The 63,905-nt window shown below is 42.6% G+C and overlaps 5 protein-coding genes across 5 annotated transcripts; all 5 read left to right on the top strand.

The window, feature by feature from the left end:
• Positions 1–5,475: 5,475 nt before the first annotated feature.
• On the top strand, positions 5,476–6,464 carry LOC112867506 (olfactory receptor 8S1-like). The gene has a single exon (XM_025930499.2). The coding sequence runs from the start codon at positions 5,517–5,519 to the stop codon at positions 6,462–6,464; it is 948 nt and encodes a 315-aa protein (XP_025786284.1). The 5' UTR covers positions 5,476–5,516.
• Positions 6,465–17,427: 10,963 nt separating this feature from the next.
• LOC112867385 (olfactory receptor 8S1-like) lies at positions 17,428–18,397 on the top strand. Its single transcript, XM_025930393.2, has one exon. It carries the CDS (start codon positions 17,428–17,430, stop codon positions 18,379–18,381), a length of 954 nt encoding a protein of 317 aa, XP_025786178.1. The 3' UTR covers positions 18,382–18,397.
• Positions 18,398–25,488: 7,091 nt separating this feature from the next.
• On the top strand, positions 25,489–26,412 carry LOC112867383 (olfactory receptor 8S1-like). The gene has a single exon (XM_025930391.2). It carries the CDS (start codon positions 25,489–25,491, stop codon positions 26,410–26,412), a length of 924 nt encoding a protein of 307 aa, XP_025786176.2.
• A 15,040-nt stretch (positions 26,413–41,452) lies between these two features.
• On the top strand, positions 41,453–42,684 carry LOC147579192 (olfactory receptor 8S1-like). The gene has a single exon (XM_086711834.1). The coding sequence runs from the start codon at positions 41,466–41,468 to the stop codon at positions 42,387–42,389; it is 924 nt and encodes a 307-aa protein (XP_086567960.1). The 5' UTR covers positions 41,453–41,465; the 3' UTR covers positions 42,390–42,684.
• Positions 42,685–57,726: 15,042 nt separating this feature from the next.
• LOC112867388 (olfactory receptor 8S1-like) lies at positions 57,727–58,662 on the top strand. Its single transcript, XM_025930397.2, has one exon. It carries the CDS (start codon positions 57,727–57,729, stop codon positions 58,660–58,662), a length of 936 nt encoding a protein of 311 aa, XP_025786182.2.
• The last annotated feature ends 5,243 nt before the right edge of the window (positions 58,663–63,905 follow it).

The following is a 63,905-nucleotide window of genomic DNA, read 5'->3' as shown; positions in this document are numbered from 1 at the left end:
TCCTGCCATTTGCAACAACACAGATGAATCTAGAGGACATTATACTAAGTGAAATTAGCCAGAGATAAAGACAAATACTTTATGATCTCACTAATATGTGGAATCTTTAAAATAAATGAATTAATTAATTTTAAAAAATGAATGCATAGAAACGAAGAGTAGAATGGTAAATGGTGATCACAAGGGGCTGGGGGTGGAGAAGATAAGAAGATGATGGTCGAAGGGTGCAAGCTTTCAGTTATAGGATGAATAAGCTCTGGGGATCTAATGTACATCATGATAACTATAATTAATAATATTCTGTTGTATACTTGAAATTTGCTGAGAATAGACCTTAAACATTTCACCACACACAGACACAAACATATAACTATGTCAGGCGATGGATGGGCTAATTAATCTGATTGTGTTAATCATGTCACAAAGCAAAAATATGTAAATCATCACATTGCACATTTTAAATATATAAAATTTTATTTTTCTTTTTTAAAAAAAAAAATTTTTTTAACGTTTATTTATTTTTGAGACAGAGAGAGACAGAGCATGAATGGGGGAGGGTCAGAGAGAGGGAGACACAGAATCTGAAACAGGCTCCAGGCTCTGAGCTGTCAGCACAGAGCCCGACGCGGGGCTCGAACTCATGGACCGCGAGATCATGACCTGAGCCGAAGTCGGCCGCCCAACTGACTGAGCCACCCAGGCGCCCCTAAAATTTTATTTTTCAAGTATAGCTCAACGAAGCTGAAAAAGCAAGAAGGAAGGAAGGGAGGGAGGAAAGTACAGAAAAAACACCAGACACCCAGAGTTCTCACTCAAGTTTCCAGTAAGATTTCGAAGTCAAATTCTGAAGCCAATATCTGAGATAATCTGCAGAATTTGCAAAATGCAACTTCCCCAATTAACGCATGTAATCTTGGCTTCAAGCTCTAACTCCAGGGAATAAAGGCTGTCGCTTCATCTTTCTCTTGAGCTCCCAAGCTCAGTCAGCCAATAAACTAACTGCCTGACCTATAATTGCTTTTCTAGAAGTTAGAGCTAAAAACTACTCTCTTGAACACAATATTTAGTCACAGAGAAAACTAAATGAAGAGACACCAAGTAGCCGGGCCCGAGATCATCTGAGAGAAATCTCTTACCCAAATTGTACTTGTTGAGGATCTGAGAATCTTTTCACTGTGGCCAGTGGAGACATGGATGACCAAGACTTCAGGACAATCTAAATCTAGGACAGTCTGTCTTCCTGCCCTCACTGTGACTCCCAACCGGAAAAATAAAAATTGCTGTTTTCCCTGGAGTTATTTCATTGAAATATTAATTCTTAGAACCTCAGATAAGTTCTACCTAGAAAAAGAACTACAAAATGCCTTCAGTACCAGAAAAGACAGGAGCATGGTAATATTTTCTATAATTTTTCTGAAAGTTTTTCCCAAATCCTTTCTAGTCACTTTATACTTTTATTAATATCTCTCCTCAGGTCTTCTCTCCCTGCATCTCTGGGACACCTCTTTTCACTTTCTCACCTCACATTCCACTAACAGACACCATTGTATAGCAATGCTCCCTAAAGCATGTGTATATTTCTTGTTATGTTCCAATGGGCCTTTGTCCTCAAGTTCTCTTATTAGGTAATGAGGAGGTCAGTGTTTACTCAATGAAGAATCTTAATTATTGGGAAAGGGGATTACACGAATTTTAGCAGAAAATATCAGAAAATATTGGTGCCCTAAGATATACTCTTTTTTCCTCAATCCTATTTGTGCAAAGAATTCATTTCTCTATTATTACGCATTCCCATTCTGATCTGTGCTAAAATAATTAATGCAAAAAAGTGAGATACATATTTATAACAATTTATTCCGATCATCAGGCCCCTTCTATAAGTACTGAAGCATTTCAGCTCTCTCCTCCTAACTTCACTTATCAATTAAGACTTCAACATTTTCTGAGTTGAACTATACCAGGCCAAGTATCAGGCACCTACCGAAGTAAGTCTCATATTTTGATTATTGGTCCTTAACTACTACTGCTCACCTTGTAAAACACTGGTGGCATCATTAGACCTAAAGACTTGATACTTCATAACTATCTCAATGTACAACCCTTACCCAAACTTATTTTATTTTAGACATAAACTCACTTGGGTAAAAGCAATCTCCAGTGGTGAAATTTCAGCAAAAAGGAAGATAGTGATTATTTATGATGCTATTTGATTTCAACTTTATATTCTACTTCTGTTAAGATGGTCTTTGAAAAAAAATGTGGAATGCTAAATGAGTTTATTTTTGTTGTTGTTGTTCTGTGTGCAGTTCAAGGAAAATTGATAAACAGTCTCGGAAGAAACCCTTGGGTTGCTCTTCCCACTTCTACCTTTTCAGGAACTACCCCAAACCCCCTACATTCACAACCATTTTTAGATCTGGAACCATTCACTCCGACTTTGGACTGAATTGAATTCACTGTGTTTCTTCTGGGAGGTAAGTGAGAAGAGTTTGGTATTAGCATCTTATCATTTCCTTAAAGATTAATATAAAGACATTGCCCTTCTTTGAAAGAAGGTATCATTTGTTAGAAGGTCCATGCTTTGAGCCTGGAGTGAGATGGGTCATCAAGTCACATGATGTAGCTGTCTCACTGATAGACTGTGGTGCCTCCATTCCAGGATAAATTTTCAGGTTTTGGATCCACAATGAACAGCCTCTCTAATATGCTCTGTAGATGCTAGAGTATTTTCATACCAAGAATTGGTCCTTATAGCCAGGTCTATATTAGAGCGTCACCATAAAAGAATTGAACCAATTTCTCTGATTTGAATACTAAATACCAAATTCTTAAAAATGTTCACAGTCTTGACTAGAATGGATTTTGTTCAGTGTTATTTTGTTAGTGTAAAATCCAGGGAAGTTGTTCACTTTCAAAAGAATGTTATGGACTTGCTACGGGATAGTTTATATCATCAGTCTTCCATCCAATAGGATTCCTGAAATGAGCAGGATAGGGCAGTTTAAAATGAGTACTTTGACACCTGATATGGCTGCATTCTATACCTCAGTGAAGAAGCAGAAAAATACTGACACATAGTGAGGCAAAGGGCATTTCTGAGAACATTTTGTGACAATATATTAGCATGTGGTGGGTTTTAGTTTTATTTTAAGCTAAACATTCAAACAGATTATAGGTTAACAGCTCCTACAACTCAGATTTAGTATTGTTGTTTGATCATCATAAAGCATATTATGTTGCTAGTTTTTAAAAGACCCAAACTATGATTTATAAAATTTATTGGCATTTTTGCTGGGTACGTTTAAATAAGATTTAAATAAAATAACAGATTTTTTAAAAGCAAGTAAAGTAATGTGTCAAAAAAAAAGTAAGAGTTTTACAGACTCAAAGATAAAATTGACTTTTGCAGATAGTGCTTCTTCATTATTGAATCTTCTTCATTGGTTTGGCACAACCCCCTGGGACTATAGGTTACCCATTGGACAGAATTCAGAGGTAATTCAGAAACATATTCTAAATAAGGGCACAAAGTTTGGGAGGTATATACTTGATATAGTATCAGGGACGGGGAGGGTGGAGAGGAAGTTCAAGGCCTAGGAAATTTTACTTCTGAGCAAGATTATGCCTTTTATTGCAAGTCCTATGATTAGACTTGTGTGGTAGACACAAAAAGTAGAGGTCCCAAGAAAGATTTGGAGTTCAAAGGGCAGATCAGAATACTTTAATAGTAGCAAAGCACTCATGAAGATCCCAGGAAAGTCTGCGTATGAACGTCAACCATAGGTTGCATCTGATGAGGAGGAAACAGGCTAGGGGGATTGTCACACCTCAGTAATACTCGGGTAGGTGCACTCACACAACAGTTAACAAAAGTACACTGGAGAATTGTCTTCAACTGCATGCACAGCACAGTGCCTTACAGTGAACAGAGATTCAAAAAACTTTTGTTCAATAACATTATGGATAGGTGGATAGATGGATGGATGGATGCTTAAAAAAGCAAAGTATGGAGTGATCACTATGAAGCAGATATCTGTAGGTATTAGTGATTTCAGAAGGAATAGGCCCTCTTTCAGTCTATTACAGCAAAAAGGAGAGAAATATTCCACCTCTTCTCTTTCGCTTCTAATTCCAGGCCCCCTTAATGCTTTGCCCTTGACCTGAAGTTGACCTTCCGGACCTAGAGATAATCTCCAAGAGTTTTTACTACATAATCTGTTCAATTTTATTTATTTTTGTATTTACTTACTTAACAATGGTTCATTTAAGGTCCATTAAATATTGATGGGGAGGTGAGTTAGAAAATAATTCCTGCCCTCCTTTGAAACTGCACTCTCATTGTAGACATAGGAAACAATACACTCAAAACTAGGTGATAGAGCAAGCTAGTAATATAAATAATGGCAGAACTTACAATGTGTTGATGAATTGTTACCCAGAAAAGGGAAGCAGACAAGGTTTTACGATTCCAGACTAGAGATTAATTAGAATCTCACATTAGCTTATTTAGCTTTATTTTCATCACCTGAAAAATATGGTTCATGATGATTTTCCCAGAGATTTATGTGAGAACAAAGAAGGAAGTGGTCAAAGAAGAACTCATGGATCAGGTGGTAAATAAGGTGGGAATCTCAAGATAAATAAGATGTAAATCAATTAGTAGAAACACAAAATAGGTCAACCGAAATCAAATCAGAGAGAACAAGAGTGATGGGGAACAAGAAATGCCTACTGGCCTCAGCAGCAGGGCATCTAGAGAACCTTGGGTGATTAACACTTTGAAATCCAAACTAGGGAGTTTGGCTTTTTCTCTAAGCAGGTCATACAGTAGATCAGCTCTTGTTTTACAATCATATGTGGCAGATTCAATTCCTTGCTGTTCAAAGAACTGATCAGTGTGGGGATCTAGACAAGTTCTAGGATCACTGGGCTTAAATGTTCTCACCTGTGAAATAAGTTCAGTCTCTTCCCTCACCATCTCCTGTACAAACACACACACAGCGGAAAACATGTGCGGAGGTCATTTGTACAAGATCAACAGCTACGCAAACACAACTTTGCTATCATTAATCAGTTAATGAACCATCGGTGGGTTTTGAAGAAGGGAGTAAAAACCCAGGTAATAGATGTGAGCAGAGATCTGCATCAGCCTCTCCAAGACATCTTCTGGAATTCACCTAGCTTCGGGATTGTGTAACTTAGTCGTGGGACAGTTCTCTGGTAGGCCTACGTAGTCGACCATACCCCTACACATTAGCCTTATTAGGAAAAAGTCCAGTGGGGCTGATCCAGAGCTCAGAGACAACACCGCAGAAAGCCAGGGAGGAGAAGGACTCCATGGAACCATCGAAGGCAGATATGAGGGCTATGAACATGAAGATCAGACCAGGCAGGAGGGATATATAGGGAAAGATACAGGGAATGAATAACAAAGAATAATACCTTCAGCAAACTGTTATGGAAAGAAGAAAATTTAATGGTCTTCCTAAATTTTCTCTAAAGAACAGTGACCATAAATGGCCTCAGGGAATCACAGCCGCATCACAGAGTTCATTCTCCTCGGGCTGTCTGCTGACCCCCATGTCCAGGCTCTGCTCTTTGTTCTGTTCCTGATGATTTACCTTCTGACTCTGCTGGGGAACCTGCTGATCATACTCGTGATCCATACAGATTCTAACCTCCACACACCCATGTACTTCTTCCTCAGCCACCTCTCCTTCCAAGACCTCTTCTATTCTTCCGTCACCGTGCCCAAGCTGCTGGAGAACCTCCTGTCTCAGAGAAAAGCCATCTCAGTAGAGGGCTGCCTGGCTCAGGTATTCTTTGTGTTTGCCACTACAGGGATTGAGGCTTGCCTGCTCTCAGTGATGGCCTATGACCGCTATGCCGCCATCTGCCACCCTCTGCTCTATGGCCAGGTGATGAGTAAACAGCTATGTGAGAGGCTGGTGTGGGGTTCTTGGGTTGTGGCCTTTCTGGATGCACTCATGAACATCCTCCTGGCTTTGAATATGGACTTCTGTGATGTTCAAACCATCCACCACTACTCCTGTGAGCTGCCTTCCCTCTTCCCTCTCTCCTGCTCTGATGTCTCCACCAACTCTGCGATGCTACTCTGCTCTGTGCTCCTGCATGCCATTGGGACCTGCCTCCTGATCTTTTTCTCTTACGTTCGCATTGTCTCCACCATCCTGAGCATCGGCTCCACCTCAGGCAGAAGCAAGGCCTTCTCCACCTGCTCCTCCCACCTCACTGCAGTGAGCCTGTTCTATGGCTCAGCCATTTTTCGCTATCTCATGCCAACCTCGGGTTCACCTCTGGAGCTGATCCTCTCCATACAGTACAGTGTAATCACGCCCCTGGTGAATCCGCTCATCTACAGCTGGAAGAACAAGGAGGTGAAAGCAGCTCTGAGGAGAATGACGATAAAATATTTACAATGTCTCAGCACCGAAGAGATATAACATGAAGAAAACAGAACAGAACCGCAGCAAGAAATCTCATGGCTGACATTAAGTTCCTGATTTCCTATTTTGTCACATGTTGCAATATGCATTGCTGATGCTCCCTTTTGAAAAATCACCAAGGAAAGTGCTGGAAGCTATTTTGCTTACCATGGCTCAGAATCAATCCTATTCAGACACAGAGCACGTAAATCAGAAAACCTCAGCCTCACAGTCTTAGTTAATGACATGTCAAGTCATGATTCACATTTTTGAAAATCATTCAAATTGGGATGGACCCTGAAATATTTTGCATCCTGAATGTTTAATTTGAATTAATGTGCCTGGGGAAAGGTTTTATAGGCGTAAAAGATCCTGGATCTCTGAGAAAGGGAAAACAAAGAGTTGAGCTTTGGGGGGGTGGAGGAAAGGATAACGAATGGGTGGTGGTAAAATGTCTCGAAATAGGCGGAAAGAAAAATGTAGCCAACAGAGGCAAGTCACAATTTACCAGGTATACTAGTTCTCTATTGCTTTCTATTATTGTCATAATAAATTAGCAAAACTTTAGCAAATTAAAATAACGTCCGTTTATTACCTTCTGGTTCTCTAGGTCAGAAATTTGGGCAGACTCAGCTGGGTTCTCTGTTTAGGGTCTCACAGGTCTCACAGAAATCAAGCTGCTGGCTGGGTTGGGCTCTTATCCACAGGCTCTGGAGAAGAATCTGCTTCTAAGCTCATTCTGGTTGTTGGCAGAATTCAGCTCCTTGAAACTGTAGGTCTGAGGTCCCCATCTCCTTGCTGGCTGCTGACAGGGGTCATTCCCTCCTTATCAAGGCCCCTTCGCTTCTCACAGGGCCCTCTCCATTTTCAAAACAGCGCATCGCCTACCTCTCACGCTCCAAATCGCTCATTTCCCCTCCCGCTTCCATCTGGAGAAAACTCTGCTTCTAAAAGGCTCCTGTGATTAGATTAGGCTCACCTGTATAATCTCGTATTTTAAGGTCAACTGATCTGGGACTTTAATTACATCTACGAAATCCCCTCACAGCAGTCTCTAGATCTGGGTTTGAATAACAAGAGACTGGGAATCTTGAAGAGCCATCTTTAGAATTCTGCCTTTCACACCAAGTAAACATATAAACATAACACTCCTACCACAAGAATAGCTCATAAAAGGGATCAAAGCTAGAATGAAGTGGACGGAAAGGGAGGGGTGAGAGAAGGGAGAGAAGTGGGCAGAGCAAATAGTGCTTCATAGAGACGGGGAAAGAGTCAGCCTGGAGAGGAGATCATTGAGAAGCTGTCAAATGTAGAACATCTCCTTGTCCCAGAATATGTATGGATATAGGGAATTCACTGCGTCGATGCCTGGGACTGATAATGAAGAAAGGCTTTGGCCCAGGACTTTAAAATGAAACGAGGGGCGCATGGGTGGCTCTGTTGGTTAAGCATCCAATTCTTGGTTTCGGCTCAGGTCATGATCTCACAGTTCCTGGGATCAAGCCCCAGGTCAGGCTCCACATTGTCAGCCTGGGATTCTCACTCTCTCTCTCTCTGCCACTACCCCACTCGCTCATGCACTCTCTCTCTCTCTGAATGAATGAATGAATGAATGAAACAAACTAAAATACAGACATAAGTTCCTACCCAAGGCTTATGATGACCTCTTTCCATTTGGGAGGACCAAAAGCCCTGTCCGTGGTCCTTCTCTCTCTGCACATCTCCCACTTCTTTATGTCCCGGTGCCCTGAGACTGCCCTTGCAGAACTCCGCAGGCTTTCCACCTAAAGGATATTTATTTGTCTAAGTCATTTTAGCCAATTATCAATTCTTCTTGTAAAACGTTTTATCCCAATCTATAATTATCAAACGTTAGGTTTTCATATAAGGCAAACATGTTTCAGCCCATTTCAACATTTTGTTTCATTTTCAATCTGTTCTGTTTTGCTTCTTGCTTGAGTACTAGAAATAGTCTTAACTGCATTAATGTCCAAAATAACAATATTTTATAACAACCTCGGCAGAGAGGTAACATAGAACCACTAAGGAACTGTAGGTATTCATGACTACCTCTTGTCTTGCAGCGCACGAAAGCATAGTAAGAGTTAATATGTTAACAAAATTTTGAAAAGAATACACACTTGCATGGAAGAGCTCACTACCTCGTGCAAACAGTGCAAAGAAAATGAGTTTTATTTTAATGTTTATTGATTTTTGAGAGACAGAGCATGAGCAGGGGAGGGGCAGAGAGAAAGGAAGACACAGAATCCGAAGCAGGCTCCAGGCTCTAAGCCGTCAGCAAAGAGCCCAAGGCGGGGCTCAAACCCACATACCGTGAGATCATGACCTGAGCCAAAGTCAGACGCTTAACCTACCGGACTGAGCCACCCAGGCACCCCATGAAAGCGTTTTATAACCTCCTTCTGAAAACAATCTGCATATGCAAAAGCATTTTTTCTAAGTTACCATGCCACACTCCCCGAGGACATCACATTTGGTTTTATTCAGTACTTTAATGTGCTTTGATATGTATATGTATAATGTATATTTGATGTCTGCAAAAGCCAAGTAAATTTTAAAGATCTAATTGGCTTTTGGGGCACCTGGGTGGCTCAGTTGGTTAAGCGTCCGACTTCGGCTCAGGTCATAATCTCACCGTTTGTGAGTTTGAGCCCCGCATCAGGCTCTGTGCTGACAGCTTGGAGCCTGGAGCCTGCTTTGGATTCTGTGTCTCCCTTTCTCTCTGCCCCTCCCCTGCTCATGCTCTGTCTCTATCTCTCAAAAATAAATAAATGTTTTTTTTAAAAAAAAATTTTTTTAAAGATCTAATTGGCTTTATTAATTGATTTATGAATCAGGCAGCATCCTATCAGCCAAGTAGAGGGGAGCTCCAAAGGGAAGGTTTTTAAAGGTAGAGAGGGAGTGGAAAAAAGGAAATTATTAGCAAAGAATCCATTGTTTTAGGCAAGGTTGCCCTCCTAAGGGGAAAGCTAGGATGTCTTTCAGTAAATTTCCTAGTGCTGACCAGGAAATTCCCACGTTGACTGGTTAAAGGTTACATTTCTGAGGGGTTGAAACTGCAGGAAGATTATTAAGTCTTGGTTTACTGACTTGGGGCCTTAAGCTAAGTGATGCCATTTGGGGCCTGTGATCTTCTTTGTAACACGCACACACACACACACACACACACACACATTTAATGAGCACTAAATATACATTTAATATTATAACTGTACCAAATAGTAATTGTGTGACCGAAACCCATGTTTGGCTGCCCGTCCCTTGAAAGGCCAATTAATACTCAAGAGACAAGTTTTGACTGAAAAGGAATATGAGCTTTATTCGGGAGGCTGGCCACCTTTGGGGAAGGCGAACTCTTGTCCGAAGGCCGACTTGTCCGAAGGCCAGGGTTTCTGCCTGGCCCAGAGATCTTTAAAGGGGTTTACTCAGTTCAGGGAGTGCTCTGGTCTGTGACATTTCTTTATTACCTGCAGACTGGATGATGCCAGCTACAGAGCTATCTCGGTGCTTGGAGGTTGTGCAAGAAGTTCTATCTAGTTCCTTGTGCCCGGGGGAGGATTGTGCAAAAAGGTCTGGTTCCTTGGTACCCAGGGGTGGTTGTGCAAGAGTACTCTGTTCTTTCTGCAAAGGAGGGCAAGGTCTACAGATGCGCAAAGGGAGGTTGGTAAAGTCATTTGTGTGACCTTAAAAAAGAAAAACATTTTGCTACAAGATTGCTACTGGGCTAATCAGAAAGCCTGTGAGATTTCAAACAGACTTTCTGGCCTCTGTGACCTGGGAAAATTCTGGTCTTTCATTCCCCAAGGCCAGTGGTCTGCAAATCTCAAAGAAAGTAAATTAGTTTTGTCACTGATCAAGTGAGCAAGCGAGGGGTGTGTTAATTTGCTAACCCTTAAATTAACTCTTATTTTTTTTAGTTTATTTTTTTTTTCTTGAGAGAGAGAGGGAGAGAGCAGGCTCCATGCTCTTCGCAGAACCCGACACAGGGCTCAATCCCACAACCCTGAGGTCATAACCTGAACTGAAGTTAACAGTCAGACGTTAAACCAATTGAGCCACCCCGGTGCCCTGACCCTTAAATTAACCCTTAACATTGGCTGGAGTGCTGTTACAATTGTAACGAATGATAGATTTAAATGACAACATTGTTTGTTCTAAAACGCTAGCCTTTTAAAAGAATCTTATCTAGCATGCTAAAAAAAAACCAAGACAATATTAATAATATACTGCTTCATTTTATATCTTAATTTGGCTGTTTGAAAATTTTTCTTATAAGTAGGGGACAATGTAGTGATTAAAACAAAGGGATCGTATCGTAACTGTGTTCATTATTTTCTCTTTCCCTCTTCCCGAATTCTCAAGATTAGCATTTCTTAAGATTAAAAGAAAAAAAGCTTATTAATTCCTTAAACACTGTATGAATCCAAGGTTTCTAAAGTCAGTTGAAATATTTATACCTGTAGGAAGGAAAAAAATCTTTTTCTTCCACCCTTTTAAGTTCATGACTGGGACTCCTGGAACGAAAGACAAACAAAAGGGAAGCATACAAATTGTCTCTTCTTTTTCAAGTTTTTATTTAAACTCCAGTGAGTTAACATACAGTGCAATATTAGTTTCAGTGTAGAATTTAGTGATTCAGCACTTACAACGCCTGGTGCTCATCACAACCCATACAAATTTATTTAAGTTTTGTGTGACATGGGAATCTTCATAAGAAAATGAAGACCAGAAAAAACAGTTAAACTCAAGTGGGATATTTTCCCAGGTTTACTGAGATATAATTGAAATATAACATTGTATAAGTTTAAAGTATATAACATATTGATATAATAATATACTTATATACTGCAATTTGTTTTTAAATGTCTCTTTATTTTGAGGGAGAGAGTGACCATGGGAGGGGCAGAGAGAAGGAGAGAGAGCAGGCTCCACGCTCAGCGCTGAGCCCAACACGGGGCTTGATCTCACAACCACAAGATCACAACCTAGTGAACTAATATCAAGAATCGGACACTCACTTAACCAACTGAGCCACCCAGGCACCCCTGTTTGTTTTAGATATATACTGCAATTTGATTACCCCCATAGATTAGCTAACACCTCACAATGGGAACATGTTGATCAAAACGTACAAACCTGTTTTTATGAAAAAGACTGGAAAGTCATGGAAAGATGTGATAAGACAAAGGTGAGCTAAGTATGGTAAGTGCAAGTGAGGAGAATGGGGATGGGTAGTTAGCAAGGCCTGTTCAGATTCCTCTCTGTGTCCCTTCACTTTAGAAATAAGGACGCCCCTTTCCTCCAGGTATAGGGAGGGCACCTCTTACGTGAGAGTTTTATGATCTGTGTCAGGGGAAGATCAGAAAGTCCTTCCTGCACCTGCCATTTCTCAAATTCTTTCAGCATGAAATATTCAATAATCCAAGGTGCTACATTTGGGGAGAGTGATTTCATTCTAGACCATAACTTCAACACAGAAGTTCCAAAAGACCATACCAAATCGAATCATCTGAAGTTTTTACAAATTTCAACTTGTCTAGTTAATGAATTTCAAATTGGGCTTCAAGCTATGACTTCAGGGAATAAAGGACATTGGCTCCTTCATCTCCTAGGCTGCCAGGCTCAGTTCACCAATTACTGACTGCCTCATCTATATATACCCTTCTCAAGGGTTTTATGTGAGAATCACTCACCTCCCGGATTCTCCTATGACAGTATTTAAAATCAGAGAGGAAATTAAATAAAAAGATGCCCGTGTGGTGCGGCCTATGACCACTGGAGGGAAGCTCTTCAGTTTTTGTTGAGGATTTGATAGTCTTATCATCTATCGAGTAGGAGAGAAAAGGAGGAGCAAGACAGAACTCAGAAAATGCTGGTCTTGAAGCTTCTACCTTTAAGAGTAGCTCTGGTATAATCAGTTTTCTGCTCTCACTGTGACTTCCAAACAGGAAAAAAAAAAAAAAGGACTGATTGCCTTTCCTGTAACTAGGCTACAGAAACATTTGTTCCCATAGGCATAGAGCTCATCCCAGTCCAGATGAGATCTCATCATGAAAAGACCAAAGCGACAGGAAGTCTGAATCACAAAAAGCCTGGAACTCGGTAATGTCCGCTCTGATTGCTCTTCTCTCCTTCCTGGTCCCTATCTTCCCTCTCCTAATCCAGCCTTCTTCTCTTCTCATTAGCTTTCTGTTTGCTGGAGACTGAGCTTCCTGACCCAGAAATCACTTTTTCCATACACTGGGGCCTTTGTCCCATCCAGCTACATGAGAAGAACTCTCTACCCTCAGTGAGTTATGCTGAACATGGGGGTCTGGCATGTCTCGCAACCTGGCTTCAGAGTCTGCCCTGGCCTGGGCTCTAGCAGTTCAGTGAAACCTGGGACCAGCAGGTGGAAGCATCAAGGTCAAGGTGGATGGGGCTAGTAGCGAGTACACACCAGAGTAGATCAGAGTAGACAACAGATAATGGTCACCCTGAGAAAACCCTCTTCTTCTAGGATGCCAAACCACATCTACTATAAAAAGTTCATTTTTTTTTTCGTTTACTAATTCCCCTTGACCCCAGTAAATATTTATGATGTGAAGCACACAGAGAAAGGGTCAGGAGTCTGACCAGGTTTGAGGGAAAATATCTGGATTCAAAAAGTTCCTTTTCAGTTCTCTCCTACATTCATCCCTCCTCCACAGCCCTGGTGTGAGTCTAAACATCCAAAGATCTTTATACCATTTGCCACTCAGTAACCAAATTCCTACCCCATCCCATCTGCATTTGGCCACGGAAAACATCCCCACATTCGGTGAATAAAAGAAACACTGGACCTCTCTCTCTTCTCATTCTCAATAATCCACCAATCCCAGCATTTGTTCAACTAACTAACATTTTAAAAATTAAATATATGTGAGTCTAACAAGACTTTAGGTAATTTGTATTATGCTATGTGGCTCCTTCGCCAAGGAGTGACCCAAGATACCCATCCCCTTAGACAGGATATGACAATGTCATATGCAAAGTTCCTGAGCCCAAATTCCAACTGACTCTTACTATCTCTATGATCTTAAGAAAGTTACTCAACTTTTCTGTGTCTTAGCTCCTCATCTATAAGAAAGGTATGTGTCAGGACTGTTTCATAAACAAATAGAATCACCATACACAGAGGCGCCTGGGTGGCTCAGTCAGTTAAGCATCTGACTCTTGGTTTCAGCTCAGGTCATGATCTCACAGTTCGAGAGTTGGAGCTCTGTGTCAGGCTCTGTGCTGACAGTGTGGAGCCTTCTTGGGATTCTCTCTCTCCCTCTCTCTCTCTCTCTGCCCTTCCCTGTTCATTCTCTCTCTCTCTCTCTCTCTCTCTCTCTCTCCTCTCTCCCTCTCTCAAAATAAATAAATAAATACACTTAAAAAAATGAAGATAGAGAAAATATTCATTGGAAAGGACTTGACAAACTCAGAGATGAGAGAGGCTCTTTAAAATGGACTCTTTGTCCTGAAAGTTGCTCTCATTGTTTGCTGAATCAGAGTTAAATTGGGCCATCGTAAAACTACAGATCCACCTACAGGACAGACTGAGCTGTCATCTAGATCTAGCTTCTAAGTGAGACTCAGAGTCTTGGGATCTTTATGAATGTTTAATATTAATAGTGGAGAAAAGACATCTCTACTTTTTTGTCCAAGTAAAGAAAATGACAAAGACTGAAAACTCGGCTAATTTTTCAGGATTTAACTTTTTGTTGTGAGTCCTCTGGGCAATACCAACATCAGACTCTGGTGTCAGAACAAAGCTAGAGAATAAAAGGCAGACTAAGAGGTCAAGGGACTGGTCAGAAGAACGTGTGAAGATACCAACCAAGGGGTGTTTAATAAAGAAGCAGGACTTGAATGTAGAGTGCTATATCAAGTTTCAAATGAAGCATAAGGAACTAGTCTAGAAAGATAAGTCATCCCTGGATACTTGATAAGACTGACTTAAAATCTAGCAGAGAAATGTGCATGTATATAGCAGTTCAACATAAGTATCTGCAATGTGGCTTTCTCTAAGTCCAGCATTACCTGACATACAGCAGGAAATTCATGAGTGAATGAGTGGAGCTTTGGATGGACAGATGGAAGAAAGATCAATGAATAAATGTGTAGAACTTAGAAGGCTAAGTTAATGGAAAAGATGTATTAAAGAATGAATGGATAAACTAAATAAATTAATGCTCAGGAAAATGAATGAATGAACAGGTAATGTCACGTTAGCCTTTCTTATAGAGTCTGAAATGGGATAGCAGGCATGGAATATGTTAGGTACACCAATAGTTGCTCAAAACTGAGACAATCTATACACCCACTGCAAACACACATATACACACGTACCATTTCTTTGCTTCCCCCTCTGTTGTCTTCTTATTGCTGGATCCTTATCAAGCTTACGGGTCTGAAAGTTTTTCTAAAGAAGATTAGCTAACGAGTCTGTCCAATTCACTTCATGGCTTTCTTTTTTCATCCAACAACAACTGCTAAAAGATCCACCGTATGTGCTTCTCATTGGGCCAAGTACTATGATAGATACCAAGTAATGTAGAGCATAATTACCCTCATCAAAGAACTATATAGTGTCATTGTTTGGTGGGGGGAGGAGAAAAAGAAATAAAATGACATAAATATTCGAACCACTAACTGCCAAAATAAGATGGTGATTCAGCAATGTCATAAAATGAATAGAGTTGTTTATGGTGAGTTAATGACTTAGCACAGAGTGGAAGCATATCAGGTGAGATCCTCCTCACCTGAAGCAGATGGTGAGGATTACACGAAGTGTTATGGGGCAGGGCCTGGGAAAGATAAAGAGGAGGAATCAGGATTGGGTCAGAAAAGCCTTCAGACTGTGATTCAGATGTGACACCGGCGACGGGAAAGAGGGAAGACCAACAGAATTGTCTAGGAGAGCTTCAGACTGCAGTACGGATCTGACAAATATTCATCCAAGCCAGTGGGAGATCGGAGCAACGACCTCCTCATAGAGAAGGCATGCTCATTCACTGCCTCCCTGCAAACAGTTTGGCCTCTGCTAAAGCTGTGGTTAATCTCAAAGGTCCTGCAACTGGGTGCTGTCAGTTAACTGCATCCTTCACAGCTGAATGTTAGGTTCTTTCTTTAAGGTAGACCTTTCTTTAAGAAGTGCTTTAAGGAGCACTTCCAAGGCTGCCACCAGATGAGAGCTAGCGTCCTTAAGAAATTGGCAAGAAACAGGGAGGCAGAGGTGCCAGATAAGAATAATGAAGACCCGGGTGAAATCCTGATGTAGCCATTCATTCACTCGGGGAAGGCAAAACACTCACATACTCCTGATTCTAGATTTGAAAAATTAGTATAGAATGACCTATCCAGAATTGTGAAATGAATTCTCATTTAATTGTGAAATTAAATGAGAAAAATGTCACAATTTTAAGAGTGCCAAGGACATATTAGGCCCTCGATTAAAAAAAAAAAAAAAAAATATATATATATATAGCTATTTTTTATTATCATTATGTACTGTGGGAGTTCAAAGAAGCAAATGATCACAAAGGATCTCAATAACAGGTCAAAATTAAGATGGGAGTAAAACAATAAATAAGATTTCAATTAATTACCTAAAAGGCATTTCCAGTAGAGCAGATATTCGAGTAAAAGCTGAGAGAAAGTTATTCCTGTGGGTGCTCAGGAACAAGTACACCTGTCTGTCCACAGCATTGAGACCAAAACAGTTAAGACCAATTTTAATGTCTAAATGCCATGTATGATGGAGAATTTGAAGGCAGGCTTTAAAGGAAAGTCACTGTAGGAAAGAAAGGCTAGGTATACGAGTTATGGCCTTGGACAAGTTACGTAATTTATGATACTCATTTTTCAGTTTGCAAAAGAGGAGTCAGCAATAATTTCCCTTATTCTTTTGTCCCACATCCAAAATTCACACACACACACAATCATTTTTTAATCTTGTTCCAGAGGGTCAAATTAACAATATATGTTAATGTGTATCATCAACAGTAAAAAGTTGAAGAAAAACAAAATGATGCTACTAAGCAATTATGAATCCTAGGAGGGTTTTGAAATGAGGCAAGAACAGATTGGAGAATAGAGGAGAGGAGGCAAATGTTGAAATATCCCCCTAGCAACTCTGCTACAATGCATAAAACACACACAGAATACTGCTGACAAAGCAGTGCTCAGTTGAAGGAGGCGGAATAAATTAGTCATCAACTAGGTCTGAACAAATTTGCAAAATTCCCCCAGCCATCTTTTAAAATTTTTTTAATGTTTATTTATTTTTGAGGGAGAGATAAACAAAGTTGGAGCAGGGGAGGGGCAGAAAGAGAGGAAGACACAGAATTTGAAACAGGCTCCAGGCTCTGAGCTGTCAGCACAGAGCCCGACGCGGGGTTCAACTCACGAACCGTGAGATTGTGACCTGAGCCAAAGTCGGACGCTCAACCTGCTGAGCCACCCAGGTGCCCTATCCTCAGCTGTCTTTAGAGTAGAATAACAGTGGGGCGCCTGGACGCCTGGGTGGCTCAGTCGGTTGAGCATCCGACTTCGGCTCAGGTCATGATCTCACGGTTCATGAGTTGGAACCCCGACTAGGGCTCTGTGCTGACAGCTCAGAGCCTGCTTCGAGCCTGCTTCGGATTCTGTGTCTCCCTCTCTCTCTGCCCCTCCCCCCACTCATTCTCTGTCTCTCAAAATAAATAAACATTAAGGAAACATTTAAATAAATAAATGAAGTAGAATAACAGCTCTATGGAAATCACAGTGAGTTTGAACCGAACCCTAGAAGGGAAAGGAGGGATTCCAGATAGTCAATAAGGGCATACGTGGAATCTAAATAATTAGGAAGGAGTATACACATAAAAGTGGGTCCCTACCTCTGTAATTGGGTGTAATCAAGAGACGTTTCAAGTCCATGCCTGTATTTACTTCTAGGAAACACGCTCTTTAGATGGCCTTGAGAAACCACAGCACCATCACTGAGTTCATCCTCCTTGGGCTGTCGGCTGACCCCGAAGTCCAGGCGCTGCTCTTTGTGCTCTTCCTGGGGATTTACCTCCTGACCATGATGGGGAACCTGACGATGCTGCTGGTGATCAGAGCTGATTCCCAGCTCCACACACCCATGTATTATTTCCTGAGTCATCTCTCCTTCCTGGATCTTTGCTTTTCTTCAGTCACTGTGCCCAAGCTTCTGGAGAACCTCCTGTCTGAGAGGAAAATCATTTCAAAAGAGGGCTGCCTGATTCAAGCTTTCTTTGTGTTTGCCATTGGAGGAACAGAAATTTTCCTGCTGTCTGCCATGGCCTATGACCGCTATGCTGCCATCTGCCACCCTCTGCTCTATGGCCAGATGATGAGCAGCCAGCTGTGTGTAAGGCTGGTATGGGCTTCATGGAGCCTGGGTTTCCTGGATGCAGTTATCAACATCCCCCTGGCTATGAACTTGAACTTCTGTGAAGCCCATACCATCTCCCACTACAGCTGTGAGCTACCCTCTCTCTTTCCTTTGTCCTGCTCTGATGTCTTCAGCAATGTCACTGTCCTGATTGCTTCCACACTCTTGCATGGCTTTGGTACATTCTTCCTGATCTTCTTCTCTTATGCCCGTGTTGCAACCACCATCCTGAGCATCAGCTCCACCACAGGCAGAAGCAAGGCTTTCTCCACCTGCTCCTCCCACCTCACCACAGTGAGCTTCTTCTATGGATCAGCTTTCCTTCGTTATCTCGTGCCAACTTCAGGCTCGCCGCTGGAGCTCATCTTCTCCATACAGTATGGCACAGTCACTCCCCTAGTGAATCCCCTCATCTATAGCCTGAAAAACAAAGAAGTAAAGGCGGCTCTGAGAAGAATGTTGGAGAAATGTTTGCAATGGCATAAGTATCAGGCTACAAAGAGATGATGAATTAGGAAGGAACTACAGGCTTCAGGATATCTGGTGGGTTGACACTAAAACCTTCTGATGGCCCACTGTTTTAGATGCTAAAAGGTATCACATAAAAGCTTAAGAAAGAGACACAAAGATACCTTGAGGGTGAGGTCAGGGTAGGAGAAGGTGGTTCAGATTAAATCCGGCTCAAAGGCAGATCAGTGGAATATATAGTCACCTTGATTAAAAGTTTTCTTTAATCATAACTTATTTCCCTATTGTTTCATTGACACTGAGTTTAAAAATGTGTGTGTATTGGGTTACTTTTTAGAATTAAGTATACAGAAAGTCACTGAAAACCATGAGATTTCACCAAAACATTGAACCGCAGGGAAAGAACAGTTACAGACTTGGGGTCTGTGGAGACATTTGGGCTTTGGTTGGCAAGCCCTTGCTAAAATTCTGGACAGCACAAGCGACAGGTCAGTGACTTGGGTGATACCAAGAACTCTATTGTTACTTCGGAGTTGAAACATGAGGGAAAATGTGGCTCATTCTAGGGTAAGTCAGGAAAATTTAGACCTCTGCTACGATTCACCTCCTTTAAGCTTTATTTTTTCCATCTAGCCTACTTGGGGAATGCAAGGGATTTTAGTCAATTGTTCTGGAATAATTTCCTTTTCATGTATTTTAGCATGGTTTATGAAATACGCAGTGTGTGTTACGTAATTCACCACATGTGTATCTTCTGAGAAATTTTTCCATGCTATTTATGATTTTTCTCAAAATAGATTAAACTGTAGTAACTTATACTCATTCAACGTTATTTTCTGTACAGCAATACTGAGACACCTAATAATGCATGTTATTGACGAGGGACAGAAGCAGGAAAATGTTTAGGCTTAGCCCAGATTTAGGCTGATTTATAGTCTGCGCAGTTCCAATAAGGATCAAATATGTGCTGATTGCTACATTCTCTAAGGGTCTCACAACTGCCTGTATATTACTGGTAGTTAATATCGAACTGAATGATAAGCACCAGAGGAATCTTGCAAAAGTAGTTTTGTGAGTAGAAATTCGAAGAAATTTGTAATCTGATACTCCCTGCAAGCCCTCTACCCTTTGATTCTAAGCAGATAACCACCAGCCTCACACAGCAAAAGTGTAGCTTTTTCTGCCCATGGGTCCCGTCCCCATGCTGCTGAAATAAACTTACTAAGTTGCACCATACAATGTCTCAAGAATTCTTTCTTGACCTGTGCTCCACAACCCTGCATCATTTTGATGAATGGGTTAAAACACTTCAGTTCCATTTTACTTTGTTTTTTCATTAACATGTTATCATAAAACATTATCAGGGACCGAATCATGCACTAATTAATAACACATCTGTATTTCCAATTTTTTAAGTTATAATAAGAAAGCAGATACATTAAAGAAAAGATGATGATTATCAAAAAATAATTCCATCACCCATATTTAGGTATATTTTCTTCTAATGTCTCTTATACATAAACATTTTATTTTTTTAATGTTTATTTATTTATTTTGAGAGAGAGAGAGAGTGCAAGCAGGGGAGAGGAAGAGAGGGGGTTGGTGAGAGAGAATCCCAAGCAGGCTCCACACCATCAGCACAGAACCTGACATGGGGCTCCATCTCACGAAGCCATGAGATCATGACCTGAGACGAAATCATGAGTTGGATGCTTAACCGACTGAGCCACCCAGGCACCCCAAGATTTTAATGTAATCCATTTATTGGGCAGGGCCAATTCCATGGCAAGTATACATGAAACTTCTTTTTTCCATTTCTTTAGTTCAACTGTGCTGTATAATCTCCATTTCCTTCCCCACCCCATCTGTCAGCTTTTCCAATTCTTCTCTTTCTGGCTCAGACAGGCGTAGAGGAAAGATCAGCAAGTCTACTGCTGAAGCAGATGTCTAACAGGAATAAGATCACAGTATATTCTGCTTGCAGGCATTCTGTTTTTGTGAGTTCTTCTCTTAAGAGCCCATTCATTTGGATTCCACAAAAGAAAAGCAATCCTACTTGCCCCATGAGAAAGGAAGGAAACAACTTCTCACCACAAATACTAAATTCCCAATAAGGCCAATGAAATGAACACCCTCCCCAATTTGTTCCCAACCCAAACATTTTATATAGCCAGGGAAGGAGGGGGTTGGGAATAACTAGTGATCGCATCATAGGTTCTGCTATCTCTTACTAAGCCTTGAAAAGGGTCTGATGCCATTATTGGTAGATATTATCAAATGTAGGGTATTTATGTTGTGGGAATATAAACTGGTTCGGCCACTATGGAAAACTATATGAAGATTCCTCAAAAAAATTAAAATTAGTTCTACCATGGGGCACCCGGGTGGCTCAGTTGGTTAAGCGTCTGACTTCGGCTCAGGTCATGATCTCATGGTTCATTGGTTCAGGCCCCACATTGGGCTCTGTGCTAATAGCTTGGAGCCTGGAGCCTGCTTCAGATTCTGTGTCTCCCTCGCTCTCTGCCCCTCCCCCGCTCATGCTCTGTCTCTCTCTCTCTCTCTCTCTCTCTCCCTCTCTCTCAAAAATTAAAATAAACATTAAAAACTTTTAAAAAATAGGTATACCATATAATCCAGCCATTTCACTTCTGCATATACACCCAAAGGAAATTAAAATAAGATATCAAAGAGATATATGCAATCCTGTGTTTATTGCAGCATCATTCATAATAGCTAAGATATGGAAACAATCTAACAGCCCATCAAGAAATAAAGGGATAAGGAAGGTGTGGTGTAGGTATACAATGGAATATTATTCAGCCATAAGAAAGAAGGACATCCTGCCATTTGTAACAACATAGATGAATCTTGAGCGCTTAATGCTAAGTCAGACAGAAAAAGACAAGTACTACATGGTATCACTTATACATGGAATCTAAAAAAAGCCAAACTCATAAAAACAGAATAAATGGTGGTTACCAGAAGATGGGAGGTGGGGAGATAGGAGAGATTTCATTTAAAGATACAACCTTGCAACAAGTAGTAAATAAATCCTAGAGGTCGAATGCACAGCACAGTAAATGCAAGCAACAATATTGTATTATAATCATCAAACTTGCTTAGACACTAGAACCTGATTATTCCAACCACTAAAAACAAATTATAATTATATAACATGACAGAGGTGCTAATTATCACTACAATAGCAATCATATTATATAAATGTATCAAATTAACATGGGGGTGCCTGGGTGGCTCAGTCGGTTGAGCGTCCGACTTCAGCGCAGGTCATAATCTCGCAGCTCCTGAGTTCGAGCCCCACGTCGGGCACTGTGCTGACAGCTCAGAGCCTGGAGCCTGTTTCAGATTCTGTGTCTCCCTCTCTCTCTGTCCCAACCCACTCGCATTCTGTCTCTGTCTCTCTCAAAAATAAATAAACATTAAAAAATTAAAAAAAAATTAACATGTTGTTCATCTTAAATTTACATAATGTTATATGTCAAATATATTCCAATTAAAAAAATAAACTCACAGAGAGCAGATCTGTGGTTGCCAGAGGCCAGGGGGTGGAAGGTAGGCAAAACTGGGTGAAAGTGATCGAAAGATACAAACTTCCAGTTATAAAGTAAATAAGTCCTAAGGATGCAATGTACAGCCTGGTGACTATAATTAATAATACTGTATTGTATATTTGAAAATCACAGAGAGTAAATCTTTAAAGTTCTCAAGGAAAAATTTTCTTTCTTTCTTTCTTTCTTTTTTAGAGAGAGAAAAAGAAAGTGCCAGTTGGGGAGGGACAGAGGAAGAGAAAAAGAGAGAGAGAGAGAGAGAGAGAGAGAGGATCCCAAGCAGGCTCCATGCCAAGCATTGAGCCCAACACAAGGCTCAATCATACATATATATATATATATATATATATATATATATATATATATATATATATTCCTTTTGGCTAACATTTGTTGAGGATATATATAGAGAGAGAGAGATTTAAAAATCCTTTTCCTATCCTTCCTTCTCCAGTCCCTACCAGCTTAATAAAAGTTCTTTTAGGCTTTAAATAATTGCTTTAATTCAGAAATTTCAAATACTCCCCTGTGCCTCTTACTGTTTACCTTCCTAGTCAGCTGGAAAGTGTGTTAATTAGGAAGTCCAGAACTTGGTTTCAGACTAGACTTCAGAGAATACAAAGCATTGGCCCAGCTTCCCCTGGGTGCCAAACCCAGCCCATGGCTGCATAAGCATAGACAGCCTCTGATTGGTTTTATTAGATTGTTCTTTACTTAAGAAGTATTTTTAAGATGGTATTCAGAATCACAGAGGAAGTAAACGAAGAGATGGCAGGTTACTAGATCTGAGATCATGTGAGGAAGTTTTAATGAAGTTGGAAATATGCTGGTTGGAAATATGAGCTTCTTTATAGATATTGTTCTTGTCCTTCCAAAGAGTGGCCTGCACTGTAGAATGACACCACTCTATGTTAAGGTATTCAGGAAATAATCTTGATATTCTGGCCTCCTCAGTGTTCCTAAAGTTTGAACCATTCAGATGCCTAATATCCACCGACAACAAGAAGAAAAAGCTATCTGTTCTGTCAATAGTCAGACTCCGGTGACATAGGTTCTCTTATGGGGAGAATTTACCAATGATGTGTCTACCTGAACGGGAAAGCCGGAACACACAGGAGCTGCCTCCTCCAGGAAAAGCCAGGAGCATGGTAATATCCTCCAACATATCTGATATCCCTCTACTTTTTCTTCCTAGAAAGTTCTATATGTGTTTTAATTTTGCTCACCATTCTCCACCTTGACCCCATCTCCCAGAACCTCCTGATACATCCCACTAGTGCTAGATCCCGAGACGCCTGTTCAACCCATTCCTCTTTCCTGAGCTTGTGGTGGAAACTTCCCACTCCTTAGTAGGCCACCTCCTTCTCAAGATTGGCCCCTGAGGTCTCTGTTACTGAAAATGTTGTGTTTGTCCCAGCTGCCTTGGACACGACCTCAGAAAGATCTCTCTTCGCTCCCTCATGACACTGGTGACAGGGACATCTCACAGCCTAGGCATAAATCCTTTTATGCATCAGGATCCCAAAAGATTGCAGAAAGCTGACACCTGAAATGAAATGAGGGTAACAGAAATAGATGCTGACTTGCTGAAGTTACTTATTCCCCTGCTTGCACAGAACTTCTCTATTCGTACTTTTTTCTATTATTAGAACAACTTTCAGATCTAGCCACCACTGTGACAACGTGAATAGTATGACACAGTACTGGAGAGGACAGCTATGAGAACAGTCTCAAGTGGGTTACACTGACCTTTGGCTCCCTCCTTCTTCCAGCACTGATATCTTCCTCTCCTTTCAAATTACTTCTCATGCACAGAAGGTCAGAACATGGCACCCAGCCCCAGGAAGCCTCAAGCCACTTGGAAACTGACCTTCCAAACACATCCTTCATTCACTTATTCTTTCCAAATAAATCCAAAAACCAGTGTGGGCAAGGGTTGTCTAGAACACTTGTGAAATCCTCTTATTTACATATTTTACCCTTTCAGCCACCCCTTGTTTGATTTCAGTCCTTTGTTCTCACCCACGTGTAAATCTGACATGAGTCTCTCTTATGTTAGTATGAAATAAAGCCAATCTCTTTCATTTTAAATAGTGAATGAAATACTCATTTCCTGTTTAAAAATTGATTTATTTTCATGCCTGGAATGTAATCTAGAATTGAATAGAAGACTTTGTCCTCGGTCATTAAAGAAATCCCTGTAATCAGTTTGAGTTGCTGTTTAGGATGGTGAGGAAGGTGAGCTCCTTTTTTGTGATATCCCAAAATCATATGATACAAATAGCTGCTACCTTCATCCACACATAACGTGGATATTAGCACATTAATAAAAAATACTTTTTTCAAAAACGCTACAGTCTTCTTAGATGGGACCCTGAACTCCCCAAAGATACTGTGGTCAGGTACCGTCTTGGGAGTGAAAGCAGAAAGATGGAAACAGTTTTCAGGATAGCCCTACCCACAAAAACTTGTTGCTCTCCAAATCTTTGATAAGCGTAGAACACACTTATCATTCCACTTCACTTGAGAAGATTCCGAGTGAAATGTTTGCTTTCAACAGTGTTTACAATTTTATCCATGCAGGATCCTCAAAAGTAAATTCCCCAGCTGTTTATGCTTCACCACCACTGGATCTAGCTGAAGTCACACCAAGGTAAACACTGCACTGTTGGCCCAGGCACACAGGGAACCTAGACTTGGGTCTACGATGAGCTTGACCTTGGAAATAGTAGGATTTGAGGGGAGGCTGGAAGTCACATGAAAATTTGGGTCAGTGGAATAAAGGAGAACATGTGAAAGCAGAACAATGTAATCAAAGACACAAAAATAGACCTTTCTAGTATCAAAAGGGGTGAAAAAGGCCAAAAGATAGAGTAAGACAAATGAGGAAGAAGTCTAAATGTCAAGGCAGGAAAAGTGGTCTTTGTTTCTAGATGCTGGGATGAGAATTAGGAAAAAACTACAGAATCTATTTCCTGGCTCTCCTACTTATTCTCAATAGGGCTCAGTATCATATTCCTCAGGGGTAACATGGGATAAATTTCTATGCCTAAAATACCCCATAAAATGGCTGTGAGAACGAATAGGATTTTTTGTATATACTCTGTCTACAAAAAAAAAAAAAATACTATTAAAGTTTATTGTGCTGTTTAGGAAGTAAGAAGTCTTGGATTATTTTGAACAAGAAGAATGAAGAAAGGAGAAAAGGCTTAAAACATTCACTGTAGATATGTCATATAATGGCTTTTGAAACAAGATGGTAAGGATTTCTGAACTTTGGAGCATGCAGTGAAAATTGAATAACAATTAATGTGTAAGCAAGGCAGCAATACTATTTATCCAGCAAATCCCTGTGAAACAAGAATGGAATTCTCTAAAGTACGTGAATACTAGACAAGAAAGGATAAAAACTCTTCCTGAGATACAATGAGGGCAGCCTTGAGATACTGAGCACAAGGTCAAGCAAAGCAGAGAGGGAGGGATGTATAAGAAGACATGATGATGCCCTAAAAAATGGGAACAATCATAGATGATATCACCCCCTTTCTATTTTATTCCAGGGAAATCCCCTCCACAAATGGCCTGGAGGAACCACAGCATCATCACCGAGTTCATTCTCACGGGGCTGTCCGACGACCCCCACATCCAGGCTCTGCTCTTCGTGCTCTTCCTGGGGATTTACCTCCTGACCGTGATGGGGAATCTGATGCTGCTGCTGGTGATCAGGACCGATTCCCGCCTCCACACGCCCATGTACTTCTTCCTGAGTAACCTGTCCTTCATGGACCTTTGCTTCTCTTCTGTCACTATGCCCAAGCTACTGAAGGACCTTCTGTCTGAGAAGAAAACCATCTCAGTAGAAGGCTGCCTGACTCAGGTGTTCTTTGTGTTTTTTTCTTCGGGGACTGAAGCCTGTCTGCTCTCGGTGATGGCCTATGACCGCTATGCCGCCATCTGCCACCCTCTGCTCTACGGCCAAGTGATGAGCAGCCAGCTCTGTGTGGGGTTGGTGCTGGCCTCATGGGGCCTGGCCTCTCTCAATGCATTTGTCATTGTGCTTTTGGCTATTAACCTGGACTTCTGTGAGGCCCAAACCATCCACCACTACACCTGTGAGCTGCCTGCTCTTTTCCCTCTGTCTTGTTCTGATATCTCCATCACAACCAATATCCTGCTCTGCTCCAGTTTACTGCACGGGCTGGGAACCTTCCTCCCAATCTTTTTCTCCTATGCCCGTATTATCTCCACCATCCTGCACATCAGCTCCACCTCAGGCAGAAGCAAGGCCTTCTCCACCTGTTCCTCCCACCTCATCGCAGTGATCCTGTTCTTTGGCTCAGGTTTTCTTTGTTATCTCATGCCTCCCTCGGGTTCCTCTTTGGATTTGCTCCTCTCCTTGCAGTACAGTGCAGTCACACCCTTGCTGAATCCCCTCATCTACAGCCTAAAGAACAAAGAGGTGAAGGCGGCCGTGAGAAGGACACTGGGGAAATATCTCTAACTTAGTGAACAAAGACACACTTACTAAGCAAAAATCACAAAGACTGTGTTCCGTTGCGTTCTCCTTTGGTTCCCACCTCTTCCCACACAGTGTCAGATAATTTGGAAGAAAGACTCTAGAGCTTGTCTGAACAGAGCTTGCCTGTTCTTCAAAGGCAGCAGTTCTTGATTTGGGCTCCTCTTTTGGAAAGGCTGCTCTGTTGGTTGGAAGAGAACGCAAAGACAATTTTCCACAAAACAGATCAATAAGACAAAATAATTAGGTTGAAAAGATACGATGGTCATTTCAGGAGATTCGGCATCTGACTGAGGAGTCGCAGAAAAAATTGAAAACAAGGGAGGAATGGGGCACCTGGGTGGCTCAATCAAATAAGCATCCGACTCTTGATTTAGGCTCATGTCATGATCTCAGGAGTTCGTGAATTTGAGCCCTGCGTCGGCCTCTACACTGACAGTACAGAGCCTGCTCGGGACTCTCTCTCTCTCCATCTCTCTCTCTGCTCCTCCCCCATTCATGCTCATTCTCTCTCTCTAAAAAAAAGGGGGGGATTTATTACACAGAAGATAACTTTTACAAATACCAACTACTTTCAGTTTTTTTAAACAAAACTTGGGTAAAAAGAAAAAAACTCCTATGTTAACACTGCAATCAAAACTCTATGTAGAATATTATGAACATGAGAACATTATATACTAAAGTTACAAAACATTGCCAGTGCAACCATTATCTTTATCTATCCTTATATTGATTCGTGAATAAACAAGAAAAAAATTAAGTTTCTGAAAGCTCATATCCAAGCATTAGAAAATAACAAAACCTAACATAAGAAAAGGAGGATAAAAGAACTGAAAACACAAATTAATAAGTCAAAAAACAGAAAAACAGACTTGAGAAATAAATCCAGGCTCTAGTCATTCAAAAAAGATCCATAAAATTCGGAGCACCTGGGTGGTTCAGTCGGTTAAGTGTCCAACTATTGATTTCGGCCCAGGTCATAAACTCACAGTTGGAGAGTTCGAGCCCCACATCAGGCTCTGCACTAGCAGGACAGAGCCTGCTTGTGATTCTCTCTCTCTCTCTGCCCCTCCCTTGTTCTCTCTCTCTCTCTCTCTCAAAAATTAAACTAAAAAAAATTATTAAATCTATAAAATTTGACATAACTCTGTAGAATATATTCAAGAAAAAAGAAAAAGAAATCAATAATACATTGACATAAAGAATAAAAATTTTAATGAAATACTAAGATTCATCCCAATAAATTTGAAAAGCAGGCTTTTGTCTAATTTTAAGGAATATGTAACTCAAGAAAAAGAAAATTGAGCCATTTGATGTATAAAAACAAAAAAAGTCAAAGGATTAGGTCGCATGGGCAACAAGCAGGGATAGTTTTTCAGGTGAGTCCAAACTTCAATGTTATATGCATTTTTTAGAGTACAGAATAATACGGAAAATTGTCAATGCATTTTCAGAGCTAAAGCAACTCTGATTCAAAACCTAAAAAAATCATCATCTTCTGGGGCACGTGGGTGGCTCAGTCAGTTAAACGCTCAACTCTTGATTTTAGCTCAGGTCATGTTCTCATGGTTCGTGAGATCAAGCCTGCATCTGGCTCTTCCCGAACAGCATGGCATCTGCTTGGGATTCTCCCTCTCCCTCTCTCTCTGCCCCTCCCCTGCTTTTCTCTCTCTCTCTCGCCCTCTCTCTATCTCAAAATAAATAAATAAAAACCTTACAAAATTTTTAATTATCATCCCCTAATGAATACATAGACAAAAATTCTGAATGAAATATTAATCCATTGAATCCAACAGTATACTGAAAGAATAGCAATCTAAATAATAATCATGACCAAATAAATTTTGCTATTGGTTTGACTTCTCAAATCAATAGGTTAGAATGAGAATAATCATATTCCACCTGAACAGCTTCTTAACAGGTATAAAAATAAAATTCTACGATCATTGTGACCCCAAATATTTAATAATAAAAACTCTAATGATTCTCTCTTTCAATAAAACATATTTAAAATTAACAATATTGATGGGGCGCCTGGGTGGCGCAGTCGGTTAAGCGTCCGACTTCAGCCAGGTCACGATCTCGCGGTCCGTGAGTTCGAGCCCCGCGTCGGGCTCTGGGCTGATGGCTCAGAGCCTGGAGCCTGTTTCCGATTCTGTGTCTCCCTCTCTCTCTGCCCCTCCCCCGTTCATGCTCTGTCTCTCTCTGTCCCAAAAATAAATAAAAACGTTGAAAAAAAAATTTAATAAAATTAACAATATTGAACCACATTTTTCAAAATAATAACAGATAATATCAGATTGAAGAAATTACAGTTTAATAAAAGAAACAACATGGGGCGCCTGAGTGACTCAGTCAGTGAAGCATGGGACTTTGGCTCAGGTCATGATCTCCTAGTGCATGAGTTTGAGCCCCGCATCGGGCTCTCTGCTGTCACTGCAGAACCCGCTTCAGATCCTCTGTCCCCCTCTCTCTCTGCCCCTCCCCCATTCTCTCTCTCTCAAAAATAAATAAACATTTAAAATATAAATAAATACAAAGAGAAGAAAAGAAACAATACTACCAGGGAGGCTGGTGGCTAAGTCGATTAACACCTGACTCTTGATTTCAGCTCAGGTCGTGATCTCACAGTTCATGAGTTTGAGCCTCATGTCGGGCTCTGTGCTGACAACACAGAGCTTGCTTGGGATTCTCTCTCCCTCTTTCAAAATAAATAAACATTTAAAAAAGAAGAAGAAGAAGAAACACCACTCATATTACTTAAGAAGATTATGCAGTTTCCCTCCAATACAGTGATGCGAGAGTAGAATATGACATTCAAATTGGGATGGGAGGGATCCACAAATATTCAGAGTCACTAATGATTATCTACCTGGAAATCTAAGAAATCTCATTAGAAATGACAAATTACTGGGGCTCTTGGGTGGCTCAGTTTGTTGAGCTTCTGACTCTTGATTTTGGCTCGGGTCATGATCCAGAGTCATGGGATCAAGCCCTGAGTCCTTTTCCTCGCTGAGCATAGAACCTGCTTACAATTCTGTCTCCCTCTGCCCCTCTCCCTGCCTCACACTCTCTCTCTAAAAACAAAAGAAATGAGAAATTATTAGTATTCTAAGAGAGTTCAGAAAGGCAAACAACTTTGGAATATTCATGCAATCAGTAGTTTTTCTATACATCCACAACATTAGTTAAACCAAAAACATGTATCTTCCAGAAAAATATCCATTCACTATGGCGAGAGAAATATAAAAACTTCAGGATTAAACTCAATAAGCATTCAGAACCCATACGAACCAAGCAACAAAACTGAACTAAATGTCATAAGAGGTGCTTAAATCAGCGGAGAAAGTATTCATTAGGCATGCTTTCATCTTCAAGTAACCAAAATGTGATTAACAATAACATAAACTGTAAAAAGATTTATCACTGAATTAGCAATAGGTCTGGAGATGGATGGTTCCAGAGTTAGTTGAGTTGCTCAATAGAACCATCAATGACTTGGGTTCTTTCCATCCATCCACTGTTCCATCTTCATGCTTTGGATTTCATCCTCAGTCTTGTTATAGGGTAAGCCTTGAGAGCTGTTATTTTTTCTCTTTTGGAACGCAAGGGTCTGACTTAGGCTTTGGTTGCCCAGGCAACTTGAATAGACACGATTAGGTAGAGAGATCTTGGTTCATGCCCATAACTGACCATTTGAGCCTCTTGTTTTTGTTTTTGTTTTTGTTTTTGTTTTTTCCTTCTTAATAAATCCTTATTTTTTCAAAGTTTCCTGATGGTTGTCTCTGAAGGGCGTCTTGCAATCATAACAAGAACCACAAGGGCTGCCCCGTCATAAAATTCATTTGGAAATGGGAAATTGTGGGAAGCTCACCCAGACCCAGGCATTTTTACCTGACAGTTTAACTATCCACAGGCTGAGGCTGGCCCTAAACACTTGCCCAGGCAGCTTCAGTTCTAGACATCATGGTCTTCTAAAACACAGACCAAAGCTAAAAGAAGGAAAACTATTACTTTAGTCCGTCCTTGAACTTTACATAAATAAAACCATTCTAAATGCTGAAAATTTAAAATACTTGGTCTTCAATCCTGATGAGGAGGTGGTTAGCTTCAATCTCCTTGCACTTCTGTTTTGCTTTCCATATCAGGCAAAAGAACAAGAAGTGCTGTAATTTTTGTCTCTCAATTTACAAAGGAATGTTCCCTAGGTGACCTCACCTTCAGCTTTGCTACTTACAATTCTCTATTTGCATGACCTTGGGGAGCCTGTTTGCATGACAATTGTCTCTTTGTACCACCTTGCTGCTTACAAGTGTCTACAGTATTTGCTTGTCTATTGCATTAAGAGGTGTTGGATTTTACAATCCTGAATACACTACAAGGAAAAAGAAAATAGAAAAAACAGCAGTAAGAATTGGTCAAGTCCCCAGAGCAATTGAGCTATCCCTCACATGTGAAATTTAATTTGCTAGTAGAGATTTTAGGCAAATGCACATTTCTATCAATGGGCTTTTCAGCGATTAGTCTTAAGGAGAACTGGTTTGGACCAATGTAAACCTGGGCAGTCTACACATACTGACTGGTTCCTCATGCTCTGAAATATTCTCTTCCATAAATGTGTAAAATCAGTATCAGTGGCAGTGGTGGTGGGTAGAAGCCCGACTTCAGTGTGTTGAATAAATAGAACACATTTAAAAAAGTAATAAGTTCACACCACATTCTCAAGGTGTTTTAGAGAATGAAAGAGGAAAATAACAAGAAGGTGTGTCGAGGTTGAAGACATTTTTAACAATGAGAAAAAGACGTGGCTGCACTTCCAGGTAGTGAGAGAAAAAAATGGAGAAACAAATTGAATATAGAGATATGGGAGGTTCGAATAGAAAAAACTTTATCTTGGGCCAGTTAAGTCCAATCCCCCTTCCTGCACTAATCACTAGGACCAAGGGACTTGTGCATTAAGACAGTCTACACCCGGGTAATCGGCCTATCAGAGAACAGAGCTTGGGCTACTACACTTCAGGTGCACTGAAGTCCACAGGTTGGGAGGTCATCCCTAAAACACACACTTTGTTTGGCCTCCACCGTTTTGATCTACCCACTGTCCTTTTCCTCCTCCCGTTGGTACCGCCCTCTAGTGTTAGGTGCCCGTTCACTCCCAATGTCATAATAGCCAACTTCAGCATTAATGTTGGTAACCTGATCTCAAATTCCTTACAATGTCTACCCTAAGTCACCATTGCTCAACTTGTACAAATAAAGTGACCCTCAAGGTCCGACCATTCATCTTATCTGAATGGTTCCACCACTGTTGTCTCTAACCTCTGATGGAAATCTTCTGTCCTCACAGCTCCCTCACTTTTTCACCTGCAGCACCGCTTTCTAAACACTCAAGTTCTTCAGTCCATCCCTTCTTTCTGTCCATGACGATCACCCCACAAAAGCTTCATTTTAGTTATTTCCGTACATCGATTTAGCAGCTCTTGTGTCTGTGCCTTCAATGTCTTGCCAGCTTGTTCTTTCATTGCATCCACAGGCCCCACTACTTTCTCCATTTCTGTATCCAGGACATTAACCTCCATGGAATTCTGCTTATGCTTCAAACATAGTTTGACCTTCAGAATGAATAGTCTCCTTCCTCCTTAAATATAACAAGAAAATTGTAGTAGATGACCTTCCTTTACACTTGACAGAGAATCACTTAATCATTTCTTCCATACTCAAAATTCTACCTATCTCTGCACATGACTTTAACTCTTTCTTTCAGTGCCACTGAAATAGTCTAGAAGGACACCTTCTATACCTGCAATGGGGGTGTGTGTGTGTGTGTGTGTGTGTGTATTGGGTTGTGTGAATCTTTTGCCACCTTTCCCTGCACCTTGCTTCGTCATTGTTTACCATTTTATTCTGCATTCTTAACTTCGTCTGCTCTGTAGGCATAAACTATACCTATAGGTATAAACACTTTCCCATAGGTACAAATATTTTAACATGCCATTTCATCCCACCTTAAAAAAATAGTTATTCTCCAACACTGCTGTCCTCAGCCTTATATCTTCTTATCTTTAAACTCGTGTGCATCTATTCACAAAATATAGTTTCACAGGAACACTGGCGTGGCTTAGTCGGTTGAGCATCCGACTCTTGATTTTGGCTCAGATCATGATCTCACGGTTTGTGGGATTGAGCCCTACATTGGGCTTTGCACTGACAGCACAGAAACTACTTGGGATTCTCTCTCGCCCTCTCTCTCTGCCCCCCTCTCAAAAAAATGATACACATTAAAAATCATTTAAAAATATATATATGTATATATATATAGTTCACCAACTAACACTGTCAAGGTACAAAGATGAATAAAGAAGAATAACAGATATATAAACAGGCAACTATATTTCAATAATGTAATTTTGATTGCAGACTGAGTAGAGGGTACGTCTAGAGCCGAGAGGATGGCTACTTACACAATCTTGATTGGGAACATCGGGAGAAATTCATGTAAACCAAAGGATTTATTCTTGAGGGATGATCCTTGGACTGGTGCTTCCAAGTCCTTCAGTCTCTCCCATCAGTAACCGATGAAGTTTGACAGTACTGATGAGCCTTTTCTTTCGCTGGTAATTTGATTTGGATCCTCTGGATGTCACTCCTGGATCTAAAGAAAACTTCACCTCGGTCTATTTGTCGTGTCCACTTCCTGACTACTTCTATAAATGATGTTATTCCCACAATTCTGACCTTGGGAAACTTCTCTTTCTATATACATTCTTTCCTGGCATTATTTTATTCACCTCTATGGTCAATAAAACTCATATGGTTTTGACCCCCTAATCTGAAGTCCAAACTAGTCTCCTGACCATTGAGCAACACATCCTACCACTCTACACACATTTAAAATGCAACATATACAAAATAGAGTACATTTATTCATACTTTTGCATAATAAATGCTTATTAAAATACTTACTCTGAACCAAGCACTCCATGAAATCTATCCTCCATTATGTCAACCCCATGCACTTTTTTCATTACTAAGTGTGAAACTCTCATAGTCCTTCTGTTTGTTGCATCTGACTGGTGGCATAAATTAAATTGTGAGTATCACAAAAACTTATTACGTGAAACTCATGCTTTGCCACCAACTGTCTCATCTGATACAAGTCACTTTCATTTTCTCATTTAAAATGAAAGGCTACAAAGAATACAAAAATACTAATTCTAGGGGTGTGTGGGTGGCTCAGTCGGTTAAGCATCCAACTTCAGCTCAGGTCATGATCTCACGGGTTGTCAGTTCGAACCCCGTGTGGGGCTCTGTGCTGACAGCTCAGAGCCCGGAGCCTGCTTCAGATTCTGTGTCTCACGCTCTTTCAGCCTCTCTCTCTTTCCCCCTCTCAAAAATAAAGAAACACTTGAAAAATTTTTAAATACTAACTCTAAGGAATACATGCGCCCTGATGTTTATAGCAGCGTTATCTACAATAGCCAAATTACGGAAAGAGCCCAAGTGTCTGTCGACTGATGAACAGATAAAGAAGAGGTTGGTGTACAGTATCGTGGAATATTACTCAGCCATAAAAAAGAATGAAAACTTGCCACTTGCAATGACATGGACGGAGCTAGAGAGTATCATGCTACGTGAAATAAGTCAGAGAAAGACAAATACCATATGCTTTCACTCATATGTGGAATTTAAGAAACAACCATAGGGTGGGGGAAGAGAGAGACAAAGCAAGAAACAGACTCTCAACTATAGAGAACAAACTGGTGGTTATCAGAGGGGTGGGGTGGGGGGATGGGTGAAATAGGTGATGGGGATTAAGGAGTGCACTTGTTGTGATGAGCACCAGGTGTTGTACTGAAGTGCTGAATCGCCGTATTAGAGCCCTGAAACTAATATTACACGATATGTCAACTAACTGGAATTTAAATAAAAACTCAAAAGTAAAATAAAGGGCTAAACCAGATCGAATGTTTTCAAACCTCTTTTAGCCCTGACTATATTCTTTTTTAAATCCTACATAAAAACATAAACTAATAAAAGTGATCAAAGTAGAGCTTCTTTGGATTGATGGGGGGCTCGAGAAGATGCAATGCCACTCACTTACGCCCCCCCTTTTCCTTGTCTCCCAACACGGCTGAGCCAAACTGCTACCACTCCATCAGCTGGTCCACCTCTCACCCAATCACGTCAAGTCCTAAACTGCCTCTTAACTTATTTACCTTCATAGTTTACAGATGCCATGCCAGTCAAGGATCGACGCTTTCCAAACACCACAAAAATCATACTAAATTGGCCTTAATTACAAGGAGTACTATTTGCTCCCCAGAACTGAGTTTTTTTGCTTTGGTTTGGGTTTTTTGCTGACATGCTGTCACATATGAAGCATTCAGTGAAGTCCGGATTTAACCTTGCTCAGAGGATGACATTTACTGGGGCCCGAAAGAGACAAAGGGCTACAGGCAGACGGCTGTAGGTGTGCTGGTCTCTGGCTGTCCTCCTGGCCACCCAGGAACACCAACTGGAATAGTCATGCATACTTGCCCCACTCCGGCCCTAGAGCATTCCACACTCCTGCAACGTGACGGCCAAGGCAGCCACTACTCAGAGGCCCCGGCACAGGGCCTTCTCCTCCAGGAAGCCTGCCCTGAGTCCCTCCAAAGTTGACTATAGACAGGTACCGGAAGATGTGGTTAGACAGTTAGAAAATCAATAAATAAAAATAAACACAAAGGTGCCTGGGTGGCTCAGTCGGTTGAGCACCTGACTTCAGCTCTGGTCATGATCTCACAGTTTGTGAATTCGAGCCCTGCGTCAGACGCTCTGCTGACAGCTCAGAGCCTGGAGCCTACTTGGGATTCTGTGTCTCCCTCTCTCTCTGCCCCTCCCCCTCTCATGCTTGCTCTCACTCTCTCTCTCTCTCTCTCTCTCTCAAAAATGAATAAACATTAAAAAAAAAAAAAAAACCAGTACCCCAAAGATGGGGGCCCCAAAGGAGACCATTCCTGCCCACTCACCAGCCTGGGCCCATTTACCATGTCTGCAGAATGATGCCTATGTGCCCCACCACTTGTGAATCCAGCCCACCCATGACTGCTTCACATGGCCAGCCTGGAGATGGGAGCAGAGAATTCAGGGTGGGCCGTCCAGACCTTCCCATCCCCCAGACGCCCAGCATAACCGCTCACACAGGGGCACACGCACCCAGTGGTCAGGGAGCCCTGCCATTCCAGTTCCTGGCCCTCACGATGTGTTAGGGTGTTAGGGTTGCTGGGTCACAGGCACCACTCTGGGCGGGACCGCCGCTGCCCGGAATCAGGGACACGCGTGTGTCCATCTGTTCTGTCCTGTCTAGTTGCCCCCACAGGGCCCGTCCTCCCTGTCCCTTGGGGAGCACCCTCCAGGAGCACTGCCCACCCTGGAGAAGTGTTCAGAACCCGCGTATGGGCATCTGGGAGCTGTACATGTAACATGTCTCATGTTAGTGAAAACCGACTTCTGTGCTCTGGAGCAGAGATATGTAAGGCGAAGACAGAGTTTGGGTGTGAAGAAGGAAGATAGTTATTACTGTGCCAGGCAAAGGAAGCTGCTGCAGGCTCATGCCTCCAAGACTGCCAGCCCGCCCGGGGGTAAAGGGCTGAGGGGTTTCTACGAAAATACAGAATATGGCGGCTTCGATACAAATCCGGGACACGGAGCCAGCCACGTTCATCATGTCTTCTTCCAGCCACGGTCTCATGACTGGGGCTGGCACCGGCCGACCAGTCCCCTAAGTATACACTGAGGTCAGCGGGATGTCAACATCGATACTGAGCTCCTGGAACAAAGCATTCCACAGAAAACCAAGTGAAGGGGACGGGGAGGTTTCAAGAATGAGGAGGAGTTTAAAGTTTAAAGTCGAGCCTTGCTGAAACACTAGTGTGTCCATCTTCATTTCCACCCGTTGTTTCTGTGGCAATTTCGGTCATGCCACCCAGGAGCCAGGGGAGCCGTGTGGGCACAGAGCAAGTGGGGTGAGTAGGGCCCTCTCATCACCCATCTACCCCCTCCTGGCCCTGCCCGGGCCCATGTGTACACTGAGGCGAGCCAAGGGTCCACACGGATGGTCTGGCAGGAGGAGTACAGCCCCACAGGGACCACGGACTCCGTGGCATCCTCCACCAATGGTGAAGGGTAACGTGCCCTCTGTGTTTGTTACTTATATGTGAGCCCCAACAAATGCTGATGACGCTTCTCTGCCTTAAATCAGAAACACAAAATTTTGACTGCAGACCTTTCAAAAACCCTCTGTGGGACTTACTGAAAACAATTCATTACATACTCCAATTACCGCTCTTTAATAAACTCCTTAAAAATTCAGTATGTGCTTAAATAGAAACACTAGAAACTTAGGGCTGAATAATATTCCCAAGGTGGAGTTATAGCCTTTCGTTTAACTATTATAACGGACGATCCTGTCGGAGGAATGAGGAAAACTGCGATGTCCAGTGGAAATGAGTTGCAGTTCAGGCGGTAATGTGTCACAGCTCACCTCCCTCAACACTTTGTACGGGCTTTCTCAGGCCAATGATGCCATGGGGGAAATGTCCTTTTTCCAGCAGTTTTTCTTCAAATCTCTTTCTTAGGCTCTTGTTTTTCAACACCCCCACTCCCACCCCAAGCCTAATAATAGTCTTTTCTAGGCTTTCAATAATTCCCTCAGCTCAGAAACTTGAAATCCTGCCCTGGAGAGAACCTCTGTGCCTCCTACTCAATTCACCTTTCTAGTTAAGTGCGAACTGCGGTTAGTGAGGCCCGAGCTCGGCTTCAGACTGGGACTCCAGGGAATACAGGGCAGCGGCCCAGCTTCCTCTGGGGGCCCGACCCAGCCCCGCGGCTCCCTAAGTACAGATGGCCTTCCGACTGGTTCTATTAGATTGTTCTTTCTTTAGGTGATGCTCTCAGAGAGTATGCAGGAGCACAGAGGAAATAAATGAACACCAGGCACGTTACTGCACCTGAGATCAGGTGAGAAGGGATCCATGGAATGTGTGCCTGTTGTTCAGCACAGGAGCTTCTTTAAAAAGAACCGTCCCTGTCTTTCCATACAGCGGCCTGCATTGAAGAATGACCCCACTCCAGGTTAAGGTGTTCTGGAGAATAGTCCTGATTCTGTGATGTATCCAGTGCTTCCAGACCTCGAGCCATTCTAATTTCCCTCACTCACTGACAGCCAAGAGAAAAGGCTCTATACTCTGCGAAGAGACGCTTGCGACGGGGGTTCTGTTCTCGGGACTTACCTACCAAGAGTCTGCTTGTGATCGGGAAGACAGACCATGTGGAGTTGCCTCCTCCAAGAAAAGCCAGGGGAATGGTAATATCTCGTCTGGTTTTCTGGTGGCCCCCCTGTTTTTCTGCCTGTAAAGTGCTGTGTATGTTTCAATTCTGCTGCTTTTCCTCTCCCCCCTCTCCACCCCACGATCCCTTCCATCTGTCCTAAAGTCTGAGGTGTCTGCTCCACCCGTTCCTTGTCCCTAAGCCAGAGGGGGGAACATCTGACTCCTCGGCGGACCATCTCCCCAGATGGGACTCTGATATCTCTGCTTCTCTGAATGACGCGTCTGTACCAGCTGCCCTAGACACCTTCCCTCCCTCCCTGCTTCACACTAAGGAAGTGACACTTTAACGTCTGGGCATAGGGGCGCCTGGGTGGCTCAGCTGGTTAAGCGTCCAACTTCAGCTCAGGTCGTGATGTCCCGGCTTGTGAGTTCGAGCCCCATGTTGGGCTCTGTGCTGACAGCTCAGAACCTGGAGCCTGCTTCAGATTCGCCTCTCTCTCTCTCTCTCTCTCTTTCTCTCGCCCTGTCCCTGCTTGTGCTCTCTCAAAAATAAATAAACTCTTTTAAAAATGTTTAAAATAAAAAAAAGTAAAGTCTAGGAATAAATCCCTCTCATGCTTCAGGACCCCAAAGGATTACAAAAAGCAAACACCTGGAATGAAATGAAGGTATCAGAGAGTAAGGTGGACTGTCAGAGGCACTTATTTTCCTGCTTGCTCAGCACAACAGTTAGAAGCACAGCAGGCTTTTTTCCTCCTTGTGGAAGTCCCCCTGCAGCAGTTAACCCCCTGAGAGCCATAAACTCATAAACATACCCAATATCCTCTCTCATCTCTTTGTAAGAGAAATCGATCGAACGACCAGGTATCTGGTGGGTATGAGGCATCTGTGTTGGCAAAATGGCAACACAGGCGTTTATCCAAGACACTGCTGGAATCCTCCTTCTACATCTCCCATCCCTCCATGACCAGCACCCCGGTCCACTCCTGCCCACAATCCATGTTCTAACTCTGGTGTCCGTCTGCCACGTCTCAGGATGGAAGCTTCCCTTCCCAAGAGTAACTGCCGGTCTGCTTTACTTTTATGCTTCATTCATCTGGGATTAATTGTTCCTGGTCATGAAAGAAGTCTGAGCCATCAATCTGGGGTGCTGCTGAGGGATTGTGAAGGGGAGGGACATGCCTTTGTGACAGCTTGAAATCACACAAGAGAAGTCGCTGTTGCCTTCTTCCATAAAAAATGTGGGTGTCGGGCAGGACAGAAAAGGATTCTCCATAAATGCTAAGCTTCTTCAGATGAGAGAGCTTGACGCCCCAGCGGACATTGTAGCCAGGTCCCCCTTATGAGTGAAAGCGGAAGAAGGCAAGCGATTTCCAGGGTAGCCATATCCCTAACTATTTTGAAATACAGGAATCTTTGGGAAGATGGCTTCCACGTATCATTTTACTTTGCTTGTATGGACTCAAGATACAGTGTTCACTTTCTACAGTATCTACAATTTTATCCATGCAGGCTCCTCAGAAGTAACTTCTCCAGTTATGCTTCACCACCCCTGGACGGAAGCTAGTGTCCTGCAGGCACACAGAGGTGAACGTTGCCCTCTCTGTCCTGGCACACAGGTAACCCAGACTTGGGTCTAAGATGGGGGGCTGATGGATTTGTTAATGGGATCAGAATTTAAGCTTTTCGTGATGCAAGTTAGCACCTAGTCATAAGATGGCTGCAAAGCTGAAAGGGTCAGAAGCAGGGCTCTCTGAATCAGTAAGATTAAATATTTCTGTGAAGACAAAAGCCCACTATGGGATCGGACTGTGGACTGACAGACAAAAACAGGCTAAATTAGCCTCAGAGGTCCAACTGAGGAAGGAATCTTCACACAGGATGTAGTCTGAGAAGCTAGGGTTCAAAATGATTCTTAGCATCATGATTAACATAAATTGCTCACCATCTGGTCCTCTTGGTTACACAGCTGATCCCTAGAGCAGGCGGATGCAAAAAACACTTAAAAGAAAATCGTACGACTCTTCACTCTGACCCGCAAGGGCAATAAAACAATGACACCTCCACAATAAATTACAAGCAGCCTCTTGCAGTGGTGGCAACAATGCTGTGGATTCTACAAAAATGAGACCGCAGGAGGGGCTGCGGCGTGAGGCGGTGTGCTCTGGGTAGATAACAGCATCCTGGAAATTCAGCCGCGGTGGCCTCCACGCAGCGTGAGTGGGCAGCCTGGCGACGCTGGGGGGCAGCAATGTCAGCAGGACTTCTGCGGGGCGCTAGCGCTGTGGGGGCCGCCGGAGTCGGGGAGGAGACTGTGCTGAGGATAGTCCAGAGGTTTTTTCCTAAGGCACGCGGGAGATGACGTGGAGAGGCTTCCAAAATAATCGGACAGAAATCTGAGAGGTAATCAGAAGCTAACGGGCAGGCGAGAGCCAGAGAAATGCTGATTTGTGATTGTTGGTGTCAAGTTGTGATCTATATTCTCAAGGAGCTCACAATCGGGAGGGGAAAACTGAGATCGCTGTCTAACATGAGACAAGACACACAGTTCAGACTATGCCATAAGGCACCTGGGAGCAAGTGTCCCAGTGGTTTGAACAGAGAGCTGGGCAGTCAGGACAGGCTAGAAGCAAAAAGCAGGTTTATAGATGACACTGGAAGACCCAGGAGAGTCTGGGTCAGTGGGCTTAAGAGGAGAACATACGAAGAAGAATGTGAGCAAAGACACAGAAACAAATAGACCTTTCTGGTGTCTAAAGCAGCCAAAATGGCCACGAGTTGAAGGGCAGATGAAGAAGCATTTGAAGCATCTGAGTAAGAAAAGTGTTCCTTATCACTGGGCACTAAGCCTAGACATTGGGCTGATAATTAGAAAAAAAATAATGTAATTTACTTCTGCTTCTCCTATTTTTACTTCTGTTTGTTGTCAACATGACATTACAAAATATCCCTTAATATCAGACTTCTCTCACGTAAAAATGGGGATAAAATTCCTTGCCCCGTGGCTAATAATTCCTTATCAAATCTTACGGAATTGCCTTGAAACAACTGAGATAGTGATTAAAAAAATGCTCTGTATTTAAAAAAGTCTTACTAAAGTTAAATGCTCTGTTCATAAAGTAGAGAGCAAGGACACATTAGGACTTTCATGGTTCCAGGCACTTTTGCCTCCCTAGGCTCCTTGTCTTTCCATACAAAGAGATATTAAAATGTTGCAGTTATAAAGATGAATAGAATGCAGATTCTTCTGGTCTTAAAAGAAATTTAAAATGTTTTCATCAGCCATGCAACAACTGTGGCCCTAGGCACTGGACCTCCTGTGCCTAATGGATGTCAACTCTGGTAGGGAATCACTGGATGATTTTGAACCAAAAACTTGTGGTTGAGAGATTGAAGAAAGAAGGTTTAGAAAACCACTCAGATATGTGCTAGATTTTTGACGATTTCTAAAGTCTAAGAAGAATTGGTAGCATCTAAACACTATGAATGTGTAGGTGAACCAAAGATATCCATTGGTCCAGTGAAATCCCTAACGGAAGGGGCAGAAGATTCTCTGAAGTTCGCAAAGACTGTGACGTAGGATCGGTGATAACAAAACAGGATAAAAACTTTTCCTGAGATGCGGTAAGGGCAGCTTCGAGGGATGTATGGTGAGAGGGGTGATGACCTGAAGGAGACAGAGCTCATCGCTATTTCTATTCTATTCCAGGGACATCCCCTCCACAAATGGCCTGGAGGAACCACAGCATCATCACCGAGTTCATTCTCACGGGGCTGTCCGACGACCCCCACATCCAGGCTCTGCTCTTCGTGCTCTTCCTGGGGATTTACCTCCTGACCGTGATGGGGAATCTGATGCTGCTGCTGGTGATCAGGACCGATTCCCGCCTCCACACGCCCATGTACTTCTTCCTGAGTAACCTGTCCTTCGTGGACCTCTGCTTCTCTTCTGTCACTGTGCCCAAGCTACTGAAGGACCTTCTGTCTGAGAAGAAAACCATCTCAGTGCAGGGCTGCCTGGCTCAGGTGTTCTTCGTGTTTATCACCGCAGGGACTGAAGCCTGTCTGCTCTCGGTGATGGCCTATGACCGCTATGCCGCCATCTGCCACGCTCTGCTCTACGGCCAAGCGATGAGCAGCCAGCTCTGTGTGGGGTTGGTGCTGGCCTCATGGAGCCTGGCCTCTCTCAATGCATTTGTCATTGTGCTTTTGGCTATTAACCTGGACTTCTGTGAGGCCCAAACCATATACCACTACACCTGTGAGCTGCCCTCCCTCTTCCCTCTGTCTTGCTCTGATATTTCCATCAATATTGACATCTTGATCTGCTCCACCTTACTGCATGGGCTGGGAACCTTCCTCCCAATCTTCTTTTCCTACACCCGTATTGTCTCCAACATCCTGCGCATCAGCTCCACCTCAGGCAGAAGCAAGGCCTTCTCCACCTGCTCCTCCCACCTCATCGCAGTGATCCTGTTCTTTGGCTCAGGTCTGATTCGCTATCTTATGCCCACCTCGGGTTCCTCCCTGGATTTGCTCTCCTCCTTGCAGTACAGTGCAGTCACGCCCTTGCTGAATCCCCTCATCTACAGCCTAAAGAACAAAGAGGTGAAGGCGGCTGTGAGAAGGACACTGGGGAAATATCTCTAACGTAGTGAACAAAGACACACTTACTAAGCAAAAATCACAAAGACTGTGTTCCGTTGCGTTCTCCTTTGGTTCCCACCTCTTCCCACACAGTGTCAGATAATTTGGAAGAAAGACTCTAGAGCTTGTCTGAACAGAGCTTGCCTGTTCTTCAAAGGCAGCAGTTCTTGATTTCGGCTCCTCTTTTGGAAAGGCTGCTCTGTTGGTTGGAAGAGAACGCGAAGACAATTTTCCACAAAACAGATCAATTAGACAAAATAATTAGGTTGAAAAGATACGATGGTCATTTCAGGAGATTCGGCATCTGACTGAGGAGTCGCAGAAAGAATTGAAAACAAGGGAGGAACGGGGCACCTGGGTGGCTCAATCAAATAAGCATCCGACTCTTGATTTAGGCTCATGTCATGATCTCAGGAGTTTGTGAATTTGAGCCCTGCGTCGGCCTCTACACTGACAGTACAGAGCCTGCTCGGGACTCTCTCTCTCCATCTCTCTCTCTGCTCCTCCCCCATTCATGCTCATTCTCTCTCTCTAAAAAAAAGGGGGGGGGGTTATTACACAGAAGATAACCTTTACAAATACCAACTACTTTCAGTTTTTTTAAACAAAACTTGGGTAAAAAGAAAAAAGCTCCTATGTTAACACTGCAATCAAAACCCTATGTAGAATATTGTGAACATGAGAACATTATATACTAAAGTTACAAAATATTGCCAGTGCAACCATTATCTTTATCTATCCTTATATTGATTCATTAGTAAACAAGAAAAAAAATTAAGTTTCTGAAAGCTCATATCCAAGCATTAGAAAATAACAAAACCTAACATAAGAAAAGGAAGATAAAAGAACTGAAAACACAAATTAATAAGTCAAAAAACAGAAAAACAGACTTGAGAAATAAATCCAGGCTCTAGTCATTCAAAAAAGATCCATAAAATTCGGAGCACCTGGGTGGTTCAGTCGGTTAAGTGTCCAACTCTTGATTTCGGCCCAGGTCATAAACTCACAGTTGGTGAGTTCGAGCCCCACATCAGGCTCTGCACTAGCAGGACAGAGCCTGCTTGTGATTCTCTCTCTCTCTCTGCCCCTCCCTTGTTCTCTCTCTCCCTCTCTCTCTCTCTCTCTCTCAAAAATTAAACTAAAAAAAGTTTTTAAATCTATAAAATTTGACATAGCTCTGTAGAATATATTCAAGAAAAAACAAAAAGAAATCAATAATACATTGACATAAAGAATAAAAATTTTAATGAAATACTAAGATTCATCCCAATAAATTTGAAAAGCAGGCTTTTGTCTAATTTTAAGGAATATGTAACTCAAGAAAAAGAAAATTGAGCCATTAGATGTATAAAAACAAAAAAAGTCAAAGGATTAGCTCGCATGGGCAACAAGCAGGGATAGTTTTTCAGGTGAGTCCAAACTTCAATGTTATATGCATTTTTTAGAGTACAGAATAATACGGAAAATTGTCAATGCATTTTCAGAGCTAAAGCAACTCTGATTCAAAACCTAAAAAAATCATCATCTTCTGGGGCACGTGGGTGGCTCAGTCACTTAAACGCTCAACTCTTGATTTTAGCTCAGGTCATGTTCTCATGGTTCATGAGATCAAGCCTGCATCTGGCTCTTCTCGAACAGCATGGCATCTGCTTGGGATTCTCCCTCTCCCTCTCTCTCTGCCCCTCCCCTGCTTTTCTCTCTCTCTCTCGCCCTCTATCTCAAAATAAATAAATAAAAACCTTACAAAATTTTTAATTATCATCCCCTAATGAATACATAGACAAAAATTCTGAATGAAATATTAATCCATTGAATCCAACAGTATACTGAAAGAATAGCAATCTAAATAATAATCATGACCAAATAAATTTGGCTATTGGTTTGACTTCTCAAATCAATAGGTTAGAATGAGAATAATCATATTCCACCTGAATAGCTTCTTAACAGGTATAAAAATAAAATTCTACGATCATTGTGACCCCAAATATTTAATAATAAAAACTCTAATGATTCTCTCTTTCAATAAAACATATTTAAAATTAACAATATTGATGGGGCGCCTGGGTGGCGCAGTCGGTTAAGCGTCCGACTTCAGCCAGGTCACGATCTCGCGGTCCGTGAGTTCGAGCCCCGCGTCGGGCTCTGGGCTGATGGCTCAGAGCCTGGAGCCTGTTTCCGATTCTGTGTCTCCCTCTCTCTCTGCCCCTCCCCCGTTCATGCTCTGTCTCTCTCTGTCCCAAAAATAAATAAAAACGTTGAAAAAAAAATTTAATAAAATTAACAATATTGAACCACATGTTTCAAAATAATAACAGATAATATCAGATTGAAGAAATTACAGTTTAATAAAAGAAACAACATGGGGCACCTGAGTGACTCAGTCAGTGAAGCATTGGACTTTGGCTCAGGTCATGATCTCCTAGTGCATGAGTTTGAGCCCCGCATCAGGCTCTCTGCTGTCACTGCAGAACCCGCTTCAGATTCTCTGTCCCCCTCTCTCTCTGCCCCTCCCCCATTCTCTCTCTCTCTCTCTCTCTCAAAAATAAATAAACATTTAAAATATAAATAAATACAAAGAGAAGAAAAGAAACAATACTACCAGGGAGCCTGGTGGCTAAGTCGATTAAACACCTGACTCTTGATTCCAGCTCAGGTCGTGATCTCACAGTTCATGAGTTTGAGCCTCATGTCGGGCTCTGTGCTGACAACACAGAGCTTGCTTGGGATTCTCTCTCCCTCTTTCAAAATAAATAAACATTTAAAAAAGAAGAAGAAGAAACACCACTCATATTACTTAAGAAGATTATGCAGTTTCCCTCCAATACAGTGAAACGAGAGTAGAATATGACATTCAAATTGGGATGGGAGGGATCCACAAATATTCAGTCGCTAATGATTATCTACCTGGAAATCTAAGAAATCTCATTAGAAATGAGAAATTACTGGGGCTCTTGGGTGGCTCAGTTTGTTGAGCTTCTGACTCTTGATTTTGGCTCAGGTCATGATCCAGAGTCATGGGATCAAGCCCTGAGTCCTTTTCCTCGCTGAGCATGGAACCTGCTTACAATTCTGTCTCCCTCTGCCCCTCTCCCTGCCTCACACTCTCTCTCTAAAAACAAAAGAAATGAGAAATTATTAGTATTCTAAGAGAGTTCAGAAAGGCAAACAACTTTGGAATATTCATGCAATCAGTAGTTTTTCTATACATCCACAACATTAGTTAAACCAAAAAAATGTATCTTCCAGAAAAATATCCATTCACTATGGCGAGAGAAATATAAAAACTTCAGGATTAAACTCAGTAAGCATTCAGAACCCATACGAACAAAGCAACAAAACTGAACTAAATGTCATAAGAGGTGCTTAAATCAGCGGAGAAAGTATTCATTAGGCATGCTTTCATCTTCAAGTAACCAAAATGTGATTAACAATAACATAAACTGTAAAAAGATTTATCACTGGGGCGCCTGGGTGGCGCAGTCGGTTAAGCGTCTGACTTCAGCCAGGTCACAATCTCGCGGTCCGTGAGTTCCAGCCCCGCGTCAGGCTCTGGGCTGATGGCTCAGAGCCTGGAGCCTGTTTCCGATTCTGTGTCTCCCTCTCTCTCTGCCCCTCCCCCGTTCATGCTCTGTCTCTCTCTGTCCCAAAAATAAATAAACGTTGGAAAAAAAAAATTAAAAAAAAAAAAAAAAAGATTTATCACTAAATTAGCAATAGGTCTGGAGATGGATGGTTCCAGAGTTAGTTGAGTTGCTCAATAGAACCATCAATGACTTGGGTTCTTTCCATCCATCCACTGTTCCATCTTCATGCTTTGGATTTCATCCTCAGTCTTGTTATAGGGTAAGCCTTGAGAGCTGTTATTTTTTCTCTTTTGGAATGTAAGGGTCTGACTTAGGCTTTGGTTGCCCAGGCAACTTGAATAGACACGATTAGGTAGAGAGATCTTGGTTCATGCCCATAACTGACCATTTGAGCCTCTTGTTTTTGTTTTTGTTTTTGTTTTTTCCTTCTTAATAAATCCTTATTTTTTCAAAGTTTCCTGATGGTTGTCTCTGAAGGGCGTCTTGCAATCATAACAAGAACCACAAGGGCTGCCCCGTCATAAAATTCATTTGGAAAAGGGAAATTGTGGGAAGCTCACCCAGACCCAGGCATTTTTACCTGACAGTTTAACTATCCACAGGCTGAGGCTGGCCCTAAACACTTGCCCAGGCAGCTTCAGTTCTAGACATCATGGTCTTCTAAAACACAGACCAAAGCTAAAAGAAGGAAAACTATTACTTTAGTCCGTCCTTGAACTTTACATAAATGAAACCATTCTAAATGCTGAAAATTTAAAATACTTGGTCTTCAATCCTGATGAGGAGGTGGTTAGCTTCAATCTCCTTGCACTTCTGTTTTGCTTTCCATATCAGGCAAAAGAACAAGAAGTGCTGTAATTTTTGTCTCTCAATTTACAAAGGAATGTTCCCTAGGTGACCTCACCTTCAGCTTTGCTACTTACAATTCTCTATTTGCATGACCTTGGGGAGCCTGTTTGCATGACAATTGTCTCTTTGTACCACCTTGCTGCTTACAAGTGTCTACAGTATTTGCTTGTCTATTGCATTAAGAGGTGTTGGATTTTACAATCCTGAATACACTACAAGGAAAAAGAAAATAGAAAAAACAGCAGTAAGAATTGGTCAAGTCCCCAGAGCAATTGAGCTATCCCTCACATGTGAAATTTAATTTGCTAGTAGAGATTTTAGGCAAATGCACATTTCTATCAATGGGCTTTTCAGCGATTAGTCTTAAGGAGAACTGGTTTGGACCAATGTAAACCTGGGCAGTCTACACATACTGACTGGTTCCTCATGCTCTGAAATATTCTCTTCCATAAATGTGTAAAATCAGTATCAGTGGCAGTGGTGGTGGGTAGAAGCCCGACTTCAGTGTGTTGAATAAATAGAACACATTTAAAAAAGTAATAAGTTCACACCACATTCTCAAGGTGTTTTAGAGAATGAAAGAGGAAAATAACAAGAAGGTGTGTCGAGGTTGAAGACATTTTTAACAATGAGAAAAAGACGTGGCTGCACTTCCAGGTAGTGAGAGAAAAAAATGGAGAAACAAATTGAATATAGAGATATGGGAGGTTCGAATAGAAAAAACTTTATCTTGGGCCAGTTAAGTCCAATCCCCCTTCCTGCACTAATCACTAGGACCAAGGGACTTGTGCATTAAGACAGTCTACACCCGGGTAATCGGCCTATCAGAGAACAGAGCTTGGGCTACTACACTTCAGGTGCACTGAAGTCCACAGGTTGGGAGGTCATCCCTAAAACACACACTTTGTTTGGCCTCCACCGTTTTGATCTACCCACTGTCCTTTTCCTCCTCCCGTTGGTACCGCCCTCTAGTGTTAGGTGCCCGTTCACTCCCAGTGTCATAATAGCCAACTTCAGCATTAATGTTGGTAACCTGATCTCAAATTCCTTACAATGTCTACCCTAAGTCACCATTGCTCAACTTGTACAAATAAAGTGACCCTCAAGGTCCGACCATTCATCTTATCTGAATGGTTCCACCACTGTTGTCTCTAACCTCTGATGGAAATCTTCTGTCCTCACAGCTCCCTCACTTTTTCACCTGCAGCACCGCTTTCTAAACACTCAAGTTCTTCAGTCCATCCCTTCTTTCTGTCCATGACGATCACCCCACAAAAGCTTCATTTTAGTTATTTCCGTACATCGATTTAGCAGCTCTTGTGTCTGTGCCTTCAATGTCTTGCCAGCTTGTTCTTTCATTGCATCCACAGGCCCCACTACTTTCTCCATTTCTGTATCCAGGACATTAACCTCCATGGAATTCTGCTTATGCTTCAAACATAGTTTGACCTTCAGAATGAATAGTCTCCTTCCTCCTTAAATATAACAAGAAAATTGTAGTAGATGACCTTCCTTTACACTTGACAGAGAATCACTTAATCATTTCTTCCATACTCAAAATTCTACCTATCTCTGCACATGACTTTAACTCTTTCTTTCAGTGCCAGTGAAATAGTCTAGAAGGACACCTTCTATACCTGCAATGGGGGTGTGTGTGTGTGTGTGTGTGTGTGTGTGTGTGTGTGTGTGTGTGTATTGGGTTGTGTGAATCTTTTGCCACCTTTCCCTGCACCTTGCTTCATCATTGTTTACCATTTTATTCTGCATTCTTAACTTCGTCTGCTCTGTAGGCATAAACTATACCTATAGGTATAAACACTTTCCCATAGGTACAAATATTTTAACATGCTATTTCATCCCACCTTAAAAAAATAGTTATTCTCCAACACTGCTGTCCTCAGCCTTATATCTTCTTATCTTTAAACTCGTGTGCATCTATTCACAAAATATAGTTTCACAGGAACACTGGCGTGGCTTAGTCGGTTGAGCATCCGACTCTTGATTTTGGCTCAGATCATGATCTCACGGTTTGTGGGATTGAGCCCTACATTGGGCTTTGCACTGACAGCACAGAAACTACTTGGGATTCTCTCTCGCCCTCTCTCTCTCTGCCCCCCTCTCAAAAAAATGATACACATTAAAAATCATTTAAAAATATATATATGTATATATATATAGTTCACCAACTAACACTGTCAAGGTACAAAGATGAATAAAGAAGAATAACAGATATATAAACAGGCAACTATATTTCAATAATGTAATTTTGATTGCAGACTGAGTAGAGGGTACTTCTAGAGCCGAGAGGATGGCTACTTACACAATCTTGATTGGGAACATCGGGAGAAATTCATGTAAACCAAAGGATTTATTCTTGAGGGATGATCCTTGGACTGGTGCTTCCAAGTCCTTCAGTCTCTCCCATCAGTAACCGATGAAGTTTGACGGTACTGATGAGCCTTTTCTTTCGCTGGTAATTTGATTTGGATCCTCTGGATGTCACTCCTGAATCTAAAGAAAACTTCACCTCGGTCTATTTGTCGTGTCCACTTCCTGACTACTTCTATAAATGATGTTATTCCCACAATTCTGACCTTGGGAAACTTCTCTTTCTATATACATTCTTTCCTGGCATTATTTTATTCACCTCTATGGTCAATAAAACTCATATGGTTTTGACCCCCTAATCTGAAGTCCAAACTAGTCTCCTGACCATTGAGCAACACATCCTACCACTCTACACACATTTAAAATGCAACATATACAAAATAGAGTACATTTATTCACACTTTTGCATAATAAATGCTTATTAAAATACTTACTCTGAACCAAGCACTCCATGAAATCTATCCTCCATTATGTCATCCCCATGCACTTTTTTCATTACTAAGTGTGAAACTCTCATAGTCCTTCTGTTTGTTGCATCTGACTGGTGGCATAAATTAAATTGTGAGTATCACAAAAACTTATTACGTGAAACTCATGCTTTGACACCAACTGTCTCATCTGATACAAGTCACTTTCATTTTCTCATTTAAAATGAAAGGCTACAAAGAATACAAAAATACTAATGCTAGGGGTGTGTGGGTGGCTCAGTCGGTTAAGCATCCAACTTCAGCTCAGGTCATGATCTCACGGGTTGTCAGTTCGAACCCCGTGTGGGGCTCTGTGCTGACAGCTCAGAGCCCGGAGCCTGCTTCAGATTCTGTGTCTCACGCTCTTTCAGCCTCTCTCTCTTTCCCCCTCTCAAAAATAAAGAAACACTTGAAAAATTTTTAAATACTAACTCTAAGGAATACATGCGCCCTGATGTTTATAGCAGCGTTATCTACAATAGCCAAATTACGGAAAGAGCCCAAGTGTCTATCGACTGATGAACAGATAAAGAAGAGGTTGGTGTATAGTATCGTGGAATATTACTCAGCCATAAAAAAGAATGAAAACTTGCCACTTGCAATGACATGGCAGAACTAGAGAGTATCATGCTACGTGAAATAAGTCAGAGAAAGACAAATACCATATGCTTTCACTCATATGTGGAATTTAAGAAACAACCATAGGGTGGGGGAAGAGAGAGACAAAGCAAGAAACAGACTCTCAACTATAGAGAACAAACTGGTGGTTATCAGAGGGGTGGGGTGGGGGGATGGGTGAAATAGGTGATGGGGATTAAGGAGTGCACTTGTTGTGATGAGCACCAGGTGTTGTACTGAAGTGCTGAATCGCCGTATTAGACCCCTGAAACTAATATTACACGATATGTCAACTAACTGGAATTTAAATAAAAACTCAAAAGTAAAATAAAGGGCTAAACCAGATCGAATGTTTTCAAACCTCTTTTAGCCCTGACTATATTCTTTTTTAAATCCTACATAAAAACATAAACTAATAAAAGTGATCAAAGTAGAGCTTCTTTGGATTGATGGGGGGCTCGAGAAGATGCAATGCCACTCACTTACGCCCCCCCTTTTCCTTGTCTCCCAACACGGCTGAGCCAAACTGCTACCACTCCATCAGCTGGTCCACCTCTCACCCAATCACGTCAAGTCCTAAACTGCCTCTTAACTTATTTACCTTCATAGTTTACAGATGCCATGCCAGTCAAGGATCGACGCTTTCCAAACACCACAAAAATCATACTAAATTGGCCTTAATTACAAGGAGTACTATTTGCTCCCCAGAACTGAGTTTTTTTGCTTTGGTTTGGGTTTTTTGCTGACATGCTGTCACATATGAAGCATTCAGTGAAGTTCGGATTTAACCTTGCTCAGAGGATGACATTTACTGGGGCCCGAGAGAGACAAAGGGCTACAGGCAGACGGCTGCAGGTGTGCTGGTCTCTGGCTGTCCTCCTGGCCACCCAGGAACACCAACTGGAATAGTCTTGCATACTTGCCCCACTCCGGCCCTAGAGCATTCCACACTCCTGCAACGTGACGGCCAAGGCAGCCACTACTCAGAGGCCCCGGCACAGGGCCTTCTCCTCCAGGAAGCCTGCCCTGAGTCCCTCCAAAGTTGACTATAGACAGGTACCGGAAGATGTGGTTAGACAGTTAGAAAATCAATAAATACAAATAAACACAAGGGTGCCTGGGTGGCTCAGTCGGTTGAGCACCTGACTTCAGCTCTGGTCATGATCTCACAGTTTGTGAATTCGAGCCCTGCGTCAGATGCTCTGCTGACAGCTCAGAGCCTGGAGCCTACTTGGGATTCTGTGTCTCCCTCTCTCTCTGCCCCTCCCCCTCTCATGCTTGCTCTCACACTCTCTCTCTCTCTCTCTCTAAAATGAATAAACGTTAAAAAAAAAAAAAAAACAAATAAAAACAAACCAGTAACCACAAAGATGGGGGTCCCAAAGGAGACCATTCCTGCCCACTCACCAGCCTGGGCCCATTTACCATGTCTGCAGAATGACGCCTATGTGCCCCACCACTTGTGAATCCAGCCCACCCATGACTGCTTCACATGGCCAGCCTGGAGATGGGAGCAGAGAATTCAGGGTGGGCCGTCCAGACCGTCCCATCCCCCAGACGCCCAACATAACCGCTCACACAGGGGCACACACACCAGGTGGTCAGGGAACCCTGCCCTTCCAGTTCCTGGCCCTCACGATGTGTTAGGGTGTTAGGGTTGCTGGGTCACAGGCACCACTCTGGGCGGGACCGCCGCTGCCCGGAATCAGGGACACGCGTGTGTCCATCTGTTCTGTCCTGTCTAGTTGCCCCCACAGGGCCCGTCCTCCCTGTCCCTTGGGGAGCACCCTCCAGGAGCACTGCCCACCCTGGAGAAGTGTTCCGAAGCCGCGTATGGGCATCTGGGAGCTGTACATGTAACATGTCTCATGTTAGTGAAAACCGACCTCTGTGCTCTGGAGCAGAGATATGTAAGGCGAAGACAGAGTTTGGGTGTGAAGAAGGAAGATAGTTATTACTGTGCCAGGCGAAGGGAGCTGCTGTAGGCTCATGCCTCCAAGACTGCAAGCCCGCCCGGGGGTAAAGGGCTGAGGGGTTTCTACGAAAATACAGAATATGGCGGCTTCGATACAAATCCGGGACACGGAGCCAGCCACGTTCATCATGTCTTCTTCCAGCCACGGTCTCATGACTGGGGCTGGCACCGGCCGACCAGTCCCCTAAGGTATACACTGAGGTCAGCGGGATGTCAACATCGATACTGAGCTCCTGGAACAAAGCATTCCACAGAAAACCAAGTGAAGGGGACGGGGAGGTTTCAAGAATGAGGAGGAGTTTAAAGTTTAAAGTCGAGCCTTGCTGAAACACTAGTGTGTCCATCTTCATTTCCACCCGTTGTTTCTGTGGCAATTTCGGTCATGCCACCCAGGAGCCAGGGGAGCCGTGTGGGCACAGAGCAAGTGGGGTGAGTAGGGCCCTCTCATCACCCATCTACCCCCTCCTGGCCCTGCCCGGGCCCATGTGTACACTGAGGCGAGCCAAGGGTCCACACGGATGGTCTGGCAGGAGGAGTACAGCCCCACAGGGACCACGGACTCCGTGGCATCCTCCACCAATGGTGAAGGGTAACGTGCCCTCTGTGTTTGTTACTTATATGTGAGCCCCAATAAATGCTGATGACGCTTCTCTGCCTTAAATCAGAAACACAAAATTTTGACTGCAGACATTTCAAAAACCCTCTGTGGGACTTACTGAAAACAATTCATTACATACTCCAATTACCGCTCTTTAATACGCTCCTTGAAAAATTCAGTATGTGCTTAAATAGAAACACTAGAAACTTAGGGCTGAATAATATTCCCAAGGTGGAGTTATAGCCTTTCGTTTAACTATTATAACGGACGATCCTGTCGGAGGAATGAGGAAAACTGCGATGTCCAGTGGAAATGAGTTGCAGTTCAGGCGGTAATGTGTCACAGCTCACCTCCCTCAACACTTTCTACGGGCTTTCTCAGGCCAATGATGCCATGGGGGAAATGTCCTTTTTCCAGCAGTTTTTCTTCAAATCTCTTTCTTAGGCTCTTGTTTTTCAACACCCCCACTCCCACCCCAAGCCTAATAATAGTCTTTTCTAGGCTTTCAATAACTCCCTCAGCTCAGAAACTTGAAATCCTGCCCTGGAGAGAACCTCTGTGCCTCCTACTCAATTCACCTTTCTAGTTAAGTGCGAACTGCGGTTAGTGAGGCCCGAGCTCGGCTTCAGACTGGGACTCCAGGGAATACAGGGCAGCGGCCCAGCTTCCTCTGGGGGCCCGACCCAGCCCCGCGGCTCCCTAAGTACAGATGGCCTTCCGACTGGTTCTATTAGATTGTTCTTTCTTTAGGTGATGTTCTCAGAGAGTATGCAGGAGCACAGAGGAAATAAATGAACACCAGGCACGTTACTGCACCTGAGATCAGGTGAGAAGGGATCCATGGAATGTGTGCCTGTTGTTCAGCACAGGAGCTTCTTTAAAAAGAACCGTCCCTGTCTTTCCATACAGCGGCCTGCATTGAAGAATGACCCCACTCTAGGTTAAGGTGTTCTGGAGAATAGTCCTGATTCTGTGATGTATCCAGTGCTTCCAGACCTCGAGCCATTCTAATTTCCCTCACTCACTGACAGCAAAGAGAAAAGGCTCTATACTCTGCGAAGAGACGCTTGCGACGGGGGTTCTGTTCTCGGGACTTACCTACCAAGAGTCTGCTTGTGATCGGGAAGACAGACCATGTGGAGTTGCCTCCTCCAAGAAAAGCCAGGGGAATGGTAATATCTCGTCTGGTTTTCTGGTGGCCCCCCTGTTTTTCTGCCTGTAAAGTGCTGTGTATGTTTCAATTCTGCTGCTTTTCCTCTCCCCCCTCTCCACCCCACGATCCCTTCCATCTGTCCTAAAGTCTGAGGTGTCTGCTCCACCCGTTCCTTGTCCCTAAGCCAGAGGGGGGAACATCTGACTCCTCGGCGGACCATCTCCCCAGATGGGACTCTGATATCTCTGCTTCTCTGAATGACGCGTCTGTACCAGCTGCCCTAGACACCTTCCCTCCCTCCCTGCTTCACACTAAGGAAGTGACACTTTAACGTCTGGGCATAGGGGCGCCTGGGTGGCTCAGCTGGTTAAGCGTCCAACTTCAGCTCAGGTCATGATGTCCCGACTTGTGAGTTCGAGCCCCATGTTGGGCTCTGTGCTGACAGCTCAGAACCTGGAGCCTGCTTCAGATTCGCCTCTCTCTCTCTCTCTCTCTTTCTCTCGCCCTGTCCCTGCTTGTGCTCTCTCAAAAATAAATAAACTCTTTTAAAAATGTTTAAAATAAAAAAAAGTAAAGTCTAGGAATAAATCCCTCTCATGCTTCAGGACCCCAAAGGATTACAAAAAGCAAACACCTGGAATGAAATGAAGGTATCAGAGAGTAAGGTGGACTGTCAGAGGCACTTATTTTCCTGCTTGCTCAGCACAACAGTTAGAAGCACAGCAGGCTTTTTTCCTCCTTGTGGAAGTCCCCCTGCAACAGTTAACCCCCTGAGAGCCATAAACTCATAAACATACCCAATATCCTCTCTCATCTCTTTGTAAGAGAAATCGATCGAACGACCAGGTATCTGGTGGGTATGAGGCATCTGTGTTGGCAAAATGGCAACACAGGCGTTTATCCAAGACACTGCTGGAATCCTCCTTCTACATCTCCCATCCCTCCGTGACCAGCACCCCGGTCCACTCCTGCCCACAATCCATGTTCTAACTCTGGTGTCCGTCTGCCACGTCTCAGGATGGAAGCTTCCCTTCCCAAGAGTAACTGCCGGTCTGCTTTACTTTTATGCTTCATTCATCTGGGATTAATTGTTCCTGGTCATGAAAGAAGTCTGAGCCATCAATCTGGGGTGCTGCCGAGGGATTGTGAAGGGGAGGGACATGCCTTTGTGACACCTTGAAATCACACAAGAGAAGTCGCTGTTGCCTTCTTCCATAAAAAATGTGGGTGTCGGGCAGGACAGAAAAGGATTCTCCATAAATGCTAAGCTTCTTCAGATGAGAGAGCTTGACGCCCCAGCGGACATTGTAGCCAGGTCCCCCTTATGAGTGAAAGCGGAAGAAGGCAAGCGATTTCCAGGGTAGCCATATCCCTAACTATTTTGAAATACAGGAATCTTTGGGAAGATGGCTTCCACGTATCATTTTACTTTGCTTGTATGGACTCAAGATACAGTGTTCACTTTCTACAGTATCTACAATTTTATCCATGCAGGCTCCTCAGAAGTAACTTCTCCAGTTATGCTTCACCACCCCTGGACGGAAGCTAGTGTCCTGCAGGCACACAGAGGTGAACGTTGCCCTCTCTGTCCTGGCACACAGGTAACCCAGACTTGGGTCTAAGATGGGGGGCTGATGGATTTGTTAATGGGATCAGAATTTAAGCTTTTCGTGATGCAAGTTAGCACCTAGTCATAAGATGGCTGCAAAGCTGAAAGGGTCAGAAGCAGGGCTCTCTGAATCAGTAAGATTAAATATTTCTAGGAAGACAAAAGCCCACTATGGGATCGGACTGTGGACTGACAGACAAAAACAGGCTAAATTAGCCTCAGAGGTCCAACTGAGGAAGGAATCTTCACATAGGATGTAGTCTGAGAAGCTAGGGTTCAAAATGATTCTTAGCATCATGATTAACATAAATTGCTCACCATCTGGTCCTCTTGGTTACACAGCTGATCCCTAGAGCAGGCGGATGCAAAAAACACTTAAAAGAAAATCGTACGACTCTTCACTCTGACCCGCAAGGGCAATAAAAGAATGACACCTCCACAATAAATTACAAGCAGCCTCTTGCAGTGGTGGCAACAATGCTGTGGATTCTACAAAAATGAGACCGCAGGAGGGGCTGCGGCGTGAGGCGGTGTGCTCTGGGTAGATAACAGCATCCTGGAAATTCAGCCGCGGTGGCCTCCACGCAGCGTGAGTGGGCAGCCTGGCGACGCTGGGGGGCAGCAATGTCAGCAGGACTTCTGCGGGGCGCTAGCGCTGTGGGGGCCGCCGGAGTCGGGGAGGAGACTGTGCTGAGGACAGTCCAGAGGTTTTTTCCTAAGGCACGCGGGAGATGACGTGGAGAGGCTTCCAAAATAATCGGACAGAAATCCGAGAGGTAATCAGAAGCTAACGGGCAGGCGAGAGCCAGAGAAATGCTGATTTGTGATTGTTGGTGTCAAGTTGTGATCTATATTCTCAAGGAGCTCACAATCGGGAGGGGAAAACTGAGATCGCTGTCTAACATGAGACAAGACACACAGTTCAGACTATGCCATAAGGCACCTGGGAGCAAGTGTCCCAGTGGTTTGAACAGAGAGCTGGGCAGTCAGGACAGGCTAGAAGCAAAAAGCAGGTTTATAGATGACACTGGAAGACCCAGGAGAGTCTGGGTCAGTGGGCTTAAGAGGAGAACATACGAAGAAGAATGTGAGCAAAGACACAGAAACAAATAGACCTTTCTGGTGTCTAAAGCAGCCAAAATGGCCACGAGTTGAAGGGCAGATGAAGAAGCATTTGAAGCATCTGAGTAAGAAAAGTGTTCCTTATCACTGGGCACTAAGCCTAGACATTGGGCTGATAATTAGAAAAAAAATAATGTAATTTACTTCTGCTTCTCCTATTTTTACTTCTGTTTGTTGTCAACATGACATTACAAAATATCCCTTAATATCAGACTTCTCTCACGTAAAAATGGGGATAAAATTCCTTGCCCCGTGGCTAATAATTCCTTATCAAAGCTTACGGAATTGCCTTGAAACAACTGAGATAGTGATTAAAAAAATGCTCTGTATTTAAAAAAGTCTTACTAAAGTTAAATGCTCTGTTCATAAAGTAGAGGGCAAGGACACATTAGGACTTTCATGGTTCCAGGCACTTTTGCCTCCCTAGGCTCCTTGTCTTTCCATACAAAGAGATATTAAAATGTTGCAGTTATAAAGATGAATAGAATGCAGATTCTTCTGGTCTTAAAAGAAATTTAAAATGTTTTCATCAGCCATGCAACAACTGTGGCGCTAGGCACTGGACCTCCTGTGCCTAATGGATGTCAACTCTGGTAGGGAATCACTGGATGATTTTGAACCAAAAACTTGTGGTTGAGAGATTGAAGAAAGAAGGTTTAGAAAACCACTCAGATATGTGCTAGATTTTTGACGATTTCTAAAGTCTAAGAACAATTGGTAGCATCTAAACACTATGAATGTGTAGGTGAACCAAAGATATCCATTGGTCCAGTGAAATCCCTAACGGAAGGGGCAGAAGATCCTCTGAAGTTCGCAAAGACTGTGACGTAGGATCGGTGATAACAAAACAGGATAAAAACTTTTCCTGAGATGCGGTAAGGGCAGCTTCGAGGGATGTATGGTGAGAGGGGTGATGACCTGAAGGAGACAGAGCTCATCGCTATTTCTATTCTATTCCAGGGACATCCCCTCCACAAATGGCCTGGAGGAACCACAGCATCATCACCGAGTTCATTCTCACGGGGCTGTCCGACGACCCCCACATCCAGGCTCTGCTCTTCGTGCTCTTCCTGGGGATTTACCTCCTGACCGTGATGGGGAATCTGATGCTGCTGCTGGTGATCAGGACCGATTCCCGCCTCCACACGCCCATGTACTTCTTCCTGAGTAACCTGTCCTTCCTGGACCTCTGCTTCTCTTCTGTCACTGTGCCCAAGCTACTGAAGGACCTTCTGTCTGAGAAGAAAACCATCTCAGTGGAGGGCTGCCTGGCTCAGGTGTTCTTCGTGTTTATCACCGCAGGGACTGAAGCCTTTCTGCTCTCGGTAATGGCCTATGACCGCTATGCCGCCATCTGCCACGCTCTGCTCTACGGCCAGGTGATGAGCAGCCAGCTCTGTGTGAGGCTGGTGCTGGCCTCATGGGGCCTGGCTTCCCTCAATTCAGTCATCATTGTGCTTTTGGCTATTAACCTGGACTTCTGTGAGGCCCAAACCATCCACCACTACACCTGTGAGCTGCCCTCCCTCTTCCCTCTGTCTTGCTCTGATATTTCCATCAATATTGACATCTTGATCTGCTCCATCTTACTGCATGGGCTGGGAACCTTCCTCCCAATCTTCTTTTCCTACACCCGTATTGTCTCCACCATCCTGCGCATCAGCTCCACCTCAGGCAGAAGCAAGGCCTTCTCCACCTGCTCCTCCCACCTCATTGCAGTGATCCTGTTCTTTGGCTCAGGTCTGATTCGCTATCTTATGCCCACCTCGGGTTCCTCCCTGGATTTGCTCTCCTCCTTGCAGTACAGTGCAGTCACGCCCTTGGTGAATCCCCTCATCTACAGCCTAAAGAACGTAGAGGTGAAGGCGGCCGTGAGAAGGACAGTGGAGAAATACCTACACTATTTTAGGTAGTGAACAAGGACGCAGAGTGCAGGAGAGAAATTTGTTTTGCCATCTGCTTGAACCTCAGGTAGAAGAACTCTGCGGTGCCTGGGTGGCTGGTTGGTTGGTTAAAGCCTCTGACTTTGGCTCAGGTCACCATCTCGCAGTTCTCGCAGTTCACGAGTTCAAGCCCCACGTCAGGCTTCTGTGTGCCCCAGCCCTTCCCTGACTCACATTCTGTTTCTCTCAAAAATAAATAAACGTTAAAAAAAAAATTTTTTTTTAAAAGGACAATTCTTGACCACTAGCTTGAAGGGAGCCCTGTACCATCCTCTCCCTGGCTCTCCCAACAACAAAAAGTAAAATACATGAAATTATATCTAGTTTATCTCTGTGGCTTATAAAGGTCTGTTTTTTCTTCTGCTCCTTTATACCATAGCACCACTTCCTTCGTAGAGCTCATGATTCAATTTGGTGTCTCCTGAATTAATCAGTAATGTACTTTATCTTGTCACCCTTATTATTTTTTGTCCTACTGATCTACCTTGTTAAAGATTTATCCATTTTATTGCCCTCTGTAATATTTAGACAATCTTTACTTCCCCTTTATAATTTTAAGCTCATCTTAAATCTGTGTTTATGAAGCTCAACTTTATTTTTTTTAATATGAAATTTATTGTCAGATTGGTTTCCATACAACACCCAGTGCTCACCCCAAAAGGTGCCCTCCTCAATACCCATTGAAGTTCGACTTTAAAAAAAAAATGTCGACACCTCCCACGAAAGATTACAAATTTATTTTACTTTAACAATCTTCCTCCTCCCTCTGCCCCTTCAATATCCTTCCCCAGTTTTTGTTTTTGTTTTCACCCTTTGGGATTTTCTGTCCCTGGATATTATCAACAAGTTATTATCTTTACACTGGGTGCTGTTGAAATCAATTAAATTCTGGATTTTAATCATAATCTATATTTAGGCTTCATTCTATGTTTAAATTTATTTAATATTCACTGGCATCCCTTTCACAGCACATTCCCCCATTTTACTTCCCCTTTGGCACATCAGAGCATAATGGATAGCGGCTTTGGGAGCTTGACAAATTCTTTACCTATTGTGTGTCTCAGTTTCCTAAATACAGAATTGGGATAATAATAGTATCTACATCGTATAGTCATTTTGAGGATTAAAGGAAATGGCACGTAGAGCACCAGAACACTAACAGCCACCGTTTGAGTGTCACCGATCATTATTCATGAGTTCTTTATTTCATTCCGTTTTTATTTTGTTGTCATATGTACTCCTCTAGATTTTTGGTAAGAAGTGGGGATTGTGAAATATTCCAAGACCTTGCATATCTGAGAGTCTATTTTTACTCTACATATGAAAGAGAACTTACCTTGCTGCAGAATTTTGGGGCGTCCTCTTTCTTCTTCTGGACATATTATATACACTGTCATCTGGTATCTAATGGTCTTCAGACTTGTAAGACCAGCATAACATTCTTGCACAAACAATAGATAGAAAACAAAATAGCACTAAGAGAGAAAGAAAAAAAAAAAACAGTAAAAAAAAAAATTTTTTTTCAAGAACAGGGCAGAAAATATCAGTAATGGGAATATATACTCATCGCTTACAGGGAAAAGACTTTAAGATTGGGTTATAAAAGCTATATGTTATATACAAAATAAAGACTTCCAAATAAAGACTTCATAATGGATAAACTTGTAGAATCACTATGCTGTTCACCTGAAACTAATGTAACATGGTATGTCAGCTACACTAAAAAAATCCAATTATCTTAAACAATAAAAAAATCATAATCTCAAAAAAAAAAGACTTCAAAGTGACTCATGAAGTTTGAAAGTTTTAAAAAATTGTTCAAAGATCTCGAGGCACCTGGGTGGCTCAGTTGGTTGAGCACAGGACTCTTGATTTGGGCTCCGGTGAGGATCTCAAGGTTTGTGGGATCAAGCCTTGCATGGGGCTCCATGTGGATACCACAGAGCCTGCTTAGGATTCTCTCTCTCCTTCTGTCTCTACCCCTCCTCTGCTCTCTCTCTCTCTCTCTCTCTCAAAATAAATAAATAAACATTTTAAAAATAAATAAAATAGGGGCGCCTGGGTGGCTCAGTCCATTAAGCATCTGACTCTTGGTTTCTGCTCAGGTCATAATCTCACACTTCGTGAGTTCCAGCCCCTCATCAGGCTCTCTGCTGCCATGGCAGAGCCTGCTCAGGATCCTTTGTCTGCCTCTCTCTTCCCCTCCCCACTTATGCTTTCTCTCTCTCTCTCAGAAATAAATTTAAATGAATGAATGAATAAGTAAATACATAGTTGTTCAAAGATCTAAACTAGCAAATGCATACAAGGAGAAAGCAGTCGTCAAGGTCTCATTGTCAGTCAAAACTGAATTTGAAGAAAAAAAATTAGGGGTGCCTGGTGACTTATTCAGCTGAGTATCCAACTCTTAATTTTGGCTCAGGTCCTGATCACAGGGTCATGGGATGGAACCCCACACGGGCTCTCACTGAGTGTGGAACCTACTTAAGATTCTCTCTCTCTCTCTCTCTCTCTCTCTCTCTCTCTCTATGTTTCTCTCTCTCTCTCTCAAGTCACATAGCATAAAATACTGTAGAAAAGAACAAGGGAAATTAACAAAAATATAATAATTGTGGAAGATTTTATACAGATTTTTAGAGTTCTTAACAAATTAAATAGTCAAAACAAAAGTAATGACAAGGGAAAAAAGGATACTATAATTAAAATTAATCTTCTAGTAAGAATATATCTAAATATACATATACACACACACCCTGCATTATAAAATTTCAGAAAGTCAAGGTTGAATAAAATAAGGAATGGATTGACCAGGGAGCAACATGAGGGAACTTTCTAAGCTAGCTACAAGAAAATTAAAGAAAAGAAGAACCCGCCCCCCCTTTCAGGGCTGGAGCATGCGACCCACCTTGCTTTCTGAAATATCTTGGGAGACTTATGGTAGCAATGTGAATGAGCCAAAATTTTATCTCAAACAGACCCTATTTCAAATCCTTGCCCAAACAGGTAGTACCTGTGTGACCTCAAATAAGTTATTTAAGGGGCATTGGCTGACTCAACTGGTGCAACATGCTTGATCTCTAATGATCTCGGCGTTGTGAGGTCAAGCCCCATGTTGGGTGTAGAGATTGCTTAAAAACTTTTTTAATAATACATAGGTTATTTAATTTCTGTGAGTTTCTCTCTAAAATGAATGTAATCAGGGGCACCAGGGTGGCTCAGTAGGTTAAATGTCAGACTTTGGCTCAGGTCATGACCTTGCATTTCGTGAGTTGCCCCTCATCAGACTGACATTTCAGAGCCTGGAGCCTGCTTTGGATTCTGTGTCTCCCTCTCTCTCTCTGCCCCTCCCCCACTTGTGCTCTGTCTGTCTCTCTCTCAAAAATAAACATTAAAAAATTTTAAATGAGTGTAATCATATACTTCTGTGAATTTTTAATTTTTTTTTTCGATGTTCATTTATTTTTGAGAGAGAGACAGAGCATGAGCCAGGGAGGGGCAGAGAGAGAGGGAGACACGGAATCCGAAGCAGGCTCCAGGTTCTGAGCTATCAGCACAGAGCCTGACACGGGGCTCAAACTCACAGACAGCGAGATCATGACCTGAGCTGAAGTCGGAGGCTTAACCAACTGAGGCCACCCAGGCGCCCCATCTCCTGTGAATTTTATAAGGACTCAGTGATATTATGTAGAGACATAGGCACATACCTATTATTCTTAGAACTATATATAATCCAAGCATACAGGTACACTGAAATTATTTCACCTTTTTTTAAGTTTTTAAATTTATTTTTGAGAAAGAGAGCTGGGGAGGGGCAGAGAGGAGAGGGAGACTCCCAAGCAGCTCGCACATTGTCAACGCAGAGCCTGACATGGGGCTCAAACCCATGAACCATGAAATCATGACCTGAGCCAAAGTCAGATGCTTAACCGACTGAGCCACCCAGGCGCGCTGAGATTAATTCACTTCTAGTAAATATTCACCAAGAATATATTAAGCACATGTCACCCTGATGACCATACTTTAGTATGACCATACTTTAGTATCAGTGCTTTGCTGATATCTACTATGTAGCATGGGTAAGAGACGGACATCATAGCAGAGAATCCAGCTGGAAGACTGGGAACATGAGAAAGCAGAGGTAGATATGAAAAATTAAAAATATCTCAGCTTTCCAGAGTTTATGATCTAATTATGTTAGAACTGAAACAGTGAACTCAGCAAGAGTGAATGATTAATTGTCCAAATGCCTTTAATATGAAAAACACACATGCTAAAGGAAAAGAAAAGAAAGGGAAAGGAAATCAGTCAGCCAAAGCCTGGGATTGCAAATTCTGCTTATTCATTCACTGATTCACCCATCGAGCTTCCTGTGAGCATCTAGAATGTGTGGAGCATTATATATTGTCAGGGATTTAATACTAAAGAAGGAGAGTGTGCTGTGCTATAAGGGTTAATTCCAGCAGATGCCGAATTGGCCTGAAATTTTTTACTGAAATAAGAGACACATCTGCATGGCACTGATCCAGGTATGCCATGAAATGGTCAAGGTATGAAATGCACTGAATAATGGTTTGCTTTGTATCCATGGGTCCACGGTGACTTTTGAAGTGGCTTATCCCAGTGTGTCAGCATTGTTTATTGATAACAATGAGACTGACTGTATCTGGTCTCAGTGAGACCTCATAGAGACCTCTGCTATTGAGGCTGGTTACATAGCAAGATCTATATGATTAACAAGGTACAAGGTAGTTCTAGAATCCTTTTGTACTTCCTGGTTCCAAAGTGTTCCACGCACACATGAGTGATTTCTGATCTAAGAAATATGTCCTGCCATGGCACTGTGGAAAGAGGACAATTGGAGACGATGCCAGGTGTCTCTGGATAACTTGCTGTGGGGTCGCTTTTGGCTACGAGGTTATGCTTACTTGATGCTTTTGCTATGCTGTGTCCCTTTAGGCAACAACCATAGATTTGTAAGCATTGTTATTTGGGGTCCTGTGAGTGCCCTTTAACAAGCACTAACTGCTGCCATTATTTCGGTTGGTATCAGAAGGGGGATTATAAGTCCAGTCCCTGATTCATTTTTAACTAAAAATATGGCTAAGGCATTACTGAGTAGAAAAACTCTGGTTCTGCTAAAGGGGGTGGAGATGAATCATTGATGCCAGATGGTGGCCAAGTCACCCTTGATTTGAATTAGCACGTTTTCAAAG

Source organism: Puma concolor, chromosome B4 (genome assembly GCF_028749965.1).
Source record: "Puma concolor isolate L17-30 chromosome B4, mPumCon1.1.hap2, whole genome shotgun sequence".
Classification (NCBI taxonomy): domain Eukaryota; kingdom Metazoa; phylum Chordata; class Mammalia; order Carnivora; family Felidae; genus Puma; species Puma concolor.
The sequence above is the reverse complement of the archived record's forward strand: the minus strand, read 5'-3'. Positions and strand labels throughout refer to the sequence as shown.

Bases quoted from the DNA above. Each gene is read 5' to 3' on its own strand.
- LOC112867506 (XM_025930499.2), top strand. From the start codon at position 5,517: ATGGCCTCAGGGAATCACAGCCGCATCACAGAGTTCATTCTCCTCGGG.
- LOC112867385 (XM_025930393.2), top strand. From the start codon at position 17,428: ATGGCCTTGAGAAACCACAGCACCATCACTGAGTTCATCCTCCTTGGG.
- LOC112867383 (XM_025930391.2), top strand. From the start codon at position 25,489: ATGGCCTGGAGGAACCACAGCATCATCACCGAGTTCATTCTCACGGGG.
- LOC147579192 (XM_086711834.1), top strand. From the start codon at position 41,466: ATGGCCTGGAGGAACCACAGCATCATCACCGAGTTCATTCTCACGGGG.
- LOC112867388 (XM_025930397.2), top strand. From the start codon at position 57,727: ATGGCCTGGAGGAACCACAGCATCATCACCGAGTTCATTCTCACGGGG.